Raw genomic sequence first — 70,055 nt, 5'->3', positions numbered from 1 at the left:
CTTTGTCCCCTTTTAGCAACATCTCTCCTCTTATTCCATTTATTTCGTAGGCTCACTCTTTCCATAAAATATAATTCAATAACTGACTGTTACAGAACACTTTCTCTTCACAATCAATACAATCACTGATAATCACATCACTTTTAGTTCCTAGTTAGAAGCATCTCTTCACTTATTCCATATGCTCACTCTTTCCACGGAAAACATTTCAATAACTGACTGTTACAAAACACGTTGTCTTTACAATCAAAATTTAATCACTGAAAATCGCATGACTTCTAGTTCCCATTTAGAAATATCTCTCCTCTTATTCATTTTATTTTATATGCACAGTCATTCCATAGAATACATGTCAATAACTGACTGTGACAAACACGTTCTCAAGTTATCAAATAATTTATAGAACACTCCAGACTATAATAAATATGTCACATAAATCCCATCGTTTGTATTTCAGAAAATACAGATGCTAAAACGTCAATATTTTTGCTATTTATGTCCATTGTAACATAATACAGTACACATCGCACGCTTCAAACGTTTCCATTCATAAATGTCACACCCGTGTAATTAAATAAGTGAATGATACACGCGATGTACTAAATAATAACATAATCATTCAACCAATAAATCGCTTGATCTGTCATGGTTGTATAGATAGTATAACAATCCATTGATTTAATTTCATTTATTCGATTCATAGTAATTTTCAAAACGGATTTAGTACAAAAATATTATACTAGTCAATATAGACTTATCTTATAAATTATTATTTATCAATTTCGTAGTCATGTTGCAATACAAATATCGAATACATTTAATTAGGAGATTGTCATCTACCTATATTGCACAGATTCCGTTGTCCCAGCAACAACATATAAACAAGTTAAAAAAGTATTTTATTGCCAACATATTCAAACAAATACAAATCTGTTTAATACTCACTTCTTTTACTGCGAATGTCCAAAGAAAACGTATATGGTAATGCCATTCCAACGTGTGGAGGTCGCATTTCTAAACAATATGTCGGATTCTACCAGCCTTACAACTCTTATTCGTTCTGTATCTTTTACGATTTCTTCCCCTCTGTCTTCTAACGGTCACATATGCAACTGGAACAACTCACCTTAACAAGAATTTTCACCTGGCATCACCTGATGGCTACCGACTTACAATCATACAGGGTGAGGGTTGGTCTTTTTACTTCCTTTCAAATGTTATATAAATGTCTAGCATGTTTCAGCAGCTGTGAACTTTTTACTCGGATGTCAATGCTTCTTCTGAGAGCTGGCGACATTCATCAAAACTCCGGACCCAATGCAAACACGACATCTTCCACTGACAATTCTCTTTTAGATTCTCACACTTTCGAGGATTTCCAAAACTCACTGTCATTTGTCCACTATAACGTACAATGCTTCTTCATAAAAGGGATATTCTCCAGGCTGAACTACAACATTTCGATGTTCTCTCTTTTTCTGAAACTTGGCTAAGTGATCAGATCGGATCTTCTTCTCTTATATTTGAAAACTTTGCACCACCATTCCTGAAGAATCGTAACGGCAATAATCATGGAGGTGTAATCGTGTACGTCAGAAGTTCACTTCCCGCAATTAGGCGCACTTACTTAGAAGTAGACGGCATTGAGTGCATTTGGCTTGATATTCACATTAAACACAGGAAAACACTAGTTGATACCTTCTACCGACCACCTAACTCGTCTCCTATAGGTCTTACTCAAATAGAAAATTCTATTGGTCTTGCTTATGATACTTCTATATCTGACATTATCATCACAGGTGACTTCAATCTTGGCATCCACAAGCCCTCAACACGTTCATAATACAATACAACATGAAGCAAGTAATCACAGAATCTACACATTACACAGAACACTCTATCTCATTAATATACCTTTTTATACTATCTCCTACCTGTCCGATCAAAACTTCTGGGGTCGGCGAACCCTTTCTTGACCAAAATTTAAGATTCCACTGTCCTGTCTTCTGCTTTTTGGATGTTACAAAGCCAAAACCAGCAACGTTTAAACGAAGAGTCTGGAAATTTGATCAAGGGGACTATGAAGGTCTACGTCAAAAAGCTTCAATATTTGATTGGCAGTCGCTCTTTGATCATGACATCGACACACACACAAGTAATATTACCAACCAAATACTGTCTATGTCTAACAAATACATTCCAAACAAAATTGTCACAATACGACAATCAGAACCACCCTGGATTCACAACGACATGCGCAAATATATCAGAAAAAGAAAACGTGCATATAACAAAGCCAAAATATCACAAAACCCTCGACACTGGCAAGCATACAAACAACTTAGAAACAAAACAACTGACATGCTCAGACAAGCCAAACACCACTTATCCCTAAAGATTTAAAACAACCGACTATTGGAGAATACGCAAACAATTCATAGCACCAACCAATAAATCAAGCATCGATACATTACATGTTAATGGAAACATAGTCACGGACAACACAGACAAGACCAATCTTTTGAACAATTTCTTTGAAACCCAAACACAACTCAACGGTCAGAATAAAACACTTCCACCACTTCATGTAAACCAAGATGCAAATGTCCTCAGTAAGATACATATCACAGATGACGAAGTAGAGATTACACTTAAATCACTTAATACAGGCAAAGCATCAGGGCCAGGCAACATAAACGGTAGAACTCTCACAAGAAATAGCAAGTCCCCTATGCTCTCTTTTCAACAGATTTCTCTATATAGGCAAGGTACCATCTCTTTGGAAACTAGAAAATGTTTTCGCTATTCACAAGAAAAACGATCCTTATACAGTCTCTAATTACAGACCTATATCACTACTAAGTACTATCAGTAAAACCCTTAAAAAATCATTCACAAGCACAAATACAACTTCTTCATGTCCAACAACATTATTTCTTCACTTAAGTCAGGCTTTATTCCCGACGACTCAACTTCCAATCAACTTGTTTCTATCTACAATTCTTTCTACTAAGCCCGAGGGCAAAGAGGTCAGGGCTGTATTTTGTGACATTTCGAAAGCATTCGACCGAATTTGGCATCGTGGTCTCCTTCATAAACTGGAATCAAAAGGAATTTCAGGTCAGCTTCTTCTATGGTTCAAGGACTATCTTTCTGGTAGAAGGCAAAGGGCTGTTCTTTGTGGTTTCTCTTCTGAAACTGTATTTATATCTGCTGGTGTTCAACAAGGTTCCATCCTTGGTCCTCCTCTTTTTATTCTCTATATCAACGGCATCGTTACGGACATCGGTTCTACTATTCGTCTCTTTGCTGATTACACAAGCCTCTACATAACTGTTGATGATCCTATACAATCAGCGATTACACACAACACAGACCTCAATACTATCTCAAATTGGGCCAAAAATGGCCAGTTGACTTCAATCCAAATAAAACAACTTCTTTCCTCATTTCACGAAAACACAACAAACCATATCATCCTCCTCTCGCAATGAATGGCACAGTTATAGCAAAAGTAAACTCTCACAAGCGTCTAGGAGTCACATTTTCTCACGATGGAACTTGGCACGAACACATCGAGACAATCAAAACAAAAGCATGCCAACGTATCAGTATTATGCGTACATTCAAATTTACTCTTGACAAAATATCATTAGAAACTATCTATACATCCTTCAGTTGACCTCTCCTAGAGTATTCTGACGTCGTTTGGGACAATCTTTCTCTCCGCGTGTAGAATTATCTGTGGGGCAACCAAACTAGTTTTTATCGATACTCTTTATAGGGAAACCGGCTTTGAAACTCTCAAACAGAGAGGAGAAAAACATAAACTCACACTCCTGTATAAAATGACAAACAACCTATCTTCTCCATATCTCAATTCTCTCGAACCTGAGAACGTTGGCGAGTATTCTGACGTCGTTTGGGACAATCTTTCTCTCCATGATCAATACGACTTAGAGAAAATACAACATGAGGCGTGTAGAATTATCTGTGGGGCAAACCAAACTAGTTTTTATCGATAATCTTTATAGGGAAACCTGCTTTGAAACTCTCAAACAGAGAAGAGAAAAACATAAACTCACACTCCTGTATAAAATGACAAACAACCTATCTCCTCCATATCTCAATTCTCTCGTATCTGAGAACGTTGGCGATACGACTACATAAATCTTCGGAACGCCAACAACACAAGGGGTATCCATTGTCATAAACAACTCTATGCAAATTCATTCCTGTCATCAGTTGTACAGGCCTGGAATCAGCTTCCTCCTGATCACCGCAACTGCACTACACTGAACTCTTTCAAAAGCAAACTCAGTGACAACAAATCTAAGGTTCCCTCTCATTACTACATTGGCAACCGTAAGCACCAAATTCTACACACTCGTCTCGGAACTCATTGCAGCACCTTAAACGAACATCTATTTTCAATAAAAAACATAATCACCAGTCCTCTTTTTGAATGTGGCCAAACCGAAATTACTCACCATTACTTCTTTGATTGCCGTGCCTAACAACGCACTGTACTCTTCAATCACATTCAAAACCTCACAACACCTTCTCTGTCTACACTTCTATTTGGAGACTCTGACCTCTCGGATGATTCAAACAGTGAAACCTTCGCACATGTCCATAATTACATCAAAACAACCAAGCGTTTTGATACATAGCATTCCTCTTTATATGCATTAAAATACAACGAACTATTAATTATTAGATATTATGTATCATCTTGCTCAATTTTCCCATGCTGATAAATTTGGAACCATCCACACTTCCAGCTTGTGTACGTGACCATATCTCTACATTTCTCTACTTATGTCTCTACCACACTCTCCTTTTTACTTCAGTTAAAAAAGTAGACTGACAACCAAACCAATGTAAGTACTTATTGTTTCTAAGTAAGTTTAAATATATGAAGTAAATACATTACCTCTCGAAATATTGAAATTAGATAAATATTTGTCTAGCATTGGTAATGTATTAGTGATATGCAAGTTTCATTTGCATGTTTTCTATAGTTTAAAAATACTTTATTTTTTAAGTTATCAGCTATTTCTGCTATCTTTAAGGAAGGAGTTCTAAATAAGCTTAGCTTTCTACTGTAAAAATGAATTAAAAGTGCATATCGCAGTAAGCTTTCATCACAATATTTCTTTCTGTCAAATTGGCAAGCAGTGTACAGTTTTCATAATTCTGCTTTGTATTTTTAGTTTTTACACATTTATGCCCCATTTACGAGTTAAGGCTTTGTGTGTAAGCTGGTATCTCAATACCCACTAATGGGAATGAATTGAAAGTACTGTGATGATCTGACATGCATTGTACAAGATCTACCACACTGTTATGTAATTACAAGATCTACAACACTGTCATGTAATTACAAAATTACAAAGCAGAATTATGAAAACTGTACACTGCTTGCCAGACTATCACAGTGAACAAGAGTGTGAAGTTTCAATCCATCCATATATACATCTTACATACTAAAACTACACAAAAAACTACTTATTTAAAAAAAAGGTATATAATGTTGAAAAAAAAGCAGAGTGATGGCATCTGTGCACTGCAAGTCAGACCATCACAGAGATTAAGTGTGTGGAGTATCAATTCATTCCCATTAGCGGGCACCGAGATACCATCTTGGCCAAAAACTTTTAAGTCGAAAAAGAGGTATAAATCTGTACAAAAGCCAAACAGATTTATTGAACTTGTAAAATGAAAATTGTTTTTCATAGTGATTGGGTGTATGAATTTTAAATCCGTTCCCACAAGTGGTTACTGAGATACCAGCTTACATTTAATAACTGAACACAATCGGTACGCCGACGACAATGCAGACGCCAACCGACGAATGGGCGAGCCCAATAGCTTTAGCTCTACCTATTCTTCGAGTAGTCACTCTAAAATGAATTAAAAGTGCATATCGCAGTAAGCTTTCATCACAATATTTCTTTCTGTCAAATTATTTTAACTTCGTTTTAGTAGTATAAAAGTTATCAACATGAATAATAATTTGAGCAGACTGACCAAATGGAACAAAATGATTCGAATATGCACCTCAAAACACGTTTTCCCGGACTATGATACGTTACTTTATATACCTTTGTATAGTCTATATCTTTGTATACCTTTGTATAGTCTTCTCCATTTGATTATAACCCTTACCCTGCTTAATTTCTATAATGAACTTGTCCATCTTTCAATTTGGACAGTACCATTAACTGTTAAAAGCGGTGCTTACCAAATAGATACTGAATGAGCGGCGGATAGTGCAGATCTACACTGGTCGTAAAGGCAGAATGAATCGTGCCAAGCATGATAAGGGTATTAAAGTTTTTTCTATAATAAAATCTGTAAAACGATATTAATAATAATTTGAAAAGGAATGTTAATATGCTATTGCTTTAAGTTAATGTAGATGGCATTTTATAAGTGAAAGAAAATAATGATAAAAATGGTAATAACTCAACAAGATAGAAGTAAATTATATTTTCACTTACAAATGCCAAATAAAAATTCATTTTTGACGCGGAGTTTGTCAGGTATTGGATTTGAAAATTGCATTTCCCTTTATTACACTTAATATAAAGTTGGTCGTCAAATGTCACCAGATAAGAAAATTGTACAGACAGTCAACATAAGAAAGCCCTGTTATGGTGCTTTATGGAAAAAAATCAATAAATATCATCATTTGTCACACCATTTTTCCGTCTTACTGCTACAATGAAATGTGAAGACGTTTGAAAAAAATAGCAAGCACCTATCGTGTAATGTGAAACTTATAGATTGAAAAGTATTAGATAGTCTTAATAACCACAAACTACATTTTAACAATTAAACTCTTTGTAAACCGAGTTATAAATATCTAGATCCATGCGCAGATATCTTTATAAACATAATAATAGAGTTAGTCACCTGTAACTACGGCATCGTATAGTGATACCTATTGAATAACATTGTACCCGGATATACCACTTTGAGCGTACTTTAATATATACATGTAGTTTTGAAGTGACTACGTATTATTTAAATTATCAATCAAAGTACTATTATAATATCAGTATTGTCTCTTTACATATCACACAAATTATATCCTTATGAAAGAATTTATTACTGTTGAATATTATAATCAAATGTTATAATCGAATGGGTTTCTTTTTAAAATAAAATTTTGACTGTAGCGTTTAAAATTTTATTCTTTTTCATAAAATTTTCTTTTCTTTCCTTGTTTTTATACACAGGTGGTTGACAAACATTCAGCTTCGGAATTTGTAAAACTCGAACATTTGCTTACTAAGAGGTAAAACAACACTTATCACAAATAAAAGATTTATCATATTCAATAAGTAGTTATAAGTATAAATGGAAAATCAAACTCACCTGCATCGTAAGCTGTTACAGTCAAAATCAAAATTAATATATTTATCACCATTATTGCTATTATACTTTTGTTTGAAAAATGGTTTTAACAAACTTGAAACGACTTAAGCATATAACACGGTTCTCATAATGAAGTTTCATATATTGATTACTTCCGTGTTTAAACGTCTGTGTTAAGGGTATATTGACACAACGTTTTTAATAGCTAGTCAGCGGACCATTTATTCAAAATATTTTAGGCTGAATCCTATCTATCAATCTATTTATACTGCCACGCCCTCTTTCCGGGTATTACGTGCTGGTGTGCGTCTGTGCGAGAGATTAAAAAGAAATGTACAGGAGGGTAGAAGTAATACTAATGTAGTTGTGAAGTGTTGAGAAATCAAGACGACAGTGTTATTAAAAGGAGGAGTATAATCAGTTAAAAGAGATTAAAAGCAGCATTCTTCGATTCCGTTGTTCAATACAGTTGCTGATAAAGCTACTTTATATGTATAGTATGATGGCAAATTTTCGTTCAGTACTGTAGATTTTGAAACAGTTGCGCCGGGTTTGTGATGATCACCAATAAATAGAGACTGAATTTCAAAAGCTCATAAGCACTAAGCACCTTTAGCAATTATATAATTAGCTAAGAATCACTTATAATCTTAAAGGCACTAACCTCAAGATCGTACGACAAAAACAAAAAAAAGATGTTTTAAATAACAGAACATTAATGTTATATTTCTAAAGAATGCTTTAAAATTTGGCGCAGCGGTCTGAATTTGATTTCCGACTTCTTGATATTTCAAATTTTAGATAATATAGAAATAAAAACTCATGTTCTTAATAGGACCAACTTTTATTTTAAAGAAAGATTATTTTAGCCAAATTTTGGAGGTCGGTGCATGTAAAGATAATACCGTCTAACAATTTGATATGGAATTCACGCGAATATAACCAATTAAACTTAAGTATTACGAAGCTGTGCTTCGCTGCTGCAAAACTTAATTTCAATAAAAGACGATAAATGATCTTTGTCCAATATCTAAGTAACTGTTATACTGAAATTGCACATTTCTGAGAAAATAAATTTGTTCCAAAAAATAAAATTGCAAACACATAGTTAATTTTGCAGTATTAACTTATTCTTTATAGAGGTGCAAACAGTAAAAAAAAATTTCCTTTTTTCTCTAAAATTGATCTCGACAAGAATAAGAAATAGAAATGTTTTGGTAAGAGCGAGTTTAGGTCACCACAAACCGGTTTAAGCTCCCCAGTGGTGGTTTTGCCACTGACCGTTCCAAGGTGGTGCCCATCCTTTATTTATTTGTTTTGTTCTTGTGTTTGTTTTGTGTGAGTGCGTGTGTTGGTCGTGTGCGCGTCCGCGTGCTGGGTTTATATTTGGGGAGGCAGCGTTTTTAGAACGTGGCTTTCCGTGTTGGATATTTATCCTTATCTTTTGCAAACATGTTTGCATACTTGAGGGCGTGTGCTTTACAACTGGTATTTGATAACATACAAATCTGACTAAGAGGTGACACTTCGCTCTTCGAACGGATTAAAATGTTTGCTGTTAAACCACTGTAAATGTAAATAAATGACTTTTTGGTTTTAAGTTGAGTTTAAAGCCGTTATTTTTGGGCGACTTGTGGTTTTCCACTTTTAATTATTTTAAACGTTAGCAGTATTACAGAGGCGCGAATGATATCATTTTCAACAACAAGAATGATTCTACAACGTATATTGTTTACATCTGGCGATATTTTGCTTTTTGATTATTATACTATGCCACGGAAATGAAGATTGCAATTTGGTTTCATATATACATGCAACAGCACATCTGTTTCACTGGTACATTTAAATGAAAGGATAAATACTAGTAATTGCCTACTTATGATTGTGCTATCCTTTCCATTTTGTGGAAAAAGGGAAGTATCTCATTCGACGTTCATTGTTACAAGGTGCAGAACGATGACCCAACGTGGCTATAATAAAAACAAATTGAACTTTCCGATTTCAGGTCTTGTGCTATTTACGATCAATTATGTCAACTATCAATAATATCATGTACATGTAGCTTTATTAAGCATGTCAAAGAATTCCACCTACTTCTTTATTCATAAGCACATATACGTTACTGCACACTGAAACAAACTATTTTTGCACACATGTCAATATAAAGCCGAATCAGTTGGATTGGAAAGGGTAATCCCCATATTTTAATTGCGCAAACATTTACAAATTAATCTATGCATTGAGGAAGTGATTATGCGGTTTACATTTTCGCTTTATCATGATCAGGCTCAACAAACCGAGCCTGCAACATTTTCGTTTTTGTCGTGTTGAGCGACCTGTGAAGTTTCCACTTTTTTCTATTTAAATCAAATAACAAAAATTAATAAGTGTTTGGCAAACACTTAAAGTATGAAAAGATATATAAAATATATGAATATAATATTTGATATATATATTTGACATATAAAATGCATTCTACTCTATAAGGAGTTAGATATTTAGTCATCTAACAACATAATTTAGCCGCACCATGCGAAAACCAACGTAATACATTAGCAAACAGCATGGATCCAGACTGGCCTGCGCATCCGCGCAGTCTGGTCAGGATACATGCTGTTCGCTAAAGGTTTCTCTAATTGCAATAGGTTTTGAAAGCAAAGTGCATGGCTCCTGAAGCTTTTTGCAAGAATTATGGTCCCTTTTGGACTTAAAAATATCAGATTTATTGGTTAAGTTTTATATTAAGATAAAGTTTTCTCCTAAACTATCAAAGCTATTGCTTCGAAACTTGAAACACTTGTTCATCATTATAAGCTGACTCTGTACAGCAAGAATTATAACTCCATCCTGCTTTTTGCAAGAATTATGGCCCCTTTTGGACTTAGAAAATTAGATTTCTTGGTTAAGTTTTGTGTTAAGGTCAGTTTTTCTCCTAAAGTATCAAAGCTATTTCTTTTAAACTTGCAACACTTGTTTACCATTAAAAACTGACTCTATACAGCAAGAAACATAACTCCATCCTGCCTTTTGCAAGAACTATGGTCCCTTTTCGACTTAGAAAATATCAGATTTATTGGTTAAGTTTTATATTTAAGTAAAGTTTCCTCTTAAACTATCAAAGCTATTGCTTTGAAACTTGCAACACTTGTTCACCATCATAAGCTGACCCTGTACAGCAAGAAACATAACTCCATCCTACTTTTTGCAAAAATTATGGCTCCTTTTCGACTTAGAAAATATCAGATTTATTGGTAAAGTTTTATATTTAGGTAAAGCTTTCTCCTAAACTATCAATGCTATTGCTTTGAAACTTGCAACACATTTTCACCATCATAAGCTGACTCTGTACAGCAAGAAACATAGCTCCATCTTGCTTTTTGCAATACTTAAGGCACCTTTTGGACTTAGAAAAAACTCTGAGCTGTTATTTGCCATTAAAAGCTGACTGCGCACAACAAGTACCGTAACTCTGCATTGCTTTTTGCAAGAATTATGGCCCTTTTTGGACTTAGAAAATCATGGGTAGGACAATATTTGTATATACACAGACATTTCTTATTTCTTTTCTTTTTTTTTGTAACAGCCTTACAATGTTCGCATTTTTATATCATGTGTTATTATGTTAACTTTACTTTAGTCTATATTTGTTATTACCTTATGTGACATAAGAACAATCCAACGCTTTCCCGTACTTTTCGCACAAAAGACTTTTTAGGGTTTTAGTGCGCGGATAACAAATAACATTTATTCTTTTACCACTTTTACATAATTTTATCTTAGCTTATTCTCTGTTCATTGTACTATATACTGCTTATGCCACTAAGAATTAATTTGTTCATAATACATTATTTTTATTCATGTCTTTCAATTTACTATATATATTAGGGTGTTTTTTACATTATTATGTTAGAGGACCATATGTTAGACTGGCTATAGCTGAATATGTTATCCTCTTTAAACAAGGTTATTATAATTATAATAATTATTATTTATTTGGAGCTAATTATGGTGGAAACTGTCACAGTTTTATCGATTATTTACCTAATAAAGACAACAGTTTATGCTCTCGTGATAACCACCCTAGTGTTCATCATAAAGAATCTTCTTCACTTAATTATAAGGTATATTTAAATTTTCTTTTGTGATCAACAGATATCAGCTCCTACTGATTAAGAAAAATCTTTTATTTCATGCTTTTCAGTGGTTTACTGAAATATAATGGTAGATTATATCCTGGTAAACCCACAGTGAAATTTATCAAAATATAATTTTCACTGTGCCGGACTACTTTCTTCCCCCAATTGGACACCTCTCTATGTACATGTATATACATGAGGTGACAGGTTGGTTGTAGTAGCTTCCCTTTGTTTACATGTTTGTAACAACAACAACAACACCTGTCAAATCTGACGTCTGCTTTAGTATACAATCAAGATGTCTGTAGAAGAACTGGATCCAGAGGTCTTGAATGACATTTTCACAAATTTCTTTGACCAGGAGGAATATGGAGACTTTCAGGTTGCAGACAGGAACTTTAGACAAGTAGATGCTGACCAGTTTCTTAAAGAAAATGAAAATAAAAATACCCAAAAGAAGACAGAGAGTGACATAGAGGATAATTGTTGGTTTCGGTGTAATATCACGTTATAATTTCACCGAGTGGGCACCAAAAGTGATATTTTCACGAGTGGCACAGCCACGAGTGAAAATAACAACTTTTGGTGTTCACGAGTGAAATTACCGTGATATTACATCGATACCAACAATTTTTCTGTTTATTTTATGTCTAAAACTCTACTTTTGTTGTGTTTATTTCAATAAGATGTCGAAATCTGCGGGAAATTTTATCAGGAAGCATCGCAAAGATGACGTCATTTTAACGACGTCATCGTCATATTGTTTCCGGCTTTCAGTACGCTCGGTAAACTTTTTGACGTTAATCCGGGTATCAGATTTGATAATTTTCACTGAGTGGCCAGTGAGTTTATCAGGATATAATTCACCGTTATATTTCGATAAACCACCGAAAAACATAAAATAAATGAAGTTATTCTTCTCTTTTCTGATGTCAAAAAATGAAATGAGAAAACCAGAATACATTCCCCCATATCAGCTTAATTCATTACTGTGTGAATTTATCTTGGGTGTTACCAAGAAAGATGGCAGGGAATATGAGCCTACAACTTTGCGGGGCTTTATAAGCTCTGTTGACAGATATCTAAAAGCAAGTGACAGCAATGTTGCCATATTCAAGGACAGAGAATTTTCCAAAACACGAGCTGTCCTTTCAAGAAAACAGCAACAGCTGAAAGGCCAGGGACTTGGCAATAAGCCGAGAGCTGCAGAAACCATGACAGAGTCTATCATTGACCAGATGCATGAAGCCAGGACACTAGGTGACTACACTCCAAGGTCTTTGTTACACTCCATGTGGTTTGTATGCACAAACCATTTTGGAATGCGGACAGGCAAAGAATGCCGTGATCTCTGCTGGGGAGATATTCATCTTAGAATGGACGAAACTTCTGGTGAGGAGTATCTTATATATGACCAAGAGAGACAAACCAAAACCAGATCTGGTTCAAATCCTCGGGACATTAGGTACGTTTCAATTGCATTTTTATTTAATGGCTTTATTACACTCCCGCAACGTCGAACATGTGATAAATAGCGGATATTACATGAGTGTCTTTTCATATTGAATTTATTAAACTCGTTGAATAAAATGATAAAATGCGAGGCTCTACCGAGCATTTTATCAATTTTATTCAACGAGTTTAATAAATTAAATGTCGAAAGACACAAATGTAATATTCTTTTCATCACATGTTAGCTATTCATGTCGAAACATCAAAAATTCAACTTTCTTTTACTATACAAATAAGTCAATTTGTCCAGCGTCTCCTATACTGTAAACGACGTCGACGTCAAAGCGTTATTACACTAGTGTATTATCATTTTTATTTAATGGCTTTATTACACTCCCGCAAAGTCGAACATGTGATAAAGTAATTTAATTCATATACAGTAGATCTACCATAATTTTTGTGTTGTTTTTTTTCAGTGTCACTGAATGAGCACTAAAATTAGTAATTTCAAAATTTGTGTCACAAATTGAAATATCTCATTCTTCCACTGATATTTCTTTTCGGTTTATTTCATGCACAAAATGCTTTAAATAATTGTATTTTTGATACCATCTTAAAATATCTTTAAAATTGCACAAGCTTTCCTTGTGAAAATGTGAAATCTGTGAAATAAAAAAAAAAATATATGTGAAATCTGATATTACAGGAGTGTCTTTTCATATTGAATTTATTAAACAAGTTGAATAAAATAATAAAATGCGAGGCTCTGCAGAGCATTTTATCAATTTTACTCATCGAGTTTAAAGGCACTGACCTCCAGATTTGGATAAATAATATTTTTTCTTTCAAATTGAACTTTGGTCATATTACGAACATTAGAATATGAGTTTTTGTTTCTAAAATAATTTACAAGAGGGCCATGAAGGCCCTGTATCGCTCACCTGACCTATTGACCTAAAGATCAACAAGAATAACATTCTGACCAAGTTTCATTAAGATATGGTCATAAATGTGGCCTCTAAAGTGTTAACTAGCTATTCCTTTGATTTGACCCCGTGACCTAGTTTTTGACTCGACATGACCCAGATTCGAATTTGACCTAAAGATCATCAAGATTAACATTCTGACTAAGTTTCATGAAGATACAGTCATAAATGTGGCCTCTAGAGTGTTAACAAGCTTTTCCTTTGATATGACCTAGTGACCTAGTTTTTGACCCCATCTAACCCAGATTTAAACTTGACCTAAAGATCATCAAGATTAACATTCTGACTAAGTTTCATGAAGATACAGTCATAAATGCGGCCTCTACAGTGTTAACTAGCTTTTCCTTTGATTTGACCTGGTGACCTAGTTTTTAATCCGACATGACCCAGATTCAAATTTGTCCTAAAGACCATCAAGTTTAACATTCTGACTAAGTTTCGTGAAGATATAGTCATAAATATGGCCTCTAGAGTGTTAACAAGCTTTTCCCTTGATGTGACCTGGTGACCTAGTTTTTGACCCCACCTAACCCAGATTTGAACTTGAGCTATAGATCATCAAGATTAACATTTTGACAAAGTTTCATTAAGATAAGGTCATAAATGTGGCCTCTACAGTGTAAACTAGCTTTTCCCTTGATGTGACCTGGTGACCTAGTTTTTGACCCCACCTAACCCAGATTTGAACTTGAGCTATAGATCATCAAGATTAACATTTTGACAAAGTTTCATTAAGATAAGGTCATAAATGTGGCCTCTACAGTGTAAACTAGCTTTTCCTTTGATTTGACCTGGTAACCTAGTTTTTTAACCTACATGACCCAGATTCAAACTGGACCTTAAGATCATCAATATTAACATTCTGACCAAGTTTCATGAAGATACAGTCATAAATGCGGCCTCTACAGTGTTAACAAGCTTTTCCTTTGATTTGGCCTGGTGACCTAGTTTTTGAACCCAGATAACCCAATAGCGAACACGTCCAAGATTTTATTAAGGGTAACATTCTGACCAAGTTTCATTAAGATCGGGCCAAAATTGTGACCTCTAGAGTGTTAACAAGCTTTTTCTTTGATTTGACCTGGTGACCTAGTTTTTGACCCCAGATGACCCAATATCAAACTCGTCCAAGATTTTATTGAGGGTAACATTCTGACCAAGTTTAATTAAGATCGGGCCAAAATTGAGACCTTTAGAGTGTTAACAAGCTTTTCCATTGATTTGATCCGGTGACCTAGTTTTTGACCCCAGATGACCCAATATCGAACTCGTCCAAGATTTTATTGAGGGTAACATTCTGACCAAGTTTCATAAAAATTGGGCCAAAATTGTGACCTCTAGAGTGTTAACAAGCTTTTCCTTTGATTTGACCTGGTGACCTAGTTTTTGACCCCAGATGACCCAATATCGAACTCGTCCAAGATTTTATTGGGGGTAACATTCTGACCAAGTTTCATTAAGATTGGGCCAAAAATGTGACCTCTAGAGTGTTAACAGTCAAATTGTTGACGACGGACGGACGGACGGACGACGGACGACGACGGACGACGGACACAGGGCGATCACTAAAGCTCACCTTTGAGCACTTCGTGCTCAGGTGAGCTAAAAAATCCTATTCAAGAAAAAAAGATGACCGTCTCGGCAATCGAACCCCGGACAACCACGGCAATAAAGACATTTTCCCGTCTTCGTAACCAATAAAGCTATTGAGGAATTAGTGAGTTATGATTTCAAAATACAGATTTTTATAATTGAGACAGTTTACCTGGAGTAATGCGTTACAAACGCATTTCGATTTTCATCGTAAAAAGTAGAAAAAACAGCAAATTCTAATGTGTTTCCGTAACATGATATAGTTTGTCAGTAATTAAGTTTTAACCCTTCTTAAGAAATATAGCATTTATTTCCAGATATCTAAAAAATCTTTTAGTAGACTAGTAGAATGATCTGGAGGCCAGTCCCTTTAATAAACTCAATGTGGAAAGTCACAAATGTCATATTCTTTTTTCCCCACATGATAACCTTCCCTGGCGAAACATCAAAAATTCTACTTTCTTTTACTAGATTATATGAATAAGTCAATTTGACTAACGTCTCCTATACTATAAACAACGTCCACGCGTTTACTGAAATATAATGGTAGATTATTTGTAATGATAACGATAAACAACAAAACAGCTATCCAAACTGGGATTCGAACCCAGGCCTACTGCTACTTAGTAACAGCCGTCCTTCCGCTAGACTATTTGGATGCACAACTGTTGTATGTTGCTACAATCACCATTACGATTTAGAGTTTTAGACTTGCATTTTTTCTGTAAAATGTCTGTCAAAAGGTTAGAGACTGTAATAAAGATAAATGTTTTAATGATGTATAACAGTGTAAATTTCATTACTTCAGAGGTACAAAACCCAAAGCCTATGCCACTGCTGACGCCCAGAGAGATCCTGTACATCTGTACAAGCTGTACAGCCAGAAACGACCGGACGAAATGTGCAAACCTGACAGCCCATTCTTCCTTACACCAAATGATAAACCACAGAGATGCTGGTTCAAAAAAACCCCACTTGGAATAAATAAACTTTACAACATTATGAGAGACATGAAGGCTGAAGCAGGAATTGAAAATCCCAGAATAACGCCTTACAGGTGTGCATATTATACATCTATATTCTTATTTTATGCTTTTCCATGGTTTATCTAGATATAATAAATGAACAGCTGAAAATATCCTGATATAGCAACGTTTTATAAGCCTGATTTTATAGCCGATATTGTTCTGAGTTCCAAACTGAAAATTTTTCCCCCCATTTTTCTGCAAACATTTTCAATTCAGAGCTTTAAAACGACAGTTTTACTGGAATGTCAAGTACGTAAATTATAAGCCGTCATATGGATACTAAAACTTTTTCCGACAATCAAAAAAATTCAAATCTGACATCTATTGATCTTTTCTTTCCTTTTCAAATTCATTTCTGAAAAAAAGAAACACCCTAAAACTGTAAAATATCTACTTTTGAAATACCCTTACCAAAGTCATACCTGCATAAATTCAGTATATTTAAAGTAGTTTGATAACAAGAATCTTCAAGTACTTATCAGACTGTAAGCCCAGGCCTCCAGATAATTTTTCATGCAATTAGTGTTTCAATTCTTTGTTTTTTCACAACCAAATTCAATCAGTATTAGTTTTGCATCGCAAACATTTAATCTTTCTTAGTTAGTTTTTTTTTTTTTTTTTTGCTGGAGGGAGTGCATCTATCATTTTTTGTCTGTTTTCAATGACTTTAGTAATTTTTCTGTTACGTTTTAGTATTTCGCTATTCATCATGGGCTATTTCCAACCAGAATCAATGACATTTGTTATGATGTCCGGTACAATTCCACCTGCGATTTCTTCATTAAGATTTTTTCCGTTCTTGTCATAAAATTAACCATAGAAGGACATGCACTGTCAGTTTGATGCTTTGCTCATCCTCGCTTTCTTACTGCCGACGTCATATTCGCAATTTCTTAGAAGGTGATATCATTCTAGCAAGCTAATAAATGGCACGATTAAGATTTTATCGCTGACTTGAATTAGCCGTGAAATTAAGAAAATTTTAGTAATAAGTTCCCAAACATGGTTTATCGTAGAATAACCCGTGTTTTCTGTGTTCTTATGCGTACATGTAAGAATGTATCAAGAAGGCCGTATTATTTTAAATACTGTTTCGCATAAGAACGAAAAACTCGTGTTATTCTACGATAAATCACACTTGGGAACTTGTTATTTCGATTCTAACACTACATACTAGTATCAACAGTGTAAGAAAAAAACTACTTTTTACAACCGTGCTATGCACCTGGATCGGTAACGTCACTGCACGCGAGTGGTTTATTTAAGAAATAATATATCTCATCGGTGATTTGTCGCTGAATAAATCACTGTTTGGAGTTCAGATGCGAAGGAATTATATCACGAGGGCGGAGCCCGAGTTGTATAATACTACGCAGCTGAACGACAAACACTGATTTATTCAAGAGCAAATCACTAAATGAGATGTATTATTTTGATTCTAACACGTTACCAAGGACGGGACACCTGCACTTTACCAGTACGCACATTAAATAAACACTCCCCATTTATTCTTATGGGGGCTACTGCCCCCACACCCCCGTTTTTTCTGTTTTCTTTTAATGAATAGATTATTGTTACAATTTATTTAAATGATTGTAACGAGCACATCCTACCTTTTACAATCCTAGCAAAAAGTGCGTACCAGTAAAGCGCATTCTAGCCCCAAGGACTTTAAAGTACATCTTTGCCGGCATTCATTAATTATTTGCCCGTTTTCAATCGGTTTCTTTCTAGCGCGCTGCTACGCCGTTTGACGCAATAATTGTGACGTCAGAACAGTGAATTGTTGTTTGATAATTCACTGATTCCAGCCTTCTTTGTTTAATAGTAAAATGAATCGGATCGTGTTAGAATGCAGAATGAGAATAACCCGAGAGCCCTCCCATGTCAGCCAACTTAGAAAAACGAACTTATGCCTGCATACTTATTCTAAAGAAAATGCACTTGTACAAAATAATTTATGCCTTCAAATAATTTCATAGGTCAATGATATGAAAATTCCATTCATTTTTTTTTTCAGCTCCAGAAAACATCTGGTTCAAACTCTAAACGATGCTGGGGTCCCTGCCAACCAAATCATGCAAATTTCTGGTCACAAGAATGTGAATTCTATAAAACAACTACAGTAAAATCAACAACGACCAGTCGAGAAATATTTCTAAAATACTGTCGAATCAGAGAAATGAAACCAACCTTCAAACTCAAGGAAGTGGTGCTGCCAGTGCTCCGGAGCCATGGACTGGGCCTTTCGGATCCAATCGCTCTCGCAGTCTTTTTGCAAGCAGCACTTTCCACGGACCTGTGACTTTCAATTTCCACAGTACATCTGTATCGGAAACACTGTCACAAATGTCCACAGTTAACGTAGGCCGAAGTAATGCAACTGCTGAAAAGTCCGTTTCCAACATGCTCGATTCGCCAGTTGCCACTGCCAGACCATTCAAACGAATAAGAATGATTCCAGAAAGTGACAGTGACTAACTGTAACACTCACGACACGAGAGTTTACATATAAGTCCATTTAAAATCCCACTGTTACACTGTTCGTATTGTTTCTCCAGTTATTTGTTCTAACTGTTTACCGATTGACTGAAGTAAAACAAAATGGCGGACTCGAATTTTGACAAGCGCAAGTGCGCGTATCTGCGCGTATGAATTTCACACATTGTTTGTTTAAATATATCTGAAGTTACATGAATAAAATTTTTGAAGTACCAAATATATTATTTATATCCCTTACAAATAAATTAATCTCCTTTCTTCTGTTAGACAAAACACAACCTGGACCAAATTTGTAGAACTATTTGGGACGCATAACACAGCGCTGACAGTCGTAAACAGTGGGGCTCCCTGCGGGGGAATTTTTAAAAAGTAAAACGATTTTATAAAAGAAACCACTGAATAAGCATGAAATAAACAGAAAATTTGTTTGTTTCGGTGAAAGATCGAAATTTATTTCATCTCGTGAACATCACATGTTAATATTTTCACTCGTGGCTTCGCCACTCGTGAAAATATTCATGTGATGTTCACTCGATGAAATAAATTTTCGATCTTACACCGAAACAAACAAATATCCTCTATATATTTTAAATAGTGACATTAAGGATTTTAACATAGTCAAAGTATGAATAAAATGTAATAGGTATTGCATTTAAAATAGTAATTACGAACATGTTAGTTTGAATTTGTAAGTGGGTCTTTGAAATCATATATCTGTCCTGCATTCGTAGTTGTATCGATTTTATCGTTTAGTCTGGATATGGGATAAGCATATATCGTAACAGTCGAACAATGAAGACAATTTGACAATGTATGATTATTTTAAAACTTCCTGAATGCACAGCGGAAATATAGTGACAAAAGCTTTACAATAATGTTATCTGATAAAGTTAGGGGCGTTTCGTTACTGCTTCAATTCTTGATTTGTCTTGATAACCGAGGTTTATTTGGTAAAAAAGTATGACTTTTAAAGTTATGTTTGATCTGTTTATTTAATAATGATATACTGAGTAATGAATTAGTGTGGCGGTACTTCGGTTTGTATCGTTGAAACCTTTAGCTCTACCCTGTTCAATATAGAAGTTGGGTGGTAAAATAAGAATTTGAACTTTTCTGTTTAAAGATATTTGTAACGAAATTGGGCTGTATAAGGTATATTCAAATACACCAGTTAGGATTGAGACCTGTGAATTTTCAATCAAAGGTACCAGTGACATGAAAGTGGTTTGAAATTTGGGTTCATTCAAATAAACCAGGCTCACCTTGCTAGGCAATTGTTGGGACAATGTTGAAATGCTAACAGGCGTAATGAAATAATTAAATCTTAGCTGAATGTATGAGTAATGGTACCTGACACAGTTGAAAGAACCTGTTTATAATTACAAACAGGGTGTTTTTGTGCATTTTATCACGTAACATACAGAAAAACATTATCTGTTTGTATAATTTTGTGAATTATTTTTGTTTTCGTGTCAATGCACAAGCTATTATTTCGTTTTGTATTGACGTAATACTTTGTATAATTCTAAAGCTTTTAGATTAATGTTTAGTGTCATTTTATATATTGATTTATTAACTTCCTTAACATTCAATATCTTACAGCAACTGGAAATACCCTCGGTGTATTGCAATTATAAACATGATACTAAAGTAAATATTTGCTACATTGAGCTAGACTTCATAGCGACTTGGTAAAATTCCGCCATAGGTGTGAAAGGTCCTGGGTTCTATTCCCGTTGAGGCCTGAAGCCTTTTTAGCCTGTTAAATATGTTAGGTCAAAACAGATTAACTAACAGTGCAGAAACATTTCTTTTAACAAAAGAAAATAAGATACAGGATCGGATGTCTTTGTATTCTTTCAATGGATGTAGGTGCAGATGGGAAATATCCAGCCGTTTCTGCGGTAATGAGGCTCCACCGAGTTACCGCGTAATCAGATATCGAAGAGCCAGATATTCCCATGCGCAATTATAGCCAGTGATAGAATCATTTCTTGAACGTCACATTCAACAAACAACACTAAAAGTAAGACCAAACGGATGACTTGCTATATAGCCTTTTTTTCTTGTATCAGCGTACTTAATTAAACGAAGCGCTGGAAATCAACGTACTTAAAGAGGAAAGACGTCGTGACCGGGTATTAGTGTATCATATTCAACGTAATGTTACGTAACGTTTTTAAGCGAGATTATATACTTTAAGGAACGAAGGGGAACCACCAAGGTATTTGATTTATCCTGTTTAATGTACTACATAAATCTTCTGCATAGATGTAGTCCTTTATACGTCATCTAAACCACAGGGGTCCTCTTACAGCCCGGGATATAAAATGAAGTTTTCCAGCACCAGTAAAATCACCGGAAACCCCAGTCTATAATGCAAGAAATATAAATGTATATATATCATTTTGGCTTCACGTTGTGGCGACTTTCTAGCTTTTGATGGTGGAGGAAAAACAAAGGTGCCATTTCGTGCATCATTTCATCAAAGGCGGGCAACTTCTGCGAGCCCATTATGTCTTCCTCCAATAAAGAATTCTACGCTCCAGCAAAACTCGAATCCACATCGATGAGGGGCAAGTGATTTGAAGTCATTGACATTATACCACTAGGCCATAGATGCCCCCTAGTTTGTATTTCATTTTGAGTAAGTAAAGATCGTTGAAATTGCAAATCAGTCTTCACTATTTTCATAGATAATTCTGTTTTCCTGAACTTCCGATGTTTGCATGTTCTTTGCTGTACAGTTGTCCATAATTGTAATAATTAGTTTATATATCATGACAAGATATGACATGCATATTATTCTACACAAATTATGAGTTCACTCCTTCTAAAATTGCAATAAGTACAACTTTGATGTAGGACGGGTGAAAAGACAAAGCATACATGAAAAGGTTTTCAACAATATGCTAATGAAGTTAAAGGTTAAGGGTAGATTTCCCGGAAGCACATAGCACCCAAAGCACAGCCATAATAAGTAGATTTTAACTATATGCAGAATACAAAAATGGGGGCCTTAAGGATTAGGGGTAGATAAAAGGGTTGGGGTTGGGAGAAAGTCGAAAATGTAAGAATGAATATTCAACAGGGAAAGCCACGTCCCTGAAATGCGATCTCCCTAGACGGTAAAACACAGCAGCGCGCGCACGCACACAACTAGCATACACAGATAAACAAACAGCTAAGTAAGACAATGGGTCATGATGACCCTATATCGCTGACCTGTTACACATGACTTTGGAATCGTTATGATAGACATTATGACCTAGTTTCATGAAGACATAAATGTGGCCTTTACAGTGTTAACAAGCTTTTCCTTTGATTTGAGTGGTGACCTAGTTTTTGACCCAACATAATCCAGTTTCGGACTTGGCTTAGGAATTATCAAGATAAACATTCTGCCCAAGTTTTATGAAAGTAGAGTCATAAATATGACCTCTAGAGTGTTGACAAGCTTTTCTTTTGATTTGAGCGAATGACCAAGTTTTTTATTCCACATGACCCAGTTTCAAACTTGGCTATAAACGTTCTGACTAAGTTTCATGAAGATATGATCATACATGTGGCCTTTACAGTGTTAACAAGATTTTCATTTGATTTGACCGGATGACCTAGTTTTTGACCCAATATGACCCAGTTTTAAATTTGGCATAGGAATCATCAAGATAAACATTCTGACTAAGTTTCATGATGATAGAGTCATAAATATGGCATCTACGGTATTAATAAGCTTTTCCTTTGATTTGACCTGGTGACATAGTTTTTGACCCCATATGACCCAGTTTCGAACTTGGCCTAGAGATCATCAAGATCAAGATTCTGTATCAAATCAAAGCATCAATAAAACCTCTATTTGGCAGAAAGAGCCAAAATAGAAGATTTTATCCTTTTCAGGGGCAGTAACTCTAGAACCCATGATGGAATCTAGCCTGATTTCGAAAAGAACTGAGATCTTATTGTGACTTAACTTGTGTACAAGTGTGGTTAAATTCGAATGTAAAATGTAACTTCTATCGTGTTTACAATGTAACAATTAACAAATTTTGGCTCTTTCAGGGATAAGTTAGGGGCTGTAATTCCGGAACCTATGTTTGGATCTATTCCTGGAATCAAAGATCTATTGTTTTTACAGATATTTTGCAAGTTTGTATCAAATCACACCCTAAAAGAAGTCTCTATATGGCTGCAAAGGCAAAAAATAGCAAATTTTGGCACTTTAAGGGGCACAAATCTGAAACCCATGACGGGATCTAGCCTGTGTTCGAAAGAAACCGACATATTATGCCAATACAAGTTGTGTGAAAGTTTGATTAAAATTAATTTCAAAATATGGTCTCCATCGTATTCACAAGCCAAAATAGCAAATGTTTGCACTTCAAGGGGCAATGACTTTAGAACCCATGATAGGATCTGGCCAGTTTTCGAAAGGAGCCGAGATGTTATGCCAATACAAGTTGTGTGCAAGTTTGATTAAAATTGATTGCAAAATGTGGTCTCTATCGTGTTCAAAGGCAATTGTGAACAGACGACGACGGACGGACGAAAGACGGAGGGCGATCACAAAATATCACAGGTTAACAAAACACAGTTGAGTACCGCCCGACACACACACACACACACACACACAAACACACACACACACACACACAAGCACTCACGTAAGCGCCCACACACATTTTTACATATTAGTCGGAACACTATAGATATTACACGAAGCACACGCTATACGAACGAGCACGCACGTAAGCGCCCACATACATTTTTACATATTAGTCGGAACACTATAGTTATTATACGAAGCACACGCTATACGAACGATATACGCAAGCGAAGCGCCCAAGCGCTTCACGCACGATGAGTGATATACGCTATATAAAATACAAGGAGCGGTATACGAATGTTTGTTCAGAGAAAATTATAGGAGTATTTTTGTCACTCGTTATAAAACATCAGAAAAGTCACTGTTGCATATGCCAGAAACATAAAATATAAATTTCTAGATAGATATTGTATTTACAAAGTTAGTGGACTGTGTGTTGCTATAAAACGATATTCATATTTTCACTATGTTATAGAAATATGAAGAAGATATATAACTCTACAAAATGATATCAAATTTACGCACTTTTGCGAAAGCTGGAGATTTTTAACAAACTTTTACTTTCGTTTTCTAACAAGGCCGGAAATTGGGATCATCAGAAACTCTCAATGATTAAGAGTATATGCTGCGGGAAAATAGATATTAAATTAATATTAAATTTTAACATTTGCCCTGCATGACAGGAAGCTTCATAATTTGATTACTTCTTAGTTCTTTACTTTAGGACCGTTTTAGAAAGTGCTTCTTGTGTACAAGTGTGCTTGACATTTTATTACATTTACTAATTTTAGAATCCTTAAGCCCTTCTTTTTGTTTAATAGTTAATGTATACATGTAAAGATTTTGTTTCTGCAGTAAACAAAATATGCAAAACATACATGTTTATGTAAAGTCAGAAGCATTGAACCAATAAATACTTATATCTGAACAGAAATTGCTCTCTTTTTGGCTTATTATAAACCGGCTTCTATTTTGGTGTATATATTCATTATACACATAACCGTATATGCATAATTGTAGGGGTTTGCTTTCAGTGAGCTGCATTGGCAGGATGTGACTATAAAGAGTTCTCATCGTTTAATTAAATTAACACACCCAATCCCTTGCAGAAAACATGTCTCGGCAGGTCCTAAGGATCGATCTGACCTGCCATTCTTTGTATGAATATATTTATTTTCGACTTCTAGCTGAAATATACGCATTTTATTAGACCATGCCGAGACTAATCGCAAAAATACAATTATGGTATCTTTGTGTATTAAACATAACGTTGTCTGGTCTAGTTCTTAATTGGATTTTGAATGCAACAATGATTAGGCGAAGTGATTGTTTTAACCAGGAAGCTTGAAATCAATTCAAGTGGTTTCCTTATAACTAATACTTACTGATTATGTGCTTGATGAACTGTTAAATACTTTAAAACATCTAGATCTACATAATTTGATTTTATGTTAAATATAGTACGTCCAACCTAATTATATAGCACTTGAAACAACCACAAAACTTTCTGCTTTTTATCATCTTTAAAAGAAATATTACTAGTTAATCCACCTAAATATTGCACAATAATAATTTTTAAAAAAGACTGGTATAACATTTAAACGTTGGTTAAATTGCCCTGGTCGTTATCACGTAAGGAAAAGGTAATTGCGAGTTTTCAGCGGAATAAACTTATATGTGATAAAAAGGATATTTCATTTGTGTCTTTCGATATTGAATTTATTAAACGGATAAACTCCTCTATATCAACTACTAGCTACGGACTAATCAACGTGACACACACATATACATATCTTTCAGAATTTTTACTTCTTGTTTTTGTACAGAAATGTTAAATCCCGACTGAAGTACATCTATGGTGTGATCTCTTCATTAGAGTAAGGCATGTACTTGAAAACTTCAAAAATCAATGTTCTTATGCACAATTGTTCTTCGAAAAAAAATATTTGAGAAACATACTTTTATATTAATGCAGTAAAAGGGTATGGTGAACATTCATTAAGAATAGCGTTGAAGTCTTGCGCACTCCTAAAAAAGAAATTTCAACTGGTTGAATACTTGTTTTGACCTTGTCAACCTATAAATCGTCTACGCGAGTAATTCAATTATACCATTATAAGCTGCAGGAGATTTTTATTTGTTCATATAAGCATTGAATTCATACTTCCTGCTTCTTTGTAAGACGAAATACAAAATGTTATTTGTCAAAAGAATTTGTAATGTTTAATGACTGCCAGATGATCTATCTATATGCTTATATAGAAAAATTATACTCAAAAAGCGGGTTGACTTTTGATGAACGGAGATGTCCGTTTTATATATACTACTCTTTCGTTTTAAATGATCTATTTGAAAATGATGTCATTTTTAATACGAGTACAGCTATGGGTTGGACTTTGTTTTCAAATTAATTTTCTTCATGTTGGTACGTATTTTTAAGTTTTATTAAGTAAATTATAAGTATTTCATTATAGATAAACAGAAACTGGATTTTTTTTCCAGTCTTGTTAAATGCTAATTTGTTGGCATACTGCTGCTAAAGAAATTTATTTCAATTTCCTTATTGTTTTTTTTTTTTTTTGTTGTTGTTGTTGTTGTTGTTGTTGTTTTAAGTAAACACGAATCAATTTTTTTAAGTGATCATTACACTAACCTTTTATGTCAGTTCTTTAAGTATAGTTTGTACAACACAAACGCAATATAAAACAAATATTTCTAAATATATTTATAGGTTATTAGCTTTTTATCGGGAAATATACATGGGTTCTGCAGCGGCGGAAATATTTCTCGACTTTAGGAGAGCAATATTCCTCCGCTAAGAACGAGTCCATACTTCCCGATGCAAAGATAATAACATTTTTATAACATACGTATTTACACGTATAAATGTAATGTTAACATGATATTTTTGTGAAATTATGCACAGGTTATCAAAGGGCACCAAAACGCGTCTTTTTCTGTTATATATCGTACAAAATACCGTTATTTCATGTTATTTGATACTGCACAAGTATGCGTGAAAGGTTTAAGGAACGTGTGTGAAAAAAATCTTTGAAAAATATCTGATTTCTAAAATATGTTACCACAACCGTCAAGAATGCATGTTAAAATGTACATATTGCTAAACGCTGTAACTTTTTCCTGAAGTCATTTAGTAGTAATTTCCTAAAATAGGTAAATCATGACAAAACGTCCTCAGAAATGCGAAAGCAACGATTTGTACATGTTTGAACAATCAACATGATGCTTATGAGAATAAAAAAATATTGTTGCTGTTCTTATAAATGTTATTGGCACTGGACTCAAACAAATTGAAACATTACAGTTCGACAAATTTTAACAAACTACTTACAATAAGCTCAAATTAAATTGAAGCGTTTTTGAGATTTTTCTTCTGGTAATGACAAGCTGGTTCTTTTAAAATTTAACGTAGGAGCATCCGTCTGTCCTGTTGCGGCATCCGTGCCAAATCTTGTAAAAAGGTCAAGAACTTATCAAGCCGATGGGATTCGAGGTAGTGATCCGTACGTAGACGACAGCAGTCTATTGCCAGGATGGTATAGCACAAAGACATCAGACGGACAATACCTAATGCCTGATATTGACTCACTTCCGGTATATAAGTTCTGTGGAACTGTCCAGCCCATTTACCTAAAAGGTATGATATCTTATATAGCTTATAATTATTATAAAGTATGTAAAATATGCAGATGGTGAACAACATACCTACCGATGCAAAATGTTTCCCCCTGTAGAAAAAAAACGAAAATGCTAGACATTTAAGCTAGAACCATCAATCTTTAAATAATCATAAATAAGCATACGACCTTTGCTTATTTGTAGTATTTTTTCCCTTGATCCAGTAAAAGTAGAGTTTTTCCCATTGATTAGGTTAAAATGTAAGGATTTACTACACAAAACTAGTTTTGGAGAACACTCAGCCCATTTACCTAAAAGGTTTGTTACTTAGATATTGGTATCATTTTTATAAAACTTATGAAATATGAAATAAGGCATACATTGCACGACCTCTATTGGTTAAGAAAAGTAATAATTCCTTTGTATGTATACCTAAGGATAGAAAGTATAAAATGACTTAATTACTTTAAGTATAATATACATTAACGGGAATGTTGTTGTTTTGGTGGTATTGTGCCACGTCCTGAAATTATGCACTTTTGCCGGAATATTGAACTTTGCGATTTGTGATTTTTCTTTCCCATTTTGATTTTCAAACAGCCACATTTTTTTAAAAAATTCTCGTCTGAGGACGCGATGATTCAATCTTGTAGTAAAACATATTGCTATTGCGTATTTAAGTATTATTGCGGAATGTGATCAATAATGACCATACTTATATCAAAAGGTTAACGGTAGAGGTATATATTAACTGATCTGAGAAAAGCAATGTTACTATTTTGATCATCTTGGTCTTGTCTCAAATAACCTATTAGCCCCCACCAATCGGAAAACACAATAGACGCAAATCACCACCTGCATATAAACGGATCACCAGAAAGTAGAGTCATATATAAATATATATAATTCAATATGGGCTTGTAGATATAACAACTTCACAATGCTTAACCGTTTTCACAAGACAGTCACGTCATTACCACCATGACATAGCAGATACCACATTTACTATCAAATTACATCAAGAACTAAAGTTGAGTGAAAACCGCTACCGGTATATATAGTCAGTGCTGACAATGTAACAGCATAAAGGCGCTGGCTACACTGCAACATATCACTAAGACATACATAGAACTTTTCCAGTGTGTTTTTGCGCTGAGTATCTCCTTTAAACACCCACCCCCCACTCCACCGCCCCCACTCCACGCACGAATTGTCAGTATAGCCGTTGCGATTGCTTGCCATCATCGAAGAAGAAGAGAAAGAAGAGACTTTTAAAGCTCGGGTCCGAGTTTTATACTGACTACATTGCATTGAAGGCGAGGCTACATATTATTTTGTACCTTTCGACACCGACACTTGTACCCAATAATTATCTACCCCGCCAACTACATCCACTTAGAAATGAAGCTCAGTCAAGAGATTTAAACAAAATTAGTACTAAATTAGCACCACGTTATTCAAGGCTTTACAGCAACGCAAAAAAGACGCCCCTGAGGATCTCAAGACAATATCAGGTTGATTAGATACGCAGAGAGATTTTACCTTTGAACATTAAAATCTGAAATAAAATCATTTCAAGCTAACCACGATTAATTGGTACAATATCGACAACGGGTGTGTCTTGACATTTGTAGAATACCTTGTGACAACAGCAAAGCTTATTCAGATGTAGAGAAGAAGATCTTAGAGCACGCTTAATAGATTTGAATGGCTTTTTTGTTTTGTTGAAATTAACGTCGCACCGACAAAATTATATGTCATATGGCGACTTTCCAGCTTTAATGGTTGAGGAAGACCCCAGGTGCGTGCCCCTCCCTGCATTATCATTATCAAGAGCGGGCACCTGGGTAGAACCACCGACCTTCCGTAAGCCAGCTGGATGGCTTCCTCACATGAAGAATCTAACGCCCCGCCTGAGGCTCGAACCCACATCGGTGAGGGGCAAGTGATTTGAAGTCAGCGACCTTAACTACTCGGCCACGTAGGCCCCCTTGATTGGTTCTAGATCCGTCAGATATTGACAAATGCAAACGTAATCAGAAGCAAGTTCTTAAAATCATTGTTACATTTACTAACTCTAAAGCTAGACAGAGAGTGTAAAGTGCAAGGATGGCATTTTTGTTCAAGATATTTCCTAAATACTTTAGTGATAAAACCAGGCAGCTTATACGACATTACCAAGACATGGGTTGCAAGATACAAGGTGTATGCTCAAGTGACAGTGGAGATAACTTTTTGCCAATTTACGAATATGGACGACATCAGTGCTGCTGTAAGAGAATGCAAAACACCATTGAGTAATTGAGTTTGATAGCTTTCAACTGGTGTAAGAAATATTTGAGCATCAATTTGTGACCTTTGTTGACATGTAATTTCATCGTTCACTCAAAAATACACATTACAATTTACAGTAATTCAAATGTTGCTTACTGCATATAATATGATGTGTACCTGTCTTTTACATGAGAAACGATCACTGATCAATCAAACCGCACTGCACTTATATATCTTCTTTTTATAAATTGTGTCTATTTCGTTGTTTTAATTCAGTAAGGCACTATGAAATATATAATCCATTTAGTAATACTGCTCTCATAAAGAACAATACTGACCTTTTTAATGCGGACATGTGTGAATGGCCACAAGGGAAACAACTAGTCCTGCTCTCCTGCTCCCGGGAACATGACTGATTTTTCTTGTTATGTCTAATTTGCTTTTGTTTCCTTTAGGAAAACTTGTAGGTTAGTAAAATACTTTTCCTTTAGATGGCATTTGATTCTTGAATTCTCATGTAACATTATGTATAGAGATTTATTTTCTTGTTAGAATACAAGTTTGAGGAGTCCGGGGTAAATGCTTGCCAACTTTATATCTAAAAAAGTTAGTTCCAGGCTTACGAAGTCAAACAGTCTGCTTTTAATAAAATTAGATTCCTAACCTTCCATTAACAATACGTAAAGTACTTAAACAAATGCATGTAACATGTTTAACAGTTTTATGAGAGAATATGCCTTAGCATTACTGAGACTTTGTAATTTAAGGTATTAGGCCCGTAATAGTCATGTTTAAAAAAAATGCATTTTTGGGTATATTCTTACAGTTGACCGTGCTTCGCACTTAATTGCAAGTTTTTAAAAACTTTTATCGTGCCGTTTTTTACAAATTTTGTGTAATTTATGGTATTTCCTCAAGCTTAAGTAGAGACAAATTTCGAAGTGGTGGCCCTTATCCAAAACGTTTGTAGAGAATTCGTTTTACCATTATTTTTCATGAAAGAAACATCAAACTATAGGTAAACAATTATAAAAATTTAAATACAAACTGTCAATATCATTTTTCTAGGGTGCCTCGAGTAAACGGATTTAATGAGACAGAATTCTTACTCCAAAAAATATTAAGATCGAATCCTCTGGGACTGTTTTGAATTTTGCTCACTACATTCAAAAATAACCCTGGGGCAGAAGTAAAACCTAACTACATTTCTTACACAATATGTAATCTAAATAACGAAGGCAAAATAGAGAACTTTTACCGCATGTAACTCAGTATTTGTAAAGATGTCTAACATTACCCCTTCTGTTTCAGATGTAAATTCACTTTGAATAGCAAGAAATCGCTTATTAAATGATTTTTTTCACTTTTGTACAATAGATCAATAATAAGTCATGAAAGAAGTAAAAACTTACTAGAAAAAAAAGGAAAATAAGGGAAAATAAATTTGGTCCTAGTGGGGTTTGAACCTACGCCCCCTGAAAATTGCCGTCAAAGTAGGTTTATGGTAGGAATTGAATACTCTTCAAAAAGGAGGTGCTCCATTATGGGCCTAATACCTTAATGAATGTATGAACTTAAGAAAGCAAAAACAAATGTTAACGTGTAAAATAGATGTGATACGAAAACGAAATCGGAAATTATTTTTGAAAACTGTTTCCGTCGAGAAATCCTTTTTCTTCTCAGTGCGTTTCTTCTTCGTGTTTCAGTAATATATTTACTCTTCTTATCATATGTTTGGAAAGAAGCCAATTGTTTGTGGTGATTTATCTTTTTGTCTTGTCAAAGTCCAGCATTATTCGCTGTTGTACTGTCCAATGGTTGGTCTCATTAATTTACGTAAACAAATGTATAGTATCCAGTTAGGTGAATGACCCAGTTACGTACCGACCGGCTATTGGACTATTTAATAATACACTCTAAATACATAAACATCTCATACTTATTCTAATTATTGTACATCTTTTGGATTAACAAAAATACATTACACTGGTTTAAATTATTGGACATAAGTATAGAGAAGCTACAACATAGTATTCTTAAAGCTACTCGCCCACTGTTTTGGTGAACATTTTCAGCATGTTAATTTCCACCAAGTTTTGCATAGAATGTATATATGACACTGAAAAATGCTGTGTGTGAAAATAAAAGTTAGATATTGTAAAAAAATCAAACACAAATATCAAACAGGGAATGCCACGTACCAAAATCGCTGCCTCCCCAAAACGAAACCTACAGCACGCAGACGTGCACACCACAAAAACACACACACATACACGCGCACACACACAAAGCCAACACACGAGGACAAAATGAACAAACAAAGGAACACACACACATACACGCGCACACACACAAAGCATAAACAAGAGGACAAAACGAACAAACAAAGGAACACAGTGGGGCACCTCCTTGGAACGGTCAGTGGCAAAAACACCACTGGGGAGCTTAAACCGGTTTATGGTGCGCACCCAACCTCACTCTTACCCCCACCATGTTTGTCTTGCGAAATCTTATGTCGGTAAGCTTGTACCACTAGTCACTTTCGGAATACTAACTTTTTATGGATTTTGAACAGACAGTTGTTTTTGTTTAAAATACGTGGGTTATTCCCTTTAATACCGGTATCTTCTTTAAATTTAGAATCAAACTACTGGTATGTTACAAGGGTGTCCAAGGGAAGATAACAAGCTTATCCTGTTTTGTTCACAGATTCGTATTACCTTGTAGTTTTGAGATTTTTGGTAAAGCATACCGTAGATCATGAAATGAATCCAGGTGATTTTTCATCAAAACATACATAGTTTTATAAATAACAAACATGTAAAAGACAATTTCTTGACTCTTATCTATTATATTTTACTGAAACTAAGTTATTTTTTTGATATATTTCTAGTGTACTATTTACTGTAGAAGGATTTAATTCTACACTAATAACTGACAACTCTTCTCATTTAGGGTGTATTTTGGTATATGCGTGTAACAAGTTTGTATCTAAAAGGATATTTAATTCAGAAATAGTTTTTTCCAGAATCATCTGTGTAGAAGTTAAACCTGATCATAAAAAGTTTTGCTTTGTAATTTGTATCTTCCTCCACAGGCAGCGGTAGTGTAATGTGTAAGAATTAAAATATGCATTGATAAGCCAGTAACATAATTCTGGCAGGAGATATTAACGAGGATCAACTTTCGGACATTGCCAGACCCGACTGCTTTAGTTAACACTTTTTATTTGTATTCAAAAACTGGCAAAAAACAGTCAATGTGGACTATTCTCTTCTATCAAGATTGTCCACCTACAAGTACGTTGAAGCGTAGATTACAAACGCGCAGACTCAAATGAACTTATGAAAAATTCGTTCGACATATTGTTTTTTACACTTATATATAATAAATAATACAAATAATGCAACTTGCGATTTTATTAATACATTTTGGGAACTTACAGCACATTGACAACTTTCTCAACGATGATACCAAATGATAGGCAATAGTACATCTCTAAAATTGAAACAGTCTCCCGACAGTACGATAGAGCAGATTACGGGAACTTGTTACACTGGAACGTTTACAAAAAAGAAGAAATAGAGATAACAATATGAAGAAACATACCTATGATATCTTTTTCGACAATATTACATTTACACTAAGCGATCGAGGTATCTAAGTTTAGATCTAATCAACGATGACTTTGGAAGATGGTAAAACACTTAGTAAGCTCTGGACATTTCTGCATTTTCTGATGAAGAAAAGGACAATAAACTCAATTGATGAATCATAAGCTAATTTGCCAGAATTCAAACAAGAAAAAATAATACATATCCAGCAAGGAAGGCCACATTCCAAAAACGCAGCCTCTTCTCCCAAAATCTTAACTCAGCACGTTAACAAACACACTAGGACAAAACGAACAAATAGAGGAACACAATGGGGAACTGCCTTGGAACGGTCAGTGGCAAAACACCATTCAGAACCTTAAACTGATACATCTAGCCTCACACTTACCCCAACTATACTTGTACTACAAAGTCACAAGGCAGTGTAAATCAAAGTCATCCCCGCCAGGTGAAACCCATATATATGTAAAACACAAAAATACTCTTGTATATTTAAATAATGGCAATCCTAAAGAAGCAAAACCGTATGTACTCAATGCCTTTGCAGAAGACACAACAGCAAGGGGCCCAACGAAATAGGTCAGACGCCAAAACATACAGTTGAAAAATTGGCATGATCCAAAATTTTAAGAAGTTTGTAAACCATATCCCCATAGAAATCGGGTTTTGATAAACCTTTTCAGAGAAGTGTCTTTAAATTTCTATAAAACTTTAAAAACAAGTTCTCAATAACGACAGTAAAATTTAGCAAAATAGTTTAGTAATTTTATGATAGACTTGCCAAAGAAGCTTATTTGTAGTATGTTGATCACGTTTACTGAAATGTTCAGACTAGTTGGTATATCATGTCACGTCATTTTGGCGTGATATTCCAGTGAGGCAGCACTATAAAGTTGGGCATTGAGCTCACTGATACAAGTAGACACCGTCATTTATATGACCTAAAACAGTTTAAAAAGACGTTAAACCCTAACACACACACATATAATCATAACCTGTTTACTAATCAATTCCATGCTCAGCTAGAATCACACTGCCCCGGATGGGCCTGCAGATGAGTTCCGAATAGCATCCGTAACGCATCCGTAGAACGCCTAACTTATTCGTAAGTCAGCTGCTGTATCCATTTAGAAATCGTGGACATTCGCGGGTAAGGGTGCGAAAATTTGAACATGCTAAAAATTTTGCCACGGATAATTTATCCGTAAGGAATCCGTAATAAATCCGTAGCAGTTCCGAAATGATCATAACAGATCTTAAAAGGTCGTATCAGTCTGGAAGACAATCACAATGATTTTTGTCAAAACATACGAACTCGTTAGGTTTTATTTCGGTTCTAGTAAGGTTGAGTAAGGTTCTGTTAGAGTTGCATTAGAGATTTATAACGAACAAATTCGCAAAACCCACTTTCCGGAGCAATCTGGGGATGGAATTCTGGAACTCATCCAAGCCTATCCGAGGCATTGTGATTCTAGCTTTACAAGTTACACAGTGTGTAGTTGACCCAACACACTGACAGTAAATTCCTTATGTAAATATAGATTGTCAATGTTTTCTTTTCATTATTTTATGACTAGGTTGCAATAGAAAAATAAAATGAAATATTGTTTTCGGGGAAAAAACATTTAAAATCGCTGCTATAAACGTTCCGTTAAGTTTCATTAGAAGTTTTATTATAATAATTTTTATTTTCTTTCCTGTGTTCATGCCTGTACAATCCCTTCCTGAATACTTTTGGCATAATATCTTTCACAATTCACCGACAACAACAACAATGATATTAACAATTGTAAACAAGAGGGTCATGGTAGCACTGTATCGCTCACCTGACCACAAAGGTCAAGATAACACTAATGGCTCAAACATGAATTCAAAACTGTATACAAATTTTATTGCTTTAGTTTCAAAAAAGGACCATGAAGGCCCTAAATGGCTTACCTGAGGACAGGAAATAAGTTTCTAAAATTGATTCACAAATGTAATTTGTAACATAGTTTACACGAAAAATCTATAAAGTCAGTCATCTTAATCAGGAAGTAAAACTGTAAATGTGATCCAAATTTTACTGCTGTTTCTTCGAATACAAGACAGTGGGCCAGTAGGTCAAGGTAAATGTCATCAAAGTATACCATCTCAATCAGTATGCAAAACTGTATATATGTAGTTAAAATGTTGCACTATCTTCTAAAACAAGAAAGTAGGTCAGTGCGTGAAGGTAAATGTCATAAGAAATACCTATGTTAGTCAGTATGCAAAACTGTATATGTAGTCCAAAAATCATTGCTGTATCTTCAAATACAAGAAAGCAGGTTAGTAGGTCAAGGTAAGTAAATGTCATTGAAGTCATCCATCTCAATCAGTATGCAAAACTGTATAAATAGTCCAAAAATCACTGCTGTATCTTTGAAAGCAAAAAAGTAGGTTAATAGGTCGAGCTGAAATCTACTAACCAAAAAATGAAGTAAATGAGGGGTCATGTACAAATCAAGGCAAATGAGCCTTTGAAGTTTGAAGATACCATATTTAATGCATCTTAAGCTTTAAAGTAAATGTTTTCATATTTAAGAAACCTGTGACCTTGACCTTTAATCCCAAAATATATAGGGGTTAGCTTCTCATCAAGATCAATAAGAGTATGGAGTTTGAAAATCCTTGGATAAATGGTTCTCAAGTTATGAAGCCGTTTATTAAGTTTTAGGTCCCTGTGACCTTGACCTTTAATCCAGTGTCCTCAAAATCAATAGGGGTCATCTACACATCAAGACCAATAAACCTATAAAGTGACATGATCCTAGGCTAAACTCTTCTCTAGTAATTGAGAGAAAACCATTTCCAATGTTCAGGTCCCTGTGACCTTGACCTTTGACACAGTGATCCTAAAATCAATAGAGGTTATCTACACATCAAGATCAATACACCTGTTGAGTATCAAGATCCTAGAGGAAACCCTTCTTTAGTAATTGAAAGAAAACGATTTCCAATGTTAAAATCAGTAGGGCTATCTACGCATCAAGACCAATAAATTTAATAAGTATCAAGGTCCTAGGAGAAACCCTTCTCGTGTTTTTGACAGAAAACAATTTTCAGTTTTCCGGTCCCTGTGACCTTTGACCCAGTGACCATAAAAACAATATAGGCATATATCTACACATCAAGACCAATACATCTGTGAAGTTTCAAGGTCCCAGGTGGAACCCTTCTTCAGTTATTAAGAGAAAACCATTGAGCATGTTGAGTCCAGTTGATGATATAAAGGAAATCTGGATTCAGTCGTGTAAATAGTTATCAAACTATAATCATTTGAATTTAAGAGAAAGAGAGGTAAGTTATCTACTCTGATCATATGATACTATCTGAAAGACAAAATAAATTTAATCACATAAATATTATGAGAACTAGTGAATAATGAAGATGCTATCGTGTAAACAATTTAAAATATTTGAAGTTCAAGGGCCCATTACTCTGGTGATACTTGTCAAATCCAGCCTATAATCAACCTTGACCAAGATCTTAGTGTATACATATTCTATATAAATATTTTTAGAATTGATGAAAAAATGAAGATGACAAGAGGGTAGGCAATGTGAAAAAAAGTTTTGTAAATCAAGGGCACATAACTCTGGTCTTACTGGTCCAATTCATTTCATAACCGAACTTTTCCAAGATCTTATAGTTTATAGACATTTTTTGTAAATATGGAGAAGAAATGAAAGGGCTAAAGTGTAAACAAGGCAAATCATTTATTGTAAAATAATTAACTCTGCACCTACTAATCCGATTTCGTTCAAAATTAAACTCATGCGACATACTAAAGTCATAGACATTCTTTACAAATATGATTATTATTGGTGAAGAAATGAAGGTGCTAGAGTGTAAACAAAGTAAAATACTGCAATTTTATTTATTCAAGGCCCATAACTCTAGACATACTGATTCAGTCAAATCCATAATCGAACTTATCCGAGATATTTTGGCCCTATACATTGTGACAAAGTTTGATTAAAATTCCTCTTAATTTATGGATGCTGGAGTGTAAACAATACAAAATTCAGCAATTGTTGTAACATCAAGAGCCTACTACTCAGATTTCACTCAAATTTGACTTTATCCGACATATTAAAGTCAGAAAAATTCTATGTACATATGATTAGGATTAGAGAAAAAATGAAGGTGCAAGAGTGTAAACAAAGTGAAATATAGCACATTTTGTCAATCAAAGGCACATAACTCTAGACATACTAATCCGATCTAGCCCATTATCGAACTCATCCGAGGTCTTGTGACCAAAAACATTGTGACCAAGTTTAATTAAGATTACTTTAAAAAGTGGATGCTAAAGTGTAATCAAGACAGACGGACGGACGACGGACATTCATTGATCCAAAAAGCTCACCATGAGCCTTCGGCTCAGGTGAGGTAAAAAGTGCATAAAATGCGTTAAACAAAATTATATGGTCTTCACGTGACGACAATTTAAAATTTGAATATCAAGAATAAGTTTGAGGTGAGATAATAAAACGGATTATATGAAATACATTAATTTTTGGTTTCCTGACATACGGCATAGGTAATCTTTGGACAATTATCAGGACAATCAAGTACTTATCTGCAAGTAACGAGTTCGAAAAATAACAAAATTTAATATTAAGTCCTAACTCTTTCGAAAATCTCAATTTATATAAACTTAATATAAATCTTTGAAGTATATAAAGTACAGTCACTAAATAAAGTTTACAATAGTATTGTCTTAAATGTCTGTGGACTTGTCATTTTGTTACAACAGACGACATTTAAGAATCAATCAGTTCCTATAGATTTTAAATGATTTTATTACCTATACAGGATTTCATGAAAACGATATGTGAAATGTATTATTTTAGAGCAGCATCCAAACATTGAAAGTATGACCGACAATGTAGCAGAGACAGTTATTGTGTGCGAATTATATCCATTTGACGATTGCCTGAACGAATGGACAATTGAAATAAAAAAATGTGGTGATGAAGTACAGTACTATCTTGTACAATCCAGCTCGAATGCGGCATTTTGCTTTGGTAAGTTATTTGTAAAACATTTTATGTGGTTACTTTAACTTTATTTTAGAAAATGAAAATAATTAAGTTGTCTGTAAATGAAATACATTTTGTCAGACAATTTGTTTGTTGATGAAAGTATTAATGTTTTCAGTGAACGATAAAATCACAGTAAAGAAATATAAAAATATATTTGCATGTGTTAATTTTACAGATCCACCAGAGGTTCAAGGAGAAACAAGTAATGTTTTTATTTTTATTTATTTATTTACATTAAATCTTAATATAGGTGTTTCATAGTTGCAATAGAGTTCAGTAAACGTTTGCTTATACGGCGATAAATTACTTCGATTTTCCAAGTATTTCCAACATTCTTATAATACATTTCTAAGAATAATTTGTGCTAATCAGTGTGTATCTTGGAACTGTTATCACTACATGTTGTTTTGTAGTTTACATAATTTCTCCAGATTTTACGGACCCACCAACTGTACGCTTGGGGTCATTGAGCGTTTCCCCAGAACTTGTTTTCTCGGAGTTAGAAATTGAAGGGGTTACGTATTTGATGCCGTCTCTTCAGTTTTCATGTGCAGAAAATGGAGGTGACAATAAACAAGAACAAACCATATTTTATACAACATATTGGTACGTTACATATATTTCTAAATGCTGTACTTGTTCTATATCAATTACCACTGTTAGTAATTGATATTCTGATTCAATCTAGCTGCATATCATCATTTTAAAGAAACCATGTTTAATGTTAAAGAATAGTTGAGAGAAAAGCACATAAATTGTTTCCTTAAGGAGGTAGGTTACCTTGTTACAAGGGTAAATTCAAATTAGTTGAACCGCAACGTCTTTTTGTAGTTCGTGTTATATGAAGTTTTAATTGCTAAAATCTCAGTTTCGTTTGTCTCTGTTCCTTCAAGTTCAGTTTTTATCCAGGTTTGAAGAACATGACCCTCCAAAGGTATTTCATATGGAAAGAAGAAGGAAAATACGGATATTTAACACTTTTCAGTGTATTTTAGTTTCATTGATATCCGTAGAAGTCAGCATAATCTATAATTTTACTAGTATGCACGTTAGCTTTCTAATATAAGCTTAAAATGTATATGTCGCGGGGCTCGTGTTTCCATGGTAACGCATTTTCTCTCATTTTTAGACAGCTATGTATAAAAATAGGGGTTTTCGACGGCTTCAGTGCCATTCTGTTAATGAACAACATGGAATATTTGAGTAATATTATTAGCAAAATACCAAGCACTATACATGGTACCCTATTTTTCTTAAAGTTTAAAGTAACCATGACAACAGAGATGTTTAAAATGGCTTATATCTTGCTTTTTGTCGTAATTTCTTATAAAACAATATTGAATAAGATTATCTTTCTAGTTGATGTAGCTTTAAAACATATTATTTCTAACGTAAGTTATATTTTCGTGTTATCTGCATTTATTCAAACACATTTCTAAGCTTAGAATACTTACAGCAGTACCCCTCGTCTGGCATTGCTCATGGAAAAATCGTTCAGCATGCTACTGTTATTCTCATGGATATTGATGAAATGAAAATAAAAAGCCGAAGCTGTGTTTCTTAAATAGACTAGTGTCAACGCTTTTGTATTTTACCTTTAGATACATAGGTCACGGGCTTCGTTTCCATGGTAACATCATTTCAATTCAAGAAACCACAATTTTCTACTGAAATTTGAACAATTTTAGATCATAGTTTTAGTATATAAGTAACAAATTATCAACGGAACCTGAAAAATAGGTATTACAAATCAAACTGCTAGATTTTTTATTTGAAAATGACCGTAACAAGTAACCTCTCACCTAACTATATTCCAAATAACATTGGTTACCATCATCCATTTTCGTACATTCCGCATAACATTTCAATGTAATTACATAAAAGAAGCAAAATATTGATTATTATTCAGAGCAAAAGACTCATAAAAAATAGTTCAGCAAATAATGGTTATTTGAAAATAGTTTGAATAAAGAAAATGCACAGAATTACGTACTTTCAAGATAAAAGCTATTAATTTTGCGCGGTAACTGACACGTAACGTCATGACGTCAATGACGTCATTTTAAGGCAACATTGTTTTGAAGCGTTTCTGCGGCAATTTATTTATTATTTCTGCATTATTAAACCATAAAGCGTCAGATCGAAGACAGGTCTATGATTTGTTTTCAGAAGAATGAATATACAAACACATTTAGTTTGTCGTAAACGTCGTCGTAAATCGTCACGTTAGCTTCCGGTTGGACATGCGCACATACAAATATAAAGGTAACCTACCTCCTTAAAATCGCAATAATGACAAAATAAAATAATAACAATGTTGCACAAATAAGGAAATGGATAGTAGGTTCATTTTTATTTAAAATGTCGTTGATATCAACCATAAGGACCAATAAGAAACGTATTTATAATTTCAATTTCAAAGAATACCTATCAAAAACGTTCAGCAAATACTAATAATAAAAGTTTTTATATTCAGGTTTTGTACTATCAAAATTATGTAATTTCTGAGCAAAAATATGTTAACCTGTCAAAAGACTGCCATTCTATAATTTTTCCAAAATAGTTCAGGTACATTAGAGAAATTTAATCAATTGGTGTCAATAGATGGTTGATAATGGTATTTCTAACGTCACATCGACAAGATTATAAAATATGTGGCGATTTTCCGGAATAAAATCCCAACTCCCCCTCAGAGCATAATTTAAGGCGGGTAAAACTACCTATTCTATATAAGCCAGCCGGATGGCGTACTCATATAAATAACTCTACACCCTAATCGACGTGGCGAGAATCAAGTGATATGGAGTCCGCAACCAAAACCACTCGGGCATGGATCATATTCTGGTAAGAGTTTTGCTCTAAAAATGGTTTTACAATTGCAGGCTGTTTTTATTGGTTTTAAACTTATTTTGTTGATTATATAACACAGATAAGTAGCAAATCAAGTATTTTGAAAGAAACACACTCGTGTAGTTTTAGAGATTTTGTCCATTAGTTACCATAGTTGGAAAAGGCATACACACGAAACCACCGTGGCGTTTTGCTTCACGGCCAAAATACTTCATAATTGAAATATGTAACAAAACTGATTATGTCATTATTCATTCAGTGTTCAAACTATCGTGTGGAGTCAATGAAATCTTTAATACTTTTAAAAGCAAGTTAATTCTTGTACATCGGACTGGCGTTTCCGGCGATTTACCCATGCCGGCAAAACCCATCTGGCAACCCCATGCCAGATGACTCTCGTCATGACGTACCATTTGGGTCAAAAGTCTGAAATCGCTCGAGCGGTACCATAATACACGGTAAGCGTGTAAATTTACACGCTCACCGTGTAAATTTACACGCTTACCGTGTAAATAATATTATATACGTTAAGCGTGTTTTTTACACGCTTAGCGTATGAATTACACGCTAAGCGCGTAAATTTACACGTTGACCGTGTAAATTTACACGCTCAACGTGTATTTTCGTTGAACCGATTCTAAATTTAGAATTCAAGCGAATAGACCAATCAAAATTTAGTTTAGTACTGCAAAAATAACTGCATTCACCGCGGGCCAGTAGTATGATCGTCTTCTGTATCCATATGAAAAAGATTCAGACAGCAGTAGTTTCTTAAACGAGTGTTATTAAATGGGTAATAATTCATAATTACAAACAAATGGAGAATAATTTCATTGAAGAAATGGATAATATTTATTTCGGGGAAGCCAACGACCGGTTGCGCGAAGTCCCAGTAATGTTTTATGATGCGTACCTGTAACTAACAACTTTATACTGAAATGGATAATAATTTATAACTACAGTGAAATGGAGAATTATTTCATTGGCGAAATGGATAATATTTATTTCTGGGTAGCCAACGACTGGCTACGCGAAGTCCCGGTAATGTATATGATGCGTACCTTTACTAACAAACTTATAAATTAAACTGATAATGATTTACAACTACAACGAAATGGAGAATAATTTCATTGACGAAATGGATAGTATTTATTTCTGGGTAGCTGACGACTGGCCCCGCGAAGCCCCTGTAATATTTATCATGCGTACTTGTAACTAACAAAGTTATTAATGAAATGAATAATCATTTATAACTACAACGAAATAGAGAATAACTTCACTCACGAAATGGATAATATTTATTTCTGGGTAGCCGGCGACCGGCCGCGCGAAGCCTAGGAAATGTATATTATGCGTTTAATTTTTTTTTATTAAGCTTCGAGTTTAATCATATTTTATTGCTTATCACTGTTTACATTTATACTAACAAACATCAAAAATGTACATGTACAACCAAGAACATATGCAAATGGGTAGGGCCACAAGTACATGTAACTAACAAACTTATTACTAAAATGGATAATAACTACAACGAAATGGAGAATATTATTTCACAGCCGAAATGGCTAAAATTTGTATTACCTAAATGGAAAATAATTATATATGGAACATTTAAAGATCAAATATTTAAACCAAAGTTTTTGTCTTATTTTCTTGCTCGCCCCCGTAGAACTTACAACCTGCCGCAATAAGCTTGCATGATACTTGTAATATAATTAAAAGTGCAAGTTGAAAATGAAATAATCAATTAAGTCCAGCCTTTCATTTTGTATCCATTTATACTAAAGTGGGGATCAATTCATTCCATATTCAAAAATAGTAATCATCTTAAAATTTGTTATTTATCATTTCTATTAATTCTTCGAATTGAAAGTTTTTATTTGAAAATATCAAATGGCAGCGGTCAGATTTAAGAGAGATAGAGAGAAAGAGAGAGAGGAGGCGGGGATGTAGCAGGGAAGGGTGTTCTAGACTTGAAATCTTGTCCTATTTTTTGCGGAATTCAGCTTTATCATAATTATTCTATTAAATTACGGATACTGACTTTACGCATGATACATTTTCGATATGAAAATGATCCAGCATGTAAATATAAGAAATAAAAAAATATAGATTTATTTTAGCAGGAGGGTCTTATACGTATCAGTTATTCCAGATATTAGGTATTTTCCATCAATGAGTATTTAAAGTCCTTGATTCATATCTAACGAATTTACATTTTTTGTTACTACACTTTCATCATTTTAAAAATGAATGTCCATTAAATTTCCAAATATATTCTAACAGATTTTAGAATATTAGATATCTTGTGAATTTTTTATTTTCGTTTCACAAGACAGCTGCTCCACGTGATATATTAATCCGTGTGCGTTCATATATAGTGGCATTGATGACCGAAGGCATTAAATTATATCATATCAAAGCAATCTTATATGCTTCAGTAAATTTAATGATCCGCTCTTCGTACTGTTATGACAACTAGCGATTCATGCATTGAATATGTAACGTGCGAAAAAAATTAGGTACCTTGATAGTTTCTCTCCGTTCCTTATAGTATATTTCTCGATTCAAAATACGTTATTTTACGGTAAGAACATACCGTTACGCTACAAACGGTCAAACTAAAGGGAAACTTATTTTATCTTATGTTATTGTGCTTCACTGAAACGCCATGACGTCACTTCTGCTTACGAACATTAATTTTCCGCGCTTTGTGTACATACACTAATACACGAAAGAGGGCATTTCTATTTGCTTTATTTATTTATTTTATTTTTAGTAAAATACTGTATGCAAAACAAAAAGTCTGGCAGAATAAAAAGCTTATATGTCTACGATATGCAACAAAAAATATCAACCACGTGTTTACGAATCGGATAGAAATACCCGTCCCTCGGCCACCTACGATTCGTAAACACTCGGTTGACATTTTTCCTTGCATATCGTAGACATATAAGCTTTTTATTCTCAGACTGCCAGATTGTTTTTCTATCCGATTCGTATACACATGACAGATTTTATTAATCTGGAAATTATTTATGCTGTAAGAAATGAGAATCGGACAACAAATATTACCTACAAACATACAAAAATTACTTTTAATTTGTTATCAATAAAAATGTATTTCAGGTACATTGACCATGAACTTGTTTTTGTGTTTGACAACAAGGCATCTATATGCAAGATATCTGAAAATGATTTAATGAGTAATGGATATAGCCTAGGAATATATGTAAGTCAATGTTTGATGGTTAGCAATGAATAAAATTTAAATCTAAATTTAGCCCAGGTATGGTTTTCCTTCAAAGTGTATGATACTATTGTGAGGAAAGTGTTTGGTTGTCTGTTACCTACCAACCAATTCTGATATAATCCTTTTAATTATCACTATTGACTTATGATCTGAAACGCAATATTAACACTACTACTCTTTATGCACATATGCGTTTCTTACTACTTATCAGCAACAAAGAGTCAGATTGCAACATCCGTCATCTGTGGGTGTAAACTCATTTTGATATTTTTCATTTTAAAACTTAGCGGGTTATTTCAAAATTGTTCGGAAAGATTTAAGCTTTGAAAATTATTGTTGCACATCAAGGTCTATTTATAAATGGTCATACATCTCTAGTCGCAAAATCAAGACACGGACAGACCGCAACTATTGTTTCCGCATTTGAATTTTTGGTTCTGAGTATACGTAGAGGGTTTACTTGTCCGTGTCAGGACACTTTGTTTTGGAGCCATAACTTTGAATTATTTAAAAATAAGAGAGTTTGCAGAATCTTCATTCTAATAAAAATAACATTAAAAACAACTACATTGCTCAACCTTCACCAAATTTATTTGTCCGGGTCATAATTTTCAACGTACTTGGGGCTTTATTCCTACTGCAAATAAAGAAAGATAATGTTAAGGAAACTTTGATATATTTGATATGATTATTAAGAACTTTGACTCTACCTTGCTTACATCTATCGCCTTTGTCACCTTTTCCTTGGCCCTAAATACTTTTTTGCAATAACTATTATTTGAGATATGTTTCCATTCTGCGGGACTCCCTAGTTCTTATATTCTAGGTTTGGTTTTATTTTGCAGATGCGATGCGGAGTGAAAATGTCTAGCTCTATTACAGGTTTGAAAAGCGATCTAACAATAAGTGACGACTTTTTTGCTGGCATCGAGGTAACTATTCATTTTTGATTCATTCGAAGTTGATGCCTTTGTAATTATGAGATTAAAAGATGTCAATACGTCTTTTTCCGTCCAATAATTATTGACAGCTTTGCTAAATGAACAGACAGTATTTCTGCATTGATAAAGATAGTCAAACTTTGTAAGAAGAAAGATTTTTTTTCGCTGGCATAGTGAAAATGGATATCAAATCATAATTGTATTTAGCTAAACATAAAAGCCATTGAAAGGAAAACCTTGATAGAGGTTTAACAAGGTTATCCAAGTATTAGTTTAAGACTTATGGCAAAAACACATTTTACCATAAAGACATAAGTATATCGACGACGCTTCATTAATCCTGCGACGCAACCGAAAAATCATATACAAAAGAACAAGAAAATTTACACATTTTCAACTGTAAATTACACATTACAAGTAACAGTTAGTTATAAGGCTGCATAGAGATAAATTATTGTCGACATTATTCATAATAAATTAGAAACCATCAATGTGGAACTGTAGTATTGTAATATACTTGTATACTGTTTCAATAACAGAAATTTAATATACACAGCATTCCTGTGACCATCGCATTATATGTAAACTTATATTACTAATTAAGATTTCAGAAGCATGTGTCATACATTATAACACTTATTAAAGACTGAACCTGTACTAATATAAACTACATTTCTGCGTAAAGTCCAGCGACAAGGTAATAACTATGGACAGGAGAGAAAGCTACACAGTTACATTTACGCCTACAGTTCCCTTTGGTTGTTACCGAGAGGTTGGAGACGAAAGTCAGCTTGGCGACTGTAAACACAAAGTGCATATGATTGTATCAGCAGAGGATCAGTGCGTTCTTGATGATACAAATACAGGAGGACGAAATCCTGTTGCGTATCATGACGATACGCATGCACTATGTGGTTTCGAAGTTCAGGTGAGCTATCAGTTAATTTCATTTAAGTCAAGTGTTACAGTACAAAAGAAATAATAATCATGTTTGATATTTTATCATTGAATGAAATAAAAGCAGAAGTAACATGACCGATCGTTTTAGTATTCACTCATGAATGACGTCAAATTGTAAAGACGTCATTTTGTTCTTACGACTTCACTGCTAAAGCTTACTTTCGAAAATAAGCTCATGAGAGCTTCTGTACTGGTTTAAACCTGGTTACACGAATGGTTTTCAATAAATACATGGTAAAGTGCTCTCATTTCTTTACATATCATTTACAAGTGATGAAACTTTTATATAACGCTAGTTCCCTTGGCACGACATTTGACGTAATCCGACCCAATTTTCGTCACCTTTCCTATTTTAACTTCAATTTCGTTAAATCTTTGCTTGTTCTTTACAAGTAAATGCTACTAGTAGTCCCCTTAGAAACGTCATGTGACGTCATCCGGCACAAATTTTTCACTTTCCTTAACTTATTTTTCACGCTATATATCATTAGATCGGATGAATATTAACGTGAAATGTAAGCATTTCTCCGATGGCGTCAATGAATATTAACGTGAAATGTAAGCATTTCTCCAATGGCGTCAATGAATATTAACGTGAAATGTAAGCATTTCTCCGATGGCGTCAATGAATATTAACGTGAAATGTAAGCATTTCCTCAATGGCGTCAATGAATATTAACGTGAAATGTAAGCATTTCTCCAATGGCGTCAAGTGATAAATGTGACATCTATAAAATGCATGGAAGGGATATTGCGTTCGTCATTGCCTGAAAATCAGTGTTGAACGGAGATATGCGATAACAGAAGACGAATCCTATGCTGCATTAGTTTTTAGGGACAATGCCATGGAGAATAAAATCTGAACAAAGCTATATTTTGTCAGTGGTGTGAAGGTTTCAATGTGGCACGGATAGTATTGCTAACGGCTCGCGTATCGGACGTCAAAAGACAATAACGTTCAGTCACTATTCCAAAAGTAAAGAATTCCTTGATATGAACAGGTGCATCACAATTCGGTGTAGGAATGTATAAAAATTTGACTTAATGGCGAGGTAAATTGAACCGCTTGTTACTACAATTTTATTGAATATTTTTAGTATGACATCATTATTACAAATGTATAATGTTGGGCCGCTTTCGTGATTATGGTGTTGCCTTGTAGAAAGGGAAGGGTAAATAGATAATGTTCATGTTTTAAAATCTGAAATAGAAACATTCACATTTAGTATGTTCTTATATATCATCTTCAAACCTCAGCAAAATAGGAATAGAAATAAAGATGTCGGAGCACTTTTCCGGGTAATTTTGAACACTGCCAGTAGTTCCGCGTATGAATCTTTATGGCGTTTTATTACTTATCATATAGTTATATTTCATACGCTATATTCCGTACTTTCGCGTATTGTGCATGTACATTTAATCGTTGAATTATATTAAAGATTGTTGTCATACATGTTTGTGTAAGAAATGTTACGCGTCGTAGTTTTGTTTTTATTGTAGGGTTGCTACCCTGATGTGACGGTCCCATGTGGAATAACAATGCAAAATTATAACATGACTTTAACAACTCAAAGTTTCGGCAATGATTACACACTATTCTATAGCTTCAGACTTGAAACACAGAACGCTGGAACACATAAGATTTGGAAGAACTACAAAGTTGAACAAATTGACGTATGATACTTCATATCGACTAAGTTAACATACTCAGTCTAACAAATTAATTATAAAATGCAATTTCTTAAATATGTTAGTACATTGTATGTTTAGTGTTCATTTTGCTTATATTTTTATTATATATCGCATTAAACATCACATTTGACGTTGTATCGATTGTCATATGGTTTTTATCAGTAATACTATGCCAAACAGTAAACAAAACAGGTGACACCCGTTTGCTCTTTTGCCAATACTCTAAAAATTACCGGATGTGAAGTACATCTAGATCAACATGTTGTAAATAATTTGTCAAATAGTTTTAAAAAAGAATAGAATCGCGCAAAGATATAATTTTATATTTTTAATGCCATAACCCATGTTTGAAAAGTAAAAGAGAATACACTAAAACAAGTCTTGTTTTTAGAAAACGGGAGAATATCATATATGAGTCTTAAAATACATACATGTAGATGTAGATTTTCATTTTAGCCAGATAATTGTTAGATATCACACAAATATCAAATGATCGCTTTCGACAGGGTAAGGCAATGATGTTTTTTGTATATTCTAGACATTTTAGAGTATTTTTGCAATTTTTAAGAAATAAGTTGAAGTCGTAAAATGAATATATTTATATAACGACGTTCGATTTTCTTGAAAGATTTTTTTCATCAGCAATCTTTGTTCTGAGTGTAAGTAATTTTTGTTATTGTTTATAAATATACGTATAAGCTGTATTGTTCAGTACATGAACAAATATTAGTTAATGGTAGATTTCCCGGAAGCACAGAAATATAGCATACGGGTTGACTAAAAAATTCAAGATCAAGTACATTTCAATTATGCAATATATAAAAATGGGTACGGGTAAGATAAAAGGGTAAGGGTGTTGGGGAAAGTAAAAAATGCAAGGATGAATATTCAATAGGGAAAGCTGCGTTCAAAAAACCGTGGTCTCCCCACACCACAAACTACAGCAGCGCAAACACGCACACACGCACGCAAACACGCACGTACACAACAAAAAACAAACAGACAAGCAGGAAAAACAACACAGAAGGGCACGGACCAGGGACAGTCGGTGGCCAAAATATGATGTACATTCACTCATAGTTAAAGGAGAGGATGTAAATAAAAGAGAGCAAGGGGAGTGGGGGTGGGAAAGAGGAAAGAAACACCTACAACAAACAAGACAGTATACGTAACGTAAAATACGAAACGGATAAAAAACAAGTTGAAAATAAGGGAACCGCCTTTAATTTCATTTAAGTAATTTCAAAACATGAATTTTTATTTCTCATATGTCATTTCAAAATATTTATATCTAATTTCTTTAAGATAAATATACAAGATGGTATTGATGTAACGGATAAAATATGCTACTCACACGTTGATCCACATATGCAAACAACAAAAGGAAAGTAAGTTTTTTACACAGGTTTTCTTTCCCCGAATTTTAAATGCTATAAAATACATAATTATGATTATCTGCATAATATAAGTAAGCACATTAGTTTATAACGAAATTTGTATATAATTTGTAATGTATTTGACACAAAATAAGAATGAAATTATTGTACTTATAAAACAAATAATAATGATACATAAAATATTTTATCAATCAACAGCTTTCTTAAAGGCGTACGCTAGAATTCCCTGTATATGAGATGGGCGAAAATTTTCCCAATAACAGAATTTCTTTAAACTTTGGATATTGAAGGACAATCATCTAAGAAACAAAAAAATGCAATAAATATCATAGGTCACCGGATTCGAAAAAGAGTTATCTGCCCTTGAAAACGTCATTTTTGGGGGAAATATCGTTTTCAAGGGCAGATAACTCTTTTTTGATACCGGTGACATATGATTTTTATTGCATTTTTTTTTTTTGTTTCTTAGATGATTGTCCTTCAATATCCAAAGTTTGAAGAAATTCTGTTATTGGGAAAATTTTCGCACCAAATTCTAGCATACCTCCTTAAAAGTATTTCTCGTTACATGAAGTTATTTCCATGAAGATCGTACGAACTCATTACAAAATCATAACCGAAACCTATGTTACACCTTTATGTTATTTAGGAGATATGAGAACAATGATGACGAAGGAGAATTTATACTTTACTGGAATATCGTGTACGATATTCAGGTATGTAGCACACAATGTCAGTCCAGTAACAGACACATATTTCAAGTCTTTCTGAAATGATACGTTAAAATGTAACGTTAATGTAATCATACAGTTAATGATATATACTATTGATTGCTTGATGTGTTGTGTTTTTTGGTTTTTTAATTGTAACACTGCATTTGCATTAAACTTAAAAAATACGAAGCATACATATATCTTTCTTTATTATCATCATGTTTTTATGAAACATGAGGCATAGTCTTGCGCTGATTTGAATTTTAGGTACAAGAAAGAACAACGCTTTGTGATCATTTCGGGCGAGCATTCTGTACGTGTGCTATTGCTATACGGTCCGGTGGTGACATTTTCCTTATCAATCTATGCAATAATCTTAAATTCATTGGGATGACTTCGTGTAAGGACAATTCTCTAGTGATACAAAAATACAGCGAACTGGAGTACCAGGTAAACGAAATTATGTTTTGAAATACTTCATTACTTTTTATCAGGTTATGTTACATCATATTCTGACACCCTCTTTTTTCCATATTATTATATTCTTAGTTAGACATTTGGCGTATATTCCAACATATAATCTACCTTTTTGATCTTAGGAATATAAACTGAATTACTAAGTTTTAGTTAATTACAGTGTACATTTTAGTTAGATGCGAATTGTTTATATAGGTATTTAGTAGCAGTGTTGTTGATATAACTACATTTATAAAACAGGAAAAAGTGTGTGATTTACTGGTAGAAGAATTGTAGTAGTGGTCACATGGAAGGGTAGAGCATTATTTGACCTATTGAAGTTCTACACAATAAGGGACTTCATATTCTAGAACAGAATAGATAATATTCAAAAATAACAATTGTGAGACTTTAGTCTGTAAGAAAATTTGTTTAAACAGCGGTACCAACAGTCAGATTTTGAAATTAGAATAAAAAGCTCTCTATAATCGGAAAATGAGATAAAAGACATAGTTATAAGCTTTCGGTTTTGAAATGTGTATCATTCAAATTAACTAAAACGTAGACTAGTACAGTTTGTCTAACTGTCGGTAATCAACATCATGACCATTCAATCTTTTAACCTGTAGCGAATTGACAAAAAAGATTTAGTATCGGCTACAATTGTTACATGTATCATGTTAGGGTTATTTACTCCTTGCGTTTGAGTCACATTCATATGTTTTCTGTATTCAAATATTTTATCTTTCGTAGGTACAAACAAACATAGGTACGCTTATCAAAATTCGCATACGTCCTTATGAGAAATTCCTTGGTTTGATTTTTGACGAATTGATGAACATTGACATTGTTATGGCACCAAAGGACTATGAATCTATACGTGGATTGTGTGGCCTGTTCGACCTTAATCATGATTTTCATGACAGAAATGGTGACCCTATAGGATATCAAAATAGGAAACAATTCATCGAAGAGTGGAAGTAGGTTCTTTACCATTTTCCATGCTTAAACTTAATAGGGACATTTAAGATCAGTGTCTCTTTTAATTTGGAACGAAACGATTCTTAAGAGCGACTGTTTTGGACAAACTTAATATGTTTATGATGGGAAAGACATTTTACAGTATTTGTGTATGCAGATCTGTCATCTGCCGTGTGGCGGCTGTAAAAAGTCTCCCCGTACTTGGATTCAGTGTTGTTATATTTTCTGGTCCTTTGGGATCATGGAGTCCATTCAACATATATATAATAGAGTTCCGCTTAAGCTGGTGCTAGGGGGCGTGAGAGGTGTTGCACATTTTATTACCTCTCATGAACAAACTCAATCAAACCGAGTACGCTATTATTCTCTTTGCTTCGAAAGGATCTTTTTACAGATTTTATTAAGATAAATTTTGCAGAAATGTATTTAAAAAGGTTCAAAGACATACTCTTACAATGTATGTATCTGACCGTTAGACTAATAGTTGTTTGATTTTTAGATATAATAATTTAGAATTAATTTATATGTATTTTGTATTTAGAGGCAAATTTATAATGTACCTAATTATTAGGGATGGCAATTTTTTCGATCGAGTACTCGGTTACTTGTATAAAGTGGTTTCCGTAACCGGAATAGGCGAGAATCGGCCGTATTAAGCATTTGTTAACTATTAAAGGGAGATAGTTCTAAATCATTTGTTGTTTCACCGTGGCTCCCGTTAGCAGGGGTATAATGTTTCGAAACTCATTTTTGTTGTCGGATACAGTTGTAATGCTAAAAGGAAAACTCGTGAATGTAAAACCAAGTTTATTGATATATTATGAGTAACTTTTTACGTCCACGTACATGTAATACCGTAAGATAATCAAAATATCAAAACATTATGTGGTGTAATTTTTTCTAATTGTTTATGATATAAGCGGTACTGCAATAAGTGGCATAATTACAATTTACAGCGATCATGATTTTGCAAATGTGTGTTACCTGACAGGGGTCATTTTACCATTGTGCATCAGTTCACACCTGTGTATAATCTGGGTAATTGATCGAATAGATGACAGGTAGACACTTTGGGTGTCCTTTCATTTTTTCTAAATTTTTTTGAGTACTCGATTGCTAACTTTCGAAATCGATACTCGGAACACCGAGTGAGTAGTCGGTTAACCGGTTAACCGTTGTCACCCCTACTAATTATATATACATATTTCAGAGTTTAGTGCCAGGCCTTTCCTCTTGTCTTTACAAATTATACATTGTTATCCATTTCAATCAGGCTGAGAGACTCTGATACAAATTATTTGACAACAACCTGTAAAGCTGACGTTATGACATGGGAAGAAGAAAATCAAAGGTTATTTTGTTACTGTAATTGCTATGATACTAACTGTGACACAGTACAAAGCGAGGCAATATGTTCTCCATCACAATATCTTAACTGTACTGTTAATCGAGAAGCAACTATGACACTTTGTAATGAGTTTACAGATCGATGCATAACAGAGAATAGAAAGCGTCGATCAGCATTTACGTTTGATCCCGAAGAAGAAATGCAAAGAAAGGCAAAACTTTCTCATCGCACGAAAATGACCCGTGAAAAGGTAAAATATCTTTCAATAAGTTTAGCTGTTTAGAAATGACTGTTTGCAGTAGGTACAGTCAAACTACATTTTTTTGTAAGTTTCGATATTTCAAAATGCAGATCTATAGTAATATTAAGTTCAAAGCACCCCGAAAACTATTAAAATTCATAGCTCCGTTGCACTAACTATATAGCTGCTATATCCAAAAGTAACATCTTTATACATACAAATGCGTTTGAAAAGGATTGTTAACCTTTTATTTAAATACATATAAAAGCAAATAAAAGGCAATGAGATGCAGCTTTCCAGTTGCACATGAAGTTATCTATAAACTCAGATTCAGTTTATACATATGACTATGTATCTGTTCATACCATTTCATTCGCAGCATCTGTAACTTAATGTGATGCGCTGTACTTCTACATAAAATAAATTACTCAACATAAGAACCACCAACAGACCAAAACATATTATGTTTTGTGAATAAATTTCAGCGTCAGATAGAATACAGTATTTCAAAGGAGAATGCTACAACGATGTGTACAGAGAGAATAACTGGTACTGTGTCTGTGCAACAGTATTCGGATTTGTTTGGTGGATACAATTATTCATCATTCATTCAGGAATGCATAATTGATGTTCACGTAAGTTATTCTAAGCATGTAAAAGTTACAATGTCATCTCGCCATAGATAGATATTAATAAAAAACTGTCAAGAATACTAAATCCTATGGATTAGTTTTTTAAGATAATTTAGTAAAGATGGATTGTAAATGTAGAATATATATACACAAATATGAAAAGAAAATGGATTATGTTCAGAGAAATAATTATATTAACGTAAAGCAGAAGACAAAAAGGAAAATAATTGTAGAAGTCTTACATGAAATGCAACAAATAAAATAAACTAATAAAAGCATTTTTAGATATATATACACATATATTTTTGTACTATTGTGATTTGGATACTTTATATTCAACTCAATCTTAAATACTATCTAATCTCACTCATATAGAGCAGTCAAAGTACTCGATGGATTAGTGCCCATGAAACAGCCGCAAAAGATGCAGTACAGATCGGCTTCAAGATGAATTCAAATTATACTTTGACGCATAACGATAGACTGGTAGACTTCAAAATACAGTATTGTCCATCAAACTGTAGCGGGAACGGCTATTGCAATGAAGATGGTAAGAAAAATATTTAACACTCCTTTTACTAATATGATTTATAGGATGCATCAATAAAACATCTTTACAGAGTGCAGCTGTAAATATGCTACTTCTTGTTAAATTATTTTCGTACGTTTTCGTATTTCTGTACTTACACAGTTCATTGAGTCGTCATTGATAACAATGCGATAATTTTACCTTTTGTGTATCAAGTTTAGGTAAGGGATAAACAAGTACTCTGTTATGTCGTGTTCATATGTAAATTTCGCATTCAAATGTTTCATGCAAGAGACCGTAGATGAACTATGAAACTCAAATGTAGAAGTCCGATAAATTCAAAAGTATTATTTCAGTTTTCCAGCGTACCGCGGTCACTCTTATTTGTTACTCAAATGCTTGGTTGAATTGATATAAACATAAATAATTTTAACTGTGACATCCACTATCCTCATCTTATGTCATGTTTTCATGTTTCCTGTCTATTTAATTAAATAATAACTACAGGAGTGTGCAAATGTGAAGCAGGCTTTTTTGGAACTGACTGTGGAAATGATAAAACTGAAGCCCCTGGAATAGACGATGTTGAAGGCGGAGGATTTTGTGATACGCGATATGGAAGTGAATGTCGATGTTTTGAACTGCAAACAAGGGATCTTGCTGAAGAATTTTATTGTAAAAGAGTTCATAAAATGGTACAAGGGCGTATGATTTAAAATATATGCTTTGTTGTGTTTTGTAATGTTTATATCGCATTCTACATGAAAATGGATACAAACAGAATCAATTCTATTTTAAATTCTGAATGTGTTTACCGACCTTACCATTCATATGCAATGATTTCTAATGTTATAACATGCTTTGTTTTGCAGTGCATTTAATTAGGCTATTACTTTACAAGTACTATACAAGTGCACACTATCTTTCGTTGAAAGAATGACAATGACGTCACAACTTGATGCATTTCAAATTGTTGGTAATCATATCAACTCGAAATTTTGAATACTTTTAAAACACCGGTAGTATTTATTAATAGTGAAATTCTTTTAGCAGTTATATAAGGCGGGAAAATGATTACGCCCATGTTATAACGTTTTATTAGTTGTATTGTCAATGACCGTTTTGATCAGTATATTTCTGCTATAGTGTTTTACCTTAGTATGGTTATTCTCTGGGTTTAAAATCAATTTAGGCAATGAACTATTTCCTGTTATATGTAGGTTCTCAGAAATGGAAATGTTCAAGACCTTGTTACCGATGTAGTTTCTGGAGCGTTTAAAAATATGTTCATGGGAGAGTGCTGTTTTGATACTAGACGACGAAGACGATCGTCTGAAACAACAGATGACATTATTTATTATCTTTACGATGCCTCTATCAGCAATGATGGAATAAACTTTGGTGCTACGTCCACAGTTTACATATATGATTCCACATGTCTGAATACAAAACCAGATGGTAATGGAAATGTAACTTTTGAAGTAAAGGTAAACGATGGTGGTGCATATTTTTCAGTCATACTAAAACTTGCATTCTTTTAGACTAGAACAGAGTAAATATACTTGTTTGAACAACATACAGTATGTGTCATTTCTCGGGGAGCTTTACAAAGACGGGTATGACTTATCTCTTTGTTGCAACTTGATACGTTTGATATAATATAACATGTAACATACTTGACATCATGCTTCAAATAATGTAGCGCATAAAGGCCGCATAGTCGGTCTAATATTAAGATGTCAACAAGGAGAAACAAACATATAAGTAATAGAACATGAATCCAATGCTCACTGCTAAAAAGACGCTTTTTAATTTCCTCAAATCCATTTTAACCTTTCACTACATTTAAAATTAATGAATAAGCGAGGTTGTCTCGGATTTCAATCACTAGAGTAAGTAGGGTAGTTGGCTATTTTGTAATCTCTTGTTGTAATCAAGGAACTTTGTATCAATTAATTCATTTTTTTTTCATTTTACTTAAAACCGTTATTTGATTTTTGCAGCGCAACACCTGTATTATTAAAGGGGTATGCTACGAAGATGACAATGTGGACATCGACAATTATTGTCTAAAGTGCAAGGCGGCAACAGATCAGTTCAACTGGACATATAGTTAGTTCATTTCTTACACTTAACCATATATTTTCATCAATAAAATCTGTAAAAAAACCTTCAAGAATATCAAAGTACCACGGTAATAAACACTGAGCTGAGTGATCAGTCTTTCTAATTTATATAAGAAGGAAAAAATCAGCTTTTTAGTTTCGCAATTGGTTTCAAAAACGGCTTGGGACCATTGTACCAATAATAGATACAACTGACCTTTTTACTTTGAAGAAGAAATCCATATATTTATAGTATACTTGTTTTCGTTTAGGCTGTACTGATTCAGACAACGAAAAAAAGGGTCGTGACATAAATACTATAGCCATATCGGTACCATTATCGTTGGTTGGAGGAATTCTGTTGGTGTTTATTGGCTGTCTGGCTGTCAAGAAACTGAAGCAGCCATTGTGGTAATCCAACTTTATTTTGCTTATTGTTCTTTCAGGCTGCAAATTAGCACACTCTTACTGTATATTTCTTAAAAATGAAAAAGTCTAACATGCTTCTTGGGTATTTTAATTATTTTATCAACTAAAATATATATGTTCCCATTTAAGGAATTATTATGCTTGCAAACTGTTATTTATTTATAAATATACTCGGCAAAACGTTTCTATATCTTTAATTTTTAGTTCTATATTCTATATGAATAATGTATTTCATTTGAAATGGTTAATGATATCCAAACCAAACTAAATTGTAAAGAATTTGAACCACCTGAACATTATATGTACCATTCTATCTGCTTAAAACTAATATAGTTATATACAAATATATACATTTTACCGATTATAACTTACCAGAGTATCCTTCGTGTAAAAGATGTGTAATTGTGTCTCTTGTATTTATGTTTTGTTACATTTTGCACAGAAGAATTATATTTCTATTGCCGTTTTGAATATTTCAAAAATTGCTAAAAAAACTTTCAAAGCATACTTATGCATTGTCCGTGTATGAATTGATTTGTTCCAATTTAAATGTACAATTGCAGGAAGACTTCAAAGCTAACCTTAGAGGGCAATATATACTAATTTTTGTTGATTTTTAATTATCAGCACTGTGTCCGCAATGCCACGATTCACGGATGCAATGGTGAGTGAAAATATAGACGCCTGTTTATACAACGACGTAAACACTGTGTGCCACGATAACCGCTTGAAACACTATCAGAAGAACTTTAATGAAGGAAAATAGTGTAAAAATGTGGAAATGTAAATCAGTTATTCTGTTCTGTTTTCATTCAACATAATATTCTACGTCATCAATGTGAGGCATTTAAGGATTAAACAAGTATAATGAAAAAGCAACAATGCTTTTGAAAGTACTGTGCCAACACGCCTCATTCCTTTTTAACGCGTTCTGGCAATGTATCCATTCAGGTGCAATTTTCTGCACTAAGAAATAAAATCAACAGTAGATATTTTAAAAATACGCATGACACAATATTCAAGTGCGCTTGTCGTTAAACGAAATATTAATACCTCAACTAAAGATGAGCTGACATCCACTACTATTTGTTAGACATTAACAACCATCGCCAGGGATGGTAACAATAGTTACTAGTTAAGCTACATGCATAGGTTAATTAATGTTGTTGAATAAACTGTCAATTCGCCAGTCAAATGTTTTGATAATATCCTGTTTAAAAGATTGTTGTTTAAATGTTTATATGTATTTTATCAATGAACTTTGTTTTCACTCAAACAGAATTTTTATAAGACAATGCATCATAAAATGGTCGATTAAGACATGTACTGACGTACAATATAAACGATAATCTACCTTGGCCATATGTATAGTTTGATCTTTTTATCTGTTGTAATCACAACAATATATATCACTTATCTAGATATGTGACACATACTGTAGAACACTCTTATTTTATGCAGATATGTACAAATAAACTCTACAGATTTTTAAAAAGTATTTGAACCATTGTCTTCCAGGTCTTGTTTTTATAAACTACATTTGTATTATATCCACAGATGCAATTAATGTTTCCTTAAACTAAAGCCAAAAAGACAGTAAACAAACATGGTTTGGATTCTCTTGTCGTTCCTACTGATATCCCATATAAAACACGTCGAGATGTGCGTCTCGGTGATGTTAGGTTAGTACATCAAATTATGATACAAATCGGGCTGCAGGTTCAAGTACAAGTCTTGCGCGTCATGATTTGACCTTAGGCCTTGTCGGCCTAATTAGCCCAAATCACTCACTTGCTCATTAGATTTTCATTATTAGAATACATATGCATTCTCTAAAATCCTAGGAATATTGTCATTTACAGCCTGCCAAAAACATTTTTTCTATTACATTTAAAAAGAAAACTTTGAATCAGAACTAGGTTGTTTTAGAGAGTGGAATCAGACAGCATATGCAGCAGATCTCGGTACTTTAACAAAACATATAAAGGTCACAAAGCTATAAATTGATACAGTTTTATTCAACATTTGCCTTAAGCAAAATGCCACGTTATAGAAATTTCGACTTAAAAAGTGACAATTGTGTTTGATTTTTCCAATTTGAAAATATCTAGTTTAAGCATTTTCGCTGAAACTGGAAGGTGTTCATTTCGACTTACCGTGAAAGGCAAGTGTTGATATCACATTCTTCAAATAATGGAATATCTTCTCCATCCTGTTTCCGTGAGAGTCTCCAAACTGAAAATACAGAGGTGACCAATTTTGTACTCCTCCCGATATTGCTCGATTTCTGTCCTTTAACTGTATCAAAATCTCATATTTTTGATGATTTAATCTAAATGTTCGTCGACACTAAATTGTTCACATTTCTCTCCTTTTCAATGTTAAACTGCCGATACTCTCTGTACTGGTACACACCTCTACAAGATCTTTGAAATGTGAATCTCATTTGACAGATTGAATCTGGATTTGAAAAAAAAACATTTAAAGCTTGTAGCAACACTTTATCGTCCCTTTTAACATACATCCAATGTCGTCAATATATAACACTTCTGACCGATGAAATGCGGTGAATAAACGAATGCAGAATATAAATATCTGTTGGATATTTTCATCTGGAGACCAGAGTTTTTAAAACGGAACGCACCAGTGTACCAGTCTTTATGCAGAGAAAGGGAAAAGCAAGCATATAAATAAACAAAAATCTATAGTTTACTGATACATGAGAATAAGGTTTAATAATAACTATGCAATACACAGTAATATTTTGTGATACTCGAGTGTTAAGAAAATACATCGGAGACTTATGTGCATCTGGCTTAACCTGTCTCCTACTAAAAGGCACAACTCTTTCAAATGATACAAAAAACATGGTGTCACCAGGCATCGAAATGTACCTATTAGTGAACCGGATACCTTAAGTCTAATTAATGGACTTAATTAAACGGATGTAAAAATGAAAATCTTCGTTTTGTGCGTTGTTCCTATTTAATGAAGTAAATTGCTTAGCGTATTAATTATAATCTGTTTACTGTCGTTTCAGTTACTTGTATGATAACTATGATATATTTTCAAAATGTATCATAAAAAAACTAATCGATACCAACATTTGATTTATTCTATTACATTTATAAAGTGTCTACGAGAGCAGTCACTAGGACAGTGCAGGTTGAAGGAAATACCCGCACAAGAAAATGCTTTGAAGCATTTATATGTCACATCAGACGTCTCAAAGCGTCAAGATTTTATTGAACTGTCCAATTTTAATTTTCTTAAAGTTTAAGAGCTTTGACATTTTCTTTTAAAACTGGGCATTTACATTTACATTGTAGTTTCTTTCTGCATCGTTAGTCTTTGCTAAAAATCTTTGGATTTCTTTTATTGGCAAAGAGAATGCAAATTCGCATAGATCTTTGCTGACAACATGTTTTTTTTGTGTGTTTATAATATGATCAGAATGTTTAGTTTTAAATATGAGTCAAAGAATAAAGCACTATACTTAAATATTATGTCAATTATAAGTGCAAAGAGCTCTGATCAAATATCTATTCATCTTGGCAAAAATTAATTTCAGACTTCCGCACGGCCGTGTTATCTGACACCAGTTGCAATAAAATGTTTTGTAAAAAAAAACTAAATACATTGGAGTGTTGTCAAAAATGATAAAGCAAACTGACAACACCATTTTTAATTGCGCTGTGCATTTGTCAAAGCGTTTGTTGTGATCAGAAACTGACATATACTAATTAATTTGGCATTTCGTCAAGTTAAAGATAAAAGCAAGACAGTTTTGTGAAAAACTTTGTATACACTGAATATAAGATATATCTGTTCGTACTCTCTGAAAAGGAACAGAATATAATTATATTAGCTGCAATTTGTAAAGCCTCCCACTATCAATTGATAAATACATAGATTGTTTCTTTGTAGACACTAGATAGATTTTAGATTTGACGCTATGCCCTATCTCATTTTGAAATCTGCAATTTTAATTCAATTATTGAAAATAACGAAATGATTAAAAGCTGCACGGACTATCCAAATAAGAAAGCTATAATGGACATAATTAAAGAATTCTCTTCAAGGGACTTTGATTTTTTCAATTATAATAACATATGCAGAACATTTACATTATTTTTGTAACCTTTCAGGTATAACTATTCATCAAAATTCAAAATGGTCTATAAAGAGTAAAATTCAGTTGCGGGATAGTTAACACTGCTCGTACATTGAACTAATTTAATTTAAAAGACAAAACTTGCTAAATACATATTCTGATAATTATAAACTTCCTCCCGCGTTAGAAATTGTAAAATACAAGTATTTACTGCATATTGCATGGGCATAGGTGTAAGGTATAAATCATACATTAGTTTCAAATAACGTCCTAATCTAATTTTTCTAATAAGGCGATTCCAATGTTTTGTATCTTTCTTAAATTTATGAGCTATTTATATTGAGATTTTACTAAAATCAACGTCTTATATATAAGACCCAGATGTTGAAAAAACAACAAGAACAGGAACAACCTTTGCCACCACAACTACAACAACCACTCATGCGCGAACCTCAACAGTATCTGAATCAACATGAGGGTATTGATTTTGTTCCTTTATCATGACCCTCCTTATCTGACATATATTGTTTTAGCTGTGAGTTTTTTTCATCACGACGTTTATGTTAAGCTCTTGTTTTTAACATGAAGTAATAACAATAACAGTTCTATGCGAGAAAGTTATGACAGAGGAGTTTGTATTTTATAGGGGCATTGTAAAGTACGGTGCCCATTTAATGAAATGAAGTTCGATATATAGTCTATGAAATTATTTTCGTAGTAAAATATAGACATGTTATTTGTTCTGTTAATTGTAGGACACAACCAAGGGACAAATAATTGCGGTTGAACTTTTTTGGCGACTTCAATGGTTACTGTTGCCTTATTATTAGCTGTAGTTTACAGGTTGTTAAACAACAGTCTATAATTTCAAATATTTTTACAGTTATATAACACTGTAGTAAAACAGCTAAATTAACCTTATAAGATTCTTTCAGCGGTTGTAGGTGCAGATGGGAATATCCGGCCGGATATTCCCATCTGCAGCTATAGTCAGTGATAGAATCTTTTTCTTGCATACCATATTCAAGAAATAATAAGTAAAATAAAATCCATCGAAAGGGCTTACTTTTTGGAACTGTTTCTTATAGAAGCGTATTTAATCAAAGCGCGGGAAACCAAGATCGGTAAACAGGAAAGACGCCATGACGTTTCAAAGACAAATCGCAAAACTTAGTTCCAGTTTTTTTATCATTTGCAAAGTAGAAATATGATTTTTTTTTTTTTTTTTTTTTTTTGGATAAAATAACGTTTATTGAATGGAGAAATATATTATCAGGAACAAAGAAGAGCTGTCAAGGTATTGGATTTTTATTCCGTTTTTATGAAATAAAATATAAATTACTACATAAATCTTCTACATATATGTATGTAGTTCGTAATACGTCGTTTACAGCACGAGTAAGATGGATTTTTCCAGCACCGATGAAAATACCGGAAATCCCCGCCTGGTGTGCAAGAATGTCGTATGTTGTATTTGTTATATGATACACTAAAGAGCAAATTGAGTTTTTTGGACATGTTTGTGATTTTGTCCCCGCCTTTTTTAAAGAAAAAAGGGGAACATAGAAACTGGCTGTGTCCGTACTTCTTCCGTCCAAAAAGGGGGACATAGAAATAGGCTGCGTCCTTACGTCCTTCTGTTCATCTGTCGGTCCGTCCGTCTTGCCGCCAGTCTGTCCGTCCGTCACACTTCGTGTCCGGTCCATAACTCTGCCATCCTTGAAGGGATTCTGAAATAACTTGGCATAAATATTCCCCATAATGAGGCAACAAGCCATGCATAAGACCAAGACCACTAGCTACAAGGTCAATGTCACACTTAGAGGTCAAAGGTTAACAGGGTCTTTGTCGTGCCCGGTCCATAATTCTGAAATTTATCAAGGTATTCTGAAATTACTTGGCACAAATGTTCCCCATAATAAGACAACGTGTCATGCGCATGACTCAGACCCTTAGCTTTAAGGTCTAGGTCAAACTTTGAGGTTAAAGGTTAACAAAGTCCGGTGCATAACTCGGCCATTTATCAAGGGATTTAAAAATTACTTAGCACAAATATTCCCTATAATGAGGTGATGTGTCTTGCGCAAGACCCAGACCCCTAGCTTCAAGGTTCAGATAACGTCTGGTCCATAACTCTGCCATTCATCAAGGAGTTTTAAAATTTATTGACACAAATGTTTCCCATAATGAGTTGGTATATCGTGTGCAAGATCCGGACCCCTAACTCCAAGGTCAATGTCACCTTCGAAGATAGATCATTTTGGGCTTTTTTAGTGGGGGGACAGCTGTAACTTTTTTCATGCAGTGGTGTATATTTAAATAACTTGGCATAATTATACACCATTACAAGACTTTGTGTCATGTGCAAAAATCAAGGTCACAAGCACCCAAATTAACTTTTTTTGTACATGAAATTACCTCCCGTGTATATTATAAAGTACAATGCATGCGTTTTTATATCAGTTTTCCCACTAATTTAAAACTTAAATGATATTTTAAGTAAGATGATTAATATTGATAGATATAAAAAGCTGTTAACAATTGTAGACTTGTAAAATGCAAACCCAGACACAAGTTATAATTTAATGGTATATATAAGGAAATGTGCAATACATTAGGTTGATATGTAGTGCAGCTCTGCACTGACCAACATTAGGATTAACTTTTTCTGGTATGTAATTTTAAAAGAAGTTGTTTAGTACCATATAAGTGTCACACATTCGCATTTGTATATTAATTACCTCCCTTTAATAAATTATTTAACTATATTTGTATCATTTTTCCTTACTAATTTAAATATAAAATCACATTAAATCTTTAAGATACATATATCAGCATTTGAAAGCAATTATAGATTTCCAGACATTTCAAACTTCATGAATTAAAGGATATATAGTTACAATAATTTATATACATTGTTAGCATCTTGTCCTATTACATAGATGTTGTATTGGTATGCAATATGTTTTGTGAAAAATGTTCCTAGGCGGGGTACGTTGGTAATTCTGTTACAAATTCTTGTTATTTTATGTAAATTCATCATACTTTTCTCTATCAGATATCAAAAAAAAAAATTTGAAAGTTCAAATATAAAACCTTGGTTGATGAATTTTCAGGGATCAACAGTTAGATCTGATGTGTGTTTACAATGCCACCTTTCTGAAATGAATAGCCAGGCTATAAATATAGTCATGCTATCTCTATTTGTATTTGATTTTTTTTTATATTATTTTCTGAGTAATTATGATGTTGTTGTCGAAAGCTCTAGTGGGAGCGTAAATGGGAGTTAAATTGTTTTAACGTAACTGAAATTATACTGATTTTCTCCAGGTAAATACAACGGATTTTGACTGGCTGTCTTGGTCAAGAGGCAAAATATTTGTAAATACGTGTTAAGTACGACCTATAAATACATGGAACTGAAGAATGAAGTAGTCTGATTTTTGGACAGAACATATAAAAGATAAACCACAAAAAGGCATTGATTGTTTTTATTCTTACATGTTTATACTGGGTTTCATTCGGGTAGTATAAACTGGACACCAACGGCAATTCGACATCATAACTGATGACATACAGCTCTCTCACCTGTCCGCGTTATAGCCATTGTTTGTTGCAGAATTTACAGAGTCTGACTTTCTCCTTTCTTTGATTGGTAATCAGATAGAGCCATTTTAGAATGATACCTTAAAATGGTCTGTTTTCTTTGTTATGCGTATCTAAGCATCTGAACGATGAACAGTTGTTAATTAGACGATAAAACACAAGAAGACCTTGATTGTTTTCATTCGAACATGTTCGTTGAAATATCATGATAGAAAATACGCTGGAATTCATTTACCGGAATAAAGTAATAAAAGAAATGCGAGATGAACTGTTATTATAATTCAAAGCACTTGAACCAAAAACACTTAAATGCGACGTTTGAAAGTTCATTGTAATAAAAAGTTAATTTAAAAAAGTGGAAAACAACAGATCGCTCAACACGACATAAATGAAAATGTTGCAGGCTCGGTTTGACTGAGCCTGTTCATTGACGGTAGCGGATCCGGAAATGCAACATTTAATATACTTTTGTAATGTTTAAAAGATGTTAAATAAGACTTTTGTGTTGTCGACAAAATAGAAGACAAATTCACAAGTACTTAATATTGCGAGTTACTGATTAAATATAAACAAGATATTTGATATAGCATATTCGAGCGAAATATCGTTTCCCATTTCGTATTGTAATAGTATTGTCATGATCAAGAGAAGAAACGTTGAAGTTTGCATACTGATGGAGTATATTGCATTTTTAAAAAAGTAAGAATACATTTTCAAATCACCACACTTCATTATTATTGTACAATTATTTGGATAGGTCACCCCTCCTTTCGTTCGCAAAACTGTACTCTAGCATTAACTGGTGACATGTCGCATGTTACGAACTTTATGTTACTTACTAAATATATAACTAAATGATTTGGTTGTTTGAAATTCTTACTTTTATACATGTTTATCTTCTTTATACATGTTATCCATAGTTAAGGAAGTCACCATTGCAAAAATGGTAAAATTGCCTTAACTGTAGATCATCCTCTAACGCTATTATGGGCGATTTGATATTTACAGAAAGACAAAATGTGTTTTCAGTAATTAACATACCACAATCATTATTTTTGTGGTTGTCTCAATTCAAGACATTAAAGAATCTGTCCTTTTCAATCATTAAAAATTAAAATAATCGAATTCGTGGCTCATTGCATATTCGTTCTAGCTGAAATCATGGGTTTCAATGTATGTTAATCTAAAATACTCTCAAATTACTAAGTTCTCTCAGCTACACAAAAATCTACTGGCCAGCAGGTGATAAAGAGATAAAGTACCATTTTGATAGCTTGGGATAGAGATGATCTGTGTTCGCACCTAATAAATAATTGATAAATGTTTTGGTTCAGTGCAATCAATATTTCACGTGAAAGATCTACATATTCATTTCTCTTGTAAAACAAGTTCGAAATATTTGCATAGCATGAAAGTATGTGTTTGTTCAATTTACACCTGGTTTTTGGTATGATTAATAAAGATCATATCTCTACTTGTATGACCTATTGTATAAACTTATTGAACCTGTTATTTTATTTGTGTGAATAAATGCAAAATACAAAGGCTATTATAGCAGTGTGAAGTGATTACCTGTTGGTACTAGTGTTTAATCTGCAATATACGCGTTTGTTACGTATCAGTCATTAAGAATAATAGTGATATTGGCAATATCACAATAAAGTGTACAATAATAGATAAACGATGTCGCGTAGGGTACTTCCGTGTTTTAATCATACTTAGTCTTAGGGTTATTATTTTAAAGGTTTTCTTAATCATGTACCTTTAAATATATCAAGATTAGTATTTTCAATAGTAGGTTTGTAACCAGTTCTTGATATCTTTAACTTGTCTGCCCCGAAAAAAAGGACAATTTATTGAGATTGTAGGTAAGTCGTTGTCCAATCCATTTGTTAATGTTTTGTAATGTATTGTTATATGTTGATTGTGTATGGATTTATCACTAAAATAAAGTTAAACAACATTTGAGTCAAGCATTTTGTCAGTCCCTCAAATATCCTTATTTGACTGCGTTATTGCCACATTCGACATACTACGACGTGCATTTAAAAAAGATTTAATAATGACAAGAAATTAAAGTGGAATACAGTAGTATGCTCCGAAACTGTCTTGAAAGTACAAAGTGCGTTTGTGTCAGTAAAACTGTATCATGCAAAACATCAAAATATGGCTTCTAGAAAACATACAGCCATTATGAATTATACGTCTTTGCAAAAGTAGATCCAAGCATTAAAAGCAATACTGACAGAGTTGTAGCTCTTTAAGAATTTCCCTCTATTACAAATGTACTTTATAGCTATCTTGATGATATTTTAAATATGGGCAAACAATATTTTTCAGAAATGGTGAAATATATTTACCCTAAAGAGTTACAGCTTTACAAGGCTAATACTTCAGATTTAGAAGCGTCATTTCTGGATTTAAAGGACCATGTATGATAAGGCACAGTTTTAGCCCCCAAATTTTGAAGAAAATGAAATTAAAACTACATCTCAACGATATGAATTATTTGAAAGATAAAGGATTAATCTTGCATTTTATAAAGAAAAAATGCAACTGTTATGCCTAAAAAGTCATGATACATGGTCTAGTTTCATGCCATCAACACAGATTTTGTACATTTTTAGACATTTCCGTGCACTTTATCACCAAAATACGATACGAGCGCATGGGAGAACAATTTTAATTTTTGGATATGTTTTGAGGATTGCAAAAACACGAAGAATGATACATGAGAGAAAATTGTTCTAAAGTGCGCTCGTAGTAAATTTTGAACAAATACGGTATTTTCGTCGGAAAATTCTACTCTAAAAATAGCCATGTAAAGGGATGAAACTCTTGATCTCCTTGAAGAGCTTGGCGTAAAGGTAAATAAAAACATGTTGTGACGTAATGCGGAAGTGATATCGGTTGCTTGAAAAATGGATTTTTGTCAAATAACAGGTAAATTAGACCTTTTGATAGTATTTGCATAGCATTTTAAGAAGTTCTCATTATCATTAACATATAATCATCGGTTTATTTCAATGCTGTTAGCGTGTCATACAAAAAATACGTTATTATTACTTGATCAGTCGGCGAAAATCTTGACTTTGGTCAAACTCGTCAAAGATTTTTAGATCCTGTAAAATATTATACTAAATACGCGTAATATGAACCAGATCTAAATATCACGGTACTAACTTGGTCACACAATAGAGGAACTTGTGTAAAGCAGCTATTTAATCAGAATTGGCTATTCCAGAACATTCCCCATTGTGTTGTGGAAGAGGGTGTGTGTGGGGGGGGGGGGGGGGGGGGGGGTAATTTACAGCATTTACAGGGAGGTTTCTAGAGGGAAAGAGGGGGTGCATTTTTCTTTTTTCTAAAGAACTACTTCTGGGGGTGGGGTGGGGGTATTTGAATTTCTGAAATGGTCCGTTTATTCAAGGTTTATCTTCGAGTCCCAGCCAAGATTGGTTGCACATTCTTCTCAGACCTTGTCTTAATGTTGGAAGTGTCTAGCCGTCCAGTAACTGGATACCTAGCCTGCATTCTAGGTATCTGGTCAGCTATAAAATACTCGGGGGATTTTCTAGTCGTCCGGTAATAGATTTCCTAATGAATAAGTAATGATACCTGTCATTTACTAAAGATATCAATACTTATCTTCAAAAAAAAATAATGTGTGCATACATACTAAAGATTTAGTTTTAATTGTCTCGAATAAATCAATGCATTATTCATGTAATGCCGAAATCAATGATGGCAGTGTCGTCACTCATTATTAAAATCTGTTCATCTGGTGGCGGGAAAAATAATGCTTTGTGGGATCGGAAATTTTAAATTTTAACAACTTTTTCGCTGGATTTTCAAAAAATAGAACAGTTTTAAAATACTTACAGGTTTCATATTTTAGTATATCAAAACTTTTAGAAAAACAGTAGTTAAGCATTCATAATTAACCCATTTTATTTCGAAATAAAAGTCAAAATTAATGAACTGCTTTCCATTCATCAATTTATTTTATAAATTATTTGTGTTTTAAGAATTAAAGTTTAGGCCGTTAGAATAACATCACTTTTTACAAAATAACATGGACGTTTGGCGATCAGTGATGTGTAACCAGGCTATTAGATCAGCCAAATTCTTTCATAAAATTTAATGAAAGAATTTGTGTGATTTATCATTTACAAAATTAGAATATCAACGGATTTGTATACAAACACGCTCTCATTCGTTAATATCGACTTCTAGTCGATGAAAATACTTTTGTTTGTTTAAGAAATAATATATCTCATCCAGTGATTTGTTGTTGAATAAATCATTGTTTGGAGTAAAGTTGTGAAGGAATTATATCACGAGGGTACAACCCGAGTGATATAATAATACGCATCTTAACGACAAACAATGATTTATTCAAGAGCAAATCACTAAATGAGATATATATTATTTCGATTCTAACACGTTACCAAGGATTTTTACGTACATCCTTGACGACATTCATTAAGTATTTGCCCATTTTCAATCGGTTTCTTTTCCAGCGCGCTGCTATGCCGTTTGATGCAATGACGTAATAATTGTGACGTCAGAACAGTGATTTGTTGTATAATAATTCACTGTTTTCTGCCTTCTGTGTTTAATAGGAAAATAAATCGGATCGTGTTCGAATTTCACACAATATTTTGTTTACACTGATAAGTATTGATATCTTAAGAAAATAACAGTTGAAACTATATAATTATATAAAATCATTACTTATTCAGGCTAGAAAATACCCTGAGGTCAGGATTTGCTGGTCGTCCGGTACCCGGCTAGCAGGCTAGAAGTCCAGTTACCAGACAGCTAGACACTTACTTTAATGTTTGTAACAGTATACATTTTATAGCACACAAACGTGACTGTGTCGTAATCGCTTGTACAGTTTTTCGACAGGACATTATTAAGTAAACCATGTCATGTTAGAATATGGAAATGTCTAGCTGTCTTGTAACCAATGCCTAGCCAGAGTTCTAGCTGTGAGGTAACCAGATGTATCTAGCACATCCTTAAGTGTTTTTTTTTTTCATCATCTGGTTACATGTGATTGATATTTTATGTTAGGAAAAGTGCTTCTTATGAAATTGTAATTGTCATTGTTTAAAAGGGTTCCAGTTATGTTTTTGTTGTTGTTTTACTAATTTTGTCCAATGTAAGATTGAATGATACATTTTGTAATGTAACGATTAAGAGTTAATTGTGTTTGAAGATTTGATTCACAGAAAATAATTAGAATTTTGATAAGATCCGCTTTAAGCATGCTTATGACATGAGCACAAAAGTACAAATTTGTTTTTTTTTATATATAAAATGTCATTAGATATGATCCGTGGCAAAATACGAGCCATGCCATGAGAAAACCAACGTAGTGGCTTTGCGACCAGCTTATGTGCAGTCTGGTCAGGATCCATGCTGTTCGCTAACGGATTCTCTAAGTAATAGGCTTTGAAAGCGAACAGTATGGATCCTGACCAGACTGCACAGATGCGCAGGCTGGTCTGGATC

At 33.7% G+C, this 70,055-nt stretch overlaps 2 protein-coding genes across 2 annotated transcripts; both read left to right on the top strand.

Moving 5' to 3' along the window:
- The first annotated feature begins 12,098 nt into the window (after positions 1–12,098).
- Positions 12,099–18,710, top strand: LOC123543280 (uncharacterized protein KIAA1958-like). The gene is made up of 3 exons (XM_053535376.1): positions 12,099–12,987; positions 16,362–16,610; positions 18,602–18,710. The coding sequence occupies exons 1-3, from the start codon at positions 12,428–12,430 to the stop codon at positions 18,708–18,710; spliced, it is 918 nt and encodes a 305-aa protein (XP_053391351.1). The 5' UTR covers positions 12,099–12,427.
- Positions 18,711–25,928: 7,218 nt separating this feature from the next.
- Positions 25,929–58,316, top strand: LOC128554130 (uncharacterized). Its single transcript, XM_053535377.1, has 21 exons — positions 25,929–26,111; positions 27,120–27,344; positions 38,094–38,267; positions 38,461–38,487; positions 38,717–38,891; positions 44,265–44,367; positions 45,234–45,320; positions 46,015–46,257; positions 47,790–47,963; positions 49,287–49,369; positions 50,028–50,094; positions 50,359–50,541; positions 51,301–51,527; positions 52,802–53,126; positions 53,603–53,752; positions 54,125–54,299; positions 54,786–54,973; positions 55,499–55,765; positions 56,282–56,390; positions 56,656–56,794; positions 57,440–58,316. The coding sequence occupies exons 1-21, from the start codon at positions 26,027–26,029 to the stop codon at positions 57,576–57,578; spliced, it is 3,345 nt and encodes a 1,114-aa protein (XP_053391352.1). The 5' UTR covers positions 25,929–26,026; the 3' UTR covers positions 57,579–58,316.
- Positions 58,317–70,055: the final 11,739 nt, after the last annotated feature.

This window comes from Mercenaria mercenaria, unplaced genomic scaffold (genome assembly GCF_021730395.1).
Source record: "Mercenaria mercenaria strain notata unplaced genomic scaffold, MADL_Memer_1 contig_4739, whole genome shotgun sequence".
NCBI lineage: Eukaryota > Metazoa > Mollusca > Bivalvia > Venerida > Veneridae > Mercenaria > Mercenaria mercenaria.
The sequence above is the reverse complement of the archived record's forward strand: the minus strand, read 5'-3'. Positions and strand labels throughout refer to the sequence as shown.

Excerpts from the sequence above, each read along its gene's own strand:
- LOC123543280 (XM_053535376.1), top strand. The coding sequence starts at position 12,428 with ATGAAGTTATTCTTCTCTTTTCTGATGTCAAAAAATGAAATGAGAAAA. Across the intron at positions 12,988-16,361 it reads TCAAATCCTCGGGACATTAG|AGGTACAAAACCCAAAGCCT; the intron begins GTACGTTTCAAT and ends TCATTACTTCAG. Across the intron at positions 16,611-18,601 it reads CCCAGAATAACGCCTTACAG|CTCCAGAAAACATCTGGTTC; the intron begins GTGTGCATATTA and ends TTTTTTTTTCAG.
- LOC128554130 (XM_053535377.1), top strand. The coding sequence starts at position 26,027 with ATGATCTATTTGAAAATGATGTCATTTTTAATACGAGTACAGCTATGG. Across the intron at positions 27,345-38,093 it reads CCAGCCCATTTACCTAAAAG|AGCAGCATCCAAACATTGAA; the intron begins GTATGATATCTT and ends GTATTATTTTAG. Across the intron at positions 56,795-57,439 it reads AAACTGAAGCAGCCATTGTG|CACTGTGTCCGCAATGCCAC; the intron begins GTAATCCAACTT and ends TTTAATTATCAG.